Source organism: Podarcis cretensis (assembly GCF_951804945.1).
Source record: "Podarcis cretensis genome assembly, chromosome: 10".
NCBI classification, from domain to species: domain Eukaryota; kingdom Metazoa; phylum Chordata; class Lepidosauria; order Squamata; family Lacertidae; genus Podarcis; species Podarcis cretensis.
Window position 1 is genome coordinate 40510167 of NC_137179.1, and position 72089 is coordinate 40582255.

General features: G+C 40.5%; 1 long non-coding RNA gene across 2 annotated transcripts; it reads right to left on the reverse strand.

The window, feature by feature from the left end:
- Nucleotides 1–25739: 25739 nt before the first annotated feature.
- Nucleotides 25740–40591, reverse strand: LOC307224764. Of its 2 annotated transcripts, XR_013842739.1 has the most exons (4): nt 40217–40591; nt 38150–38222; nt 30915–30956; nt 30022–30066 (listed from the first exon to the last, which is right to left on the reverse strand). It is a non-coding gene; the product is annotated as an uncharacterized lncRNA (long non-coding RNA). The 2 variants fall into 2 exon arrangements; XR_013842738.1 differs by lacking the exons at nt 30022–30066; nt 38150–38222 and adding an exon at nt 25740–25799 and having other exon boundaries at nt 40213–40292.
- Between the last annotated feature and the right edge of the window lie 31498 nt (nt 40592–72089).

Sequence of the window (72089 nt, forward strand, 5' to 3'; positions counted from 1 at the left end):
TCTGTTTTGTGCTAAACACATAGCAACAATAGCTTTAGAAAAGAGATGATGCATAATGATGTGCATGTGCATCTCAAAATGTAAATGAAGTCTGATAAATCCAGGTTTGATGAAAAACTTAACACGCAGAACATCACATGGTGGCCAAATTTCCTTGCTTAGCTTATCAAATTCAGAGGATATTCCTCTCTCTCTCTCTCTCTCTCTCTCTCTCTCTGTGTGTGTGTGTGTGTGTGTGTGTGTGTAAGTAAGTAAATAAATAAATTCTGCTCATGTTTTCATGATACTTATTTTATGGTTAATATTTCGAGATTTAAAAAAATACTGTATGTATCTTTACAAATTCTTTGCATTAAAAAAACTGACAAAGGCCATGAAATGAAACAACTTCATAGATGTTCTGTACTGAGGAAGGAGCTCACGCGGCAAGGCAGGAAAGAGCTGTAAGTGTGAAGCTTGGCTTAAAAAAGACTAGATGTAGAATGAGCCTGTCACCACTCTCCCAGGCCCCACTCCCTCTCATAGAATCAAAGAATTGTAGAGTTGGAAGGGACCCCAAGGGGCATCTAGTCCAACCCACTTCAGTGAAGGAATCTCAGCTAAAGCATCAAGACAGATGGCCATCCAACTTCTTATTTAAAAACCTCCAATGAAGTTCTTAAAGGGCCAGCCTTCTGGCTCGAAGACTGACACATATTCTGCCCTCCCTTGTTTCCCAGCTGTTATGTCCCCTCTGCCTTTGGGCTGATGCAATGGGTTGGGATGCAATCAGTTGCTCAATGGAATGTGCCTGCAAAGATTCTGGTATTGTGGGACCTGGTCCAGATGGCTCCTGCCCACCATAACAACAACAACAACAACAACAACAACAATTTATTATCCATACCCCACCCATCTGGCTGGGTTTCCTCAGCCACTCTGGGCAGTCTCCAGCAAAATATTAAAATACAATAATTCATCAAATATTAAAAGCTTCCCTAAACAGGGCTGCCTTCAGATGTCTTCTAAAAGTCAGATAGTTGTTCCACAGGGCGGGCGCCACTACTGAGAAGGCCCTCTGCCTGGTTCCCTGTAACTTCGCTTCTCACAGTGAGGGAACCACTAGAAGGCCCTCAGCACTGGACCTCAGGCTGAATGATGGGGGTGGAGACGTTCCTTCAGGTCTACTGGGCCGAGGCCGTTTAGGGCTTTAAAGGTCAGCACCAACACTTTGAATTGTGCCAGAAACATGCTGGGAGCCAATGTAGATCTTTCAACACACACTTAGCAGCCTCCTGGTCACCAGCACCAAGCTTCAAAAACTGAAATGGAATTTCAGAGACAAGGAACCATAAGGCCCCATCAGAACTTTGCAGAGGGCAGGTGCCACTATTGGGAGGAGATAAATGTCACTTCCCAGATCTGTAAGTGCAGAGATAAAAATACTGAACAGTCTGCATAGTAATTATTTTACTTCTGGTAATATGAATGTGAATGCATACCCACACATGGAACAAGAGCACAAATGTAAACCTGGAAAACTTTTTTTATAGTCACTTTTATCAACAGATAAAAAGAAGAAATGGTCCCTAGTGCTTTTCTTTCCCCCTTTAAAATATAATTCAACTTGTAAGCAAAATTGAAATGTGGGGGATTCAGATGCTGAAGAACTAATGCTTTTCTTCTTCTTTTTAAAGGATATAAATCCTCTTGCTGAGCTATGTTTTCATAAGAAGAATTAATCCCCTCATGATAAGGAGGACTAACAGTCAAAGACTATGAAATGTGTTGGTTTGGGGAAAAGACTACTGAAGGCAGGCAAATCTATATATGGAGACAAAGGTCATATCCAACACCTCAGAGAATTACTTTCAGAAATGTAAATCACTTTATTTCCATCTAATTGTGCAGTCCACTCTATTTGCATATCAAGCTTTCCATTAAATGACAGTGTTTGGTTTTCTCCTTCACATAATGAAAGACATTACCCAAGCCAAATATTTATTTTTTCTTAGATTTCCAAATCACAAAGACATTACTAGGACTGCTGGACATTATTGACATTAGTCTCCCCTCCCTTCTTATAGCTGGAGTTAAAAGAATCCCTGCAGAGCTGAAAAATGAAAGAATGATCTGAATTTGTCCCCTCCAACCAACCGCTCATGAAGAATTACCGTAAACTCTTTCCTATTATCTTGTCCCGGCTTCCTTCTAATTATATCACCACTAAACTCATTGCAATCTTGCAAACTGAGTTTATAATCTGCTAGAAAAACAGAACACATTAAGTTATAATAGTAAAATTAAAAATTTAAGTAAAAATTAAACAAAAATTCTAAGAGGAGTCATGAACCTGTAGGAGCCCCTATTCTTTGCTTGTGTGAGGAGCTATTTATTTATGCGGGAAGGAAAGCCAGATAAACTTTCAATCAATATTTGCATCAATATTCCTCTTATTGACATTTGAGGAATTTGATTTCTGCCAGTTCTGATGTAAAGTGAGTCCTGGATTATGGTGTGGATTGGAAGATAACTATCCATTGAATTTTTCATTTCCAAAGTTTGCAATGCAGTTCTCAGTGCTTGTTGTCTTTGTTTTTGTTTCTTTTTAAAGTACCAAATTGCACTGAAATGTGTGTTTTTGGGATAAAATACTTTTAGATTCATGCTCATTGCAATTAAATGTGTATTTAAAAACATATTTAGATATCAATTTTCAAAATTCACTGATGAATGTGGTAGTGAGATGGGATGCCATTATAAATGAATAGTATCCTAATACGATAGTATTAATAGTGCAACATAGATGACTCATGGTTCCGTCAACAGCATGTCAACAAGTCATAACAAAGATAATTTGGGTTCCATCCTCCCTTTTTCTAATGGAGATCCTGGGGACCTGGGTCAATAAGAATACATATTGTGCATGTTAGAATTAGCATAGCCAGTGTTTCTTTATGAGGCCCCATAGAACTGAATGCATGTTGCTCATTCTAAGCATCCCCAGTTCCAAAGAGTCTCTTGTTTTCATTCCTCATTTCTATCTTAAGGTCACACTAGATCAGTTTCAAGTAGAGATCAACAACACAACTCAAATCCCAGAGGCTGTCTGGAACCTGCTGGGTTTATATTCCACTCACTGTAGTGGTAGATGGTGTCCTTTGGTACTGTTGAGCTGGAAAGCAAGCAGACCATTAGCAGGTGAAGCCACTGATTGTAAATAAGATGACTGGCAGGTTGGAGGAACAATGTTCAATTCATCCTAATGGACTAAAGGACTAAATGTAGTTCTTGCCTCACGAGGCATCTCAGACCAAATGCACCTTTGTCTGTACAAGCTTGTGGCATGTAAAAAGCTGGACAAAATAGAATCATTTTATGGGGTTATTATGAAACAGTGCTCTTTTAAATAGTGTGTGGGAATATGTTGCTATGATCTGGTCCAATGAATGTATCAATTAGGGTGAAAGCATTCAAATTCTTCCGAAATGGCATTGTGGGAAGCACAATACTGACTTGCAGTCAAAAAAGAATCATGTCCTTCACATCAAATTAATCTCATTTTAACCCTGTTATTCTGCTGTAGTTTCGGAGTGTGTATGTTGCTGCCTTGTGAGAGATAAATATAAAATTGTGCTGGTATATATTTCAAGACAGTGGCAGATCATAAGAAACATCAGTCTGATGATGATTTTTAACTGCATAGTAATAATTAATGTTGGGCCTTGGTTTAAGTCAGAAAAGCTGAGGTAAACTTTTTTCTGGGAAAATTGGGGGGGGGGGTGAGGGAATTTCCCCAATCCAATCATAATTTCAACCCTATCACTAGACAACATGATTTCTAACATTTCTTATTGGAAAGTAAGGAAACAAAAGAAGGAAAGGAAAGGCAGGCTGGGAGGGAGGGAGGGAAACTATCCCTCTATACTGAGATGTCTATGACCAGAATGAGGGCTTCAAAGACAGGTAATTTTTTGTGCCGTACACACAAGAATGTCTGGGGTTTTTCCAAGTACAATGCAATGCTTGGATATAAAAAGACACAGTTGTAGATGTGGCTGTTGAGGGTGTATGGGTACGGAGAGTGGAATCATACATATAATCAATTTAATCAGTATTAATTCCACTGTTAGTGATAGACAGAGGTGATTTCAAGGTGGAGCGACCAGTATGATGGCAGTGGGTGCCCAGCTGTAGGGGATGCCACAACAATGTTATTGAATGGTGCATGAGAGGTGGGGGGGGCACCAAATTTTTATTGTCACACAGGGCACCGCTGAAATTTGAGAGCCCGAAGTCCAGCACCAGTACAGGACAGCTGAAAGTATACATATTACAGTGTCTGAAAAGGCTGGTTTTAATAATCGTCTGGTGATCTTTCTTTAGATGGCTCAGGACAACTGCTCTGGGAACTATAGAGTGCTATAACAATCAACCCCTCTTCACAGGGAACTCTAGAAATTGTAGCTCTGTGAGGGGAACAGAGGCATCCTTAACAAACTACAGCTCTCATAATTGTTGGGTGTAGCCATGACTGTTTAAAGTGGTATCATGATTCTTTATATGTATTTGGTGAATATATCCATAGACTCATTTATAAAATTAAGTGGACTGTACATAGCTCCTTAAAACAATCATTATTTCTAAAAATATCCCCCAATAATTAGGTTGAATTGTACCTAGTTATATTCCCACTGGATTTACTGAGGGGGAAAAATCGTAAAATGCCTCTTCTAAATGATACCAGGAACTGCATTAGAAAGATAAACAAAATCTTAATGAGTAAGACACTAATAGGAAAACCATGTACTGCAAGATTAAGTTAAAGCAGAAATAGACCATTGCTTGAAAATTGACTTCAGAAGGCTTGGATTGTCATGGTTAAGTGCAAAATCACTGCAATCCCTTACACTTGTTTGGATTATACTTGTTTAGGATATCCAGAAATTTGTAGATGAATGGCAGGTAAGAAGTTATACAAAAGAAGATATGTGCATGCAGATTTTATCAATATTATAGGCTTGAATATAAGGCTTTATATTACAGGTGATTAATACAAATTGTGTTGGCGGTACTTTAGATTTACTTCTTTTAAATTGCTATCCTATAAATACTAACCTGGGATTAAGTCTCAGTTGGGTTCATTTCAGAGAAGGCATTTATTTCAGAGAGGACATTAGCAAAAGGTCTTGTTAATGGTCTTTTAATTTTATGTACTAGGAGCAGCACCCCTGCTCACTCTGCCTGCAAATTCGCCTGCCATTCCATAGTGATGTTGAACTACAAATCCTGCAACATGAGCTGTATGATGGCATGCTTATATTTGTATGTATATAGAAAGAAATAAAAATTGAAAATGAAAGCTGGTGTGTATAGTGGCTCAGCTATAAATCTTGCCTCCATCATTAAATCACTGCCTTGCACCCAACATACATCTTCTGAAATATGGGCCTAATAATTCTGCTGTACCTAACAGGGTTGTTGTAGGAACCACAAGCTAATGTATGTCAAGCACATTCAAAACCACTTATAGGAAGCATTATTTAACAATAACAAGATGACTCTTACCTTTTCTTGAGTCTGGGAAAATTATTTTTTTTACTCTTGACTTGAAACATTTAAGGGAAGTAGTTTTTTCTGGGACACTAGACAATCTGGGACTGGACTCTTGATGATTTATGAACTGGGTATGAAAGAGGCTCAGTTCAAGCATACATTTTCACTGCTGATGAACACAGAGTCCAGTTCTTACCTGGATAGGCCAATACACATATATAGGATCTCATTTAGGGATGTACTATTTTCTCATGACACAGAGCTTTTCAACGGCATCAATCTGCATGTTTCATGCCTGTCATCAAATTTAGAAAAAAAATCAAATGACATGCTTGCATATATGAACCAACCAACCCGGCCACAATGGAATTTCTTGAGCTTCTAGTCATCACATACAGTAAGTTTTCCCTCTGAGTGTTGATTCTTTGGTGCAGTTGATTGATTCTTTGAAATAACCAAGTGACAAATGGGAGCTGAATTTATGGCACGCTATAAAAAATGTAATAAATATTGAACAAAAAGGAGGGCAATCAATTGCAAGATTGGCAGGTGAAGAAAAATCTAGCAGAGATATTGATTACTTTTTAATCCAGGATTCAAAAATAAGAACAAAGCCAATGAACTCCATTAAGCTACAATTATACACACACAATTTCACTTAATAAGAACAAACCTTACCATCTTTAGAAACAAGGATTTCAGAAGGCAAAGAACTGTTTTGCTCATATTTATTCATATGCACATCCCCTGCTCCTTCTCAGTAGGTATTCAAAAAGAATTCCATTTATTTTACTCATCTTTGCAGGGACGGGAGGGATCCTCACTCTTCAGCAGACAGGCTAATGTCTGCAATCCCAGAACCCCATACCTTGGGATTAGCCCAGCTGCACAGAAGGTGATTTAGTTATGAGTTTATATTTAGAGGACTTGGGGTGGGGGAGAAATTCAAGTCAGCATGCATTTAAAGATGAATCCAGCAAATTTGCACTTTCCAAAACAATATGTGAACCAAAGCACAGCTATCCTTTAAAATCTGCACTTCCCTTAATTTTGTAATGCTGTTTACCAACCCATGCTTACAAGAATGGATATATTAGGGGGAAATGTGCATTAAAATGAAGATATTAGTAAAAATTATATACCAAAGTGCATTATGCTCAGGGAAATCACTTACAAAAAATGTCTAAATTAGTCAAAACTGCAAACAAAAAATGTGCTTATTAGAAGAAATTCACAGTTAAATTTGGCCTTTGAAAATTTGCATGAAAACATTACTGGACGGACTTGGCCCTTTCCCCATGCCGAAGTGGTACAAAGCGGTCCTGAGTGGGTCTTTTCTTCCCTTCCTCATAGGTACTTTTCTTCATGTGCATCCAGACTCAGTTCTAGTAATAAAAACAGACTCCTAGGAATCTCAAAGCCCAAATTAAGCTGGGAAAGACGAAGACTAGGCAAAGAAAGCTTGCCAACAAGAAAAAAGGTGTGTGTGGGGGGGGGGGGAGATGTGGAGACCAAACAATCCTGACTAATTTTGTGAAGAATGGCTGGAGGAGGAAAAACAAGGATTGGAGTCTTGGTTGAAGGTGGGGGAAAGAATATATACAGTGAAGGATGGTCTATTAAGTGCCCCAACAACCTCAGTTTACCATCAGTAAGCAAGCCAGTGGAGCCAACTCAGTACTTCTGCTGGCGCACTCGCACTATGCTGACTGTCCCCCATCAAGGTATGCAGCAGAGACACTCGTTGGAGGGAGGTCAGGTGAGTGGAGCAGCTCCACCATGCTGTCCACTACTGTTTTCAATTACAGAGTGCATTTGAAGGGTTCAAAGTGCTTAAAGTACATTATCTCGTAAGTTAGGTCAGTATGATTACCTCCTTAATGCAGAGAGAGGTTGACTGAAGCTGAGAGAACAGAAAGCAGAGCTTAATACTGCCTGCTGTGGTGATATTTGACTTCTCAGCTCATATTGTTAGATGTAATGATGCACTAACATGAGGAGTATAACAATATATGGCTTGGAACACCATGTAGGCCATAAGTTGCCTACCGTGGTCTGTGAGATAAGTGCTTCAGAATGCAAAGGCTGTAAACTTTGGTTTCTTCAAATTATCAGGTCATGCTTCTTTGTTTCTATATTTTATTTTCATACCAGAACTGTTAATCTTTTCAGCTGTGCTGTAAACCTGTCATCACTAAGGGCCTGTTTGGGTGGAATTCTTTATGCAGCACAGCATAACACAGAATATATTTTGGTTTCAGATTATTAATTTGTCAAAATGTGAGCCAAAGTAGGATGTCCTCTAAAGGTTTCTGATGCTTTAATGCCAATGCATTTGGATCAGTTTCTTTTACACCAGACCAGTGCCTTACATGTGGAAGAAATCATGGATATTAGAGTAGGATGCTTTTTTCCTTTGGTACATAAACTTGAGCAAACCTTTGACAATGACAGGACAATCAAAGACGTAGGGTTTCCAGTTGGACAATTAATCCCAACCAACCTTACTATACAGTGATCCTCAAGAAAATCCTCAGATGCCAACACAAGCAAACTGAGGGCCAGTCGTTTTCCACACCAGAGCCTGCCAAAAACCCAGATGTTGTGGCGTTAAATAAAGTATTATCAATGAAACATCTAGGCTCCTAAGCCATGGCAGTTTGTTTGTAGGTAAACACGTGCTTGAACACGATGGTGGTAAGTTCCTTTTAAGCACAATTTATTGTTCCTGGGGGGGGGGTGTTTGTTTGGGGGCTATTTACAGCCACTGTTTTCTCCCTCTGATACAGCTGCAGTGGCCACTTCCTTCTTGAGTGAACCTAGACAATCAGGGATCATGCACAGAACATGACAATATCACGGGGCTATGTAGCAAATCCAATCCAACTGTGAGTAGGTGCCATTAATTCTATTATACAAAGGAGAACATTTCACTTATTGCTCACATGCTTGAACCTAGTCATATAGAGATAATTAAGAATCAACACGATGATAACTGAAGAATTGCTGACAGGGGAGCACCTTTTTAACTTTATTGAATATTTTACAAAACAACCCCATCCCTTTACATTTTAAGCTTAGCACAAGTTTAAATCTTTAGTAGTTAGTCTTTCCCCCTTGGGAGCTAATTGAGATCTGTCAGACACCTGAACTGAAAACTCCTTTAATGTATTTACTCATTGTCCATTAACTTGTAGCATTTGACTTTGGATTGGTCAATACATCATGGAACCCTCAAAAAATAGTCTTCACATAGCCTCCAAGTGAACACCTTCACATGGAGAATTTCTGACTATGTTGCATTTGACCCATCCCCATGACTTTAATTCCTGAATTTATTCACATTGAAAATAGATTTGTGTTCGTGCATTTTTATTTTTATTTTGTAACTCCTCTGTGTTATTGCTTGGCTTTCTTCACTGTTAATAAGTTTTTCAATGCTAGTTAATAAAATAGCCTAAAGAAATACTAAATAAGCCTGTAGATGCATTCAAATACTAATAGAATGTTTTTTCCTTGTTTTCTTGGACAGGAAATTGATTATTTGATATGGACAGATGTGGAGTTTTTTGTAAAAGTCCTCCACAGTCTTGAAGAGCAAGGAGAAATATTGACTACAAAATGTGTAATTGTTTTTCATTTCATTCTGTTCACATAATTGTGCTGCCTTGATCTGATTTACATAACAATTTCTGAATACTGGGTAGAAATCAGCTGTTTGAAAAAGAAAGAGACTAGTTGTTACTAATCTGTAAACAAATGCTTTGGGGGGGGGAACCAAACCCTGAAATCTAGACATACATGTGTGCACAGCAGTAAGCTGTGTTAATGATGCTATTTCCTGGGTCTTAAGGGACGCGGGTGGCGCTGTGGTGTAAACCACTTTGGGCTTGCCGATTGGAAGGTCAGCAGTTTGAATCCCCACAACAGCGTGAGCTTCCGTTGCTCGGTCCCTGCTCCTGTCCACCTAGCAGTTCAAAAGCATGTCAAAGCACAAGTAGATAAATAGGTATCGCTCTGGTGGGAAGGTAAATGGTGTTTCCGTGTGCTGCTCTGGTTTCACCAGAAGCAGCTTAGTCATGCTGGCCACATGACCCAGAAAAACTGCCTGCAGACAAACTTTGGGTCTCTCGGTCAGTAAAGCGAGATGAGCGCAGCAATCCCAGAGTCATTCGCGACTGGACTTAACTGTCAGGGGTCCTTTACCTATATTTTTTTTAAGGCAGCTTCATATGTCACATTGTTAGATGAATACCTAAAATGTTTTATAGTCGTGTAAAATATAGTTATATAAAATTAGTGCAGGTCACAATCATGAGAGCAGTATGGGTGATTTTCTGAGACAGGATGGATTTCAGAAGTGCATGGAGGAATTGGCTAGTGCTCCTTCAGTCTCCTGTCAGATGACTTATGACAGTTGTTTCTTTGTCTCTTGGCACTGGGATATTCCCAGGGGAACTGCAGGAGGCAGTGGTGCGTCCGCTCTTAAAGAAAACATCATTAGATCCCTTGGATCTATCCAATTACCGCCCGGTCTCGAATCTTCCATTCCTGGGTAAGGTGATTGAGAGAGCGGTTGCTGAACAGCTTGGTAGGTTTCTGGATGAAACATCTGCTCTGGATCCATTCCAGTCCGGCTTCCACGCTGGTCATGGGACCGAGACGGCTCTGGTCGCCCTAACAGATGTTCTCCGTAGGCAGCTGGATCGAGGCGGGTCGGGGCTGCTGATTCTTCTAGATCTGTCAGCAGCCTTCGACATGGTCGATCACGAACTCCTGGACCACCGCCTTGCCGACGTGGGGATCCAGGGCACAGTCCTTCAATGGCTGCGCTCGTTTCTCTCTGGTCGGGGACAGAGGGTGGCGCTTGGGGGGAATTGTCATCGCGCCACTCCTTGGTGTGTGGAGTGCCTCAGGGTGCGATTCTCTCCCTGATGCTTTTTAACATCTTTATGCGCCCCCTCGCCCAGCTTGTCCGGAGTTTTGGGCTGGGTTGCCATCAGTATGCTGATGACACCCAACTCTATCTGTTGATGGATGGCCATCCTGACTCAGCCCCAGACACACTGGTGAGATGTCTGGAAGCTGTGGCTGGATGGTTACGTGGGAGCTGGTTGAAGTTAAATCCTTCGAAGAAAGAGGTCCTTTGGCTGGGGCAGGACGATATGGGATTGAGGGGGCAACTCCCATCTCTTGCGGGGGTGCAATTAGTGCCAGCACCGTCCGTTAAGAGTTTGGGTGTAATCTTCGATACCTCCCTCTCTATGGAGGCGCAGATTACATCTATAACAAAGGCGGCATTTTTTCATCTCCGCCAAGCTAAGCAGTTGGCCCCTTATCTCTCTCTCCCTGACCTAGCCACTGTGATCCATGTGACGGTCACCTCCAGACTGGATTATTGTAACTCGCTCTACGTGGGGCTGCCCTTGAGACTGACCCAGAAACTCCAGCGGGTGCAGAATGCGGCGGCAAGACTCCTTATGGGGTCTTCGCTGCGAGATCACATTCATCCGGTACTATACCAGCTGCACTGGCTCCCGGTGGAGTACAGGATCAGGTTTAAGGTGCTGGTTTTAACCTTTAAAGCCCTATACGGCTTAGGACCCTCGTACCTACGGGACCGCCTCTCCTGGTATGCCCCACAGAGAAACCTACGGTCTGCAAATAATAACATCCTCAAGGTCCCAGGCCTCAGACAGGTTAGGCTGGCCTCAACTAGAGCCAGGGCCTTCTTGGCTGTGGCTCCAATCTGGTGGAACGCTCTGTCACAAGAGACTAGGGCCCTGCGGGACCTGACATCTTTCCGCAGGGCCTGCAAGACAGAGTTGTTCCACCAGGCCTTTGGTCAGGGCGCAGCTTGACTCCCTCTTCTGGCAACCTGCACAGAATTTTGCTTAATCGGTTGCCATTAATTTGATTTTAATTAATTTTTATAATGAAATATTTTTAGAATGTGTGATTATTTGATTGTTTGATTATTTGATTATTGTTAGCCGCCCTGAGCCCGGCTTCGGCTGGGGAGGGCGGGATATAAATAAAATTTATTATTATTATTATTATTTTCCCAGAATACTCCAGTCTCTCCAGCCTGATGCCCTCCAATTATTTTGAGCTACGTCTCCCATCAGCCCTGCTCTTGAGAAAGTTTGCCCCAAAACAATACTACAACATGTAGTATGATTCTATTGTGCCAACCTGCGGGAAATGGTCACTCCCACTGGTAGCTATGAATGCACGGCTCTGCTCTACTATGATGGCTATGTTCTGCCTCCATGCTAGGAGTCTGTAATGCTTCAGTTGCTGGAAACTACAGGAGGGTGAATGCTCTTATGCTAAGGTTCCGCTTGCAGGGTTCCTACAGGCATCTGGATGACTACTGTGGGAACAGGATGCTAGACAAGCCATTGGCCTGATCCATCAGGATCTTCTTATGTTCTTATGAAAAAAGAAAAGTGTATTATACAGATATCCTCATCGGGGAATAGGATTAGCTGCAGCTTCTTGGTGAGTGTATGCTGTGCATGAAACAACCTGTTGAGAAGGAGCAATGTGACTTCTAAAAATAATTAATAAAGGACTACAGCTAGAAAAATGATTAGTTACCATTGTATTCAGATGTGGTGCAAGCGGCTGAGAACATTTTGGGACTACAAATTAAAAGAGCTTTGCCAGCCTGTCTCAACTCCATAAATAAGCCATCAAAATTCTCTTTCAGTGCTGCCCCATGAATCTGATTATTGCCTTACCTCTTATCACAGAAAGACATTTTTCATCATATACAAGCATGTTGGGATGATGGATACAGCAGTGCTGTCAGAAACCTAATTTTATATGGCTTGAGATATATGGCTTGAGAAGTTTAATAGTGAGATCATCTAAACTTCTTGAATTGCCACTTGATATGTCAAAAGCTGTTTTGACACCTAAATCTGTCTAGTTATATTTTTTTTAAACCATGCCATCCATTAGAATGGTATTGAGAGATCACAGCATTTATTGTAACTAGTAAAATCTTGATGAACATTCATATCTGTCAAACCTTCCTTCCCACAAATCCCATTCTGTTTATCGAAGTAGGTTAAATGGTAGTTTGGTGTGACCTTGAGTTTGTTTTAGATTCAGCTCAGAGATAGTAGAACCATTGACCTCAAACTCCCTCATGCATGCAAACAAATAAAACATGTACCCAAGATGCATTGATTTTTTAAAATAAAAAGGTGGGAAAAATAAAACATTCAACAGACAAAAATAACCAACTGTTAAAGTATTTTCCTATTCACACAATAAATGTACAGAACCAAAGAACTGTCCTAAGGACAGTGCTATTGTTGTGGATAAATCACATTTCTTCAAGTAACAATGACAGTATTTGTCTCTGGAGGATGTCATGTCCCTTGCATGTGAAGCGTTGTCCTGGCCAAGGACCTTGAAGCTGTTCATCAAGAGTTAGCACCTGGGCAGCAAGTTGAATGGGCACATGTGCCACTTGGTCATAGTCTTCCTCATATTGTGCAATGCACATTGGCTACCAATAAGATGTCAATTATATTCTGGAGCATCCCTCCACTCTCAAGATGAAGTACGTGTGCCAGCGTGGTGTAGTGGTTAAGAGCGGTGGACTCGTAATCTGGTGAACCGGGTTCGCATCCCTGCTCCTCCACATGCAGCTGCTGGGTGACCTTGGGCTAGTTACACTTCTCTGAAATCTCTCAGCCTCACTCACCTCACAGAGTGTTTGTTGTGGGAGAGGAAGGGAAATGAGATTGTTAGCCGCTTTGAGACTCCTTAGGGTAATGATAAAGCGGGATATCAAATCCAAACTCCTCCTCCTCCTCCTCCTTTTCCTCTTCTTCTTCTATGTGGTGTGGGGACTCAGAAAAGAAATGTTTCAGTGGTGATTTCTCACATATGAAACTCCCTCACTATTGAGGTGTGGCTCCATCTCTTTATAGTCTTAGGCAACTGGTTTTTGGTGGGTGTTTGGACTCGACCTATTTTAGGCAAATGGACTGATTGTTATTTAGTGATTTGTTATGACTTACTGTGTGATGGGGTGAGCTCCTGTTGCTCAGTCCCAGCTCCTGCCCACCTAGTAGTTTGAAAGCACATCGAAGTGCAAGTAGATAAATAGGTACCACTCTGGTGGGAAGGTAAACGGCTTTTCCGTGCACTGCTCTGGTTTGCCAGAAGCGGCTTAGTCATGCTGGCCACATGACCCGGAAGCTGTACGCCGGCTCCCTCGGCCAATAAAGTGAGATGAGCGCCGCAACCCCAGAGTTGGTCACGACTGGACCTAATGGTCAGGGGTACCTTTACCTTTAGTTTTACTGTGCTGTTGTAGAAAGGATTGTGTGGTTTTATGTCTTCCCTTTGAGCTATTTGACTTGCTGTAAATTGCCCTGTGACTTATGCAAAGGTCAGTATATGAATGATCTAAATTAATAATAAAATGGTGGCAGTGGCAGCACAAAAAAACTTTCAGAAGTCACAAAATGTGGCATGGGTGATAGGGTTGATTTCACAATGTGCAAAAGTGGCATTAATCCAGATGGTTTGTCATTAGCATGCGCACCACCTACTTAGCATTCTCCAGCGCTTTGTCTGGCAGTATGTTTTGTGGTGTTAGTTTATAGAAGTCTGAGGCACTACCATTCCAAGAACTTTCTTTTATTGTCACAAGCACTTTTTATGTATTTTAAGTATGCTGAATGTGACAAGTCAGATTGGGGCCTGCAGATACGTTCTCCACTGATTGCTAAACTCTGTAGATTTACTATGCAAGCTCTCATTAAATACATCACAGTGCACATGGGACACTTTAAAGGATCATTATTATTGCTGTTTATTGGTGGTTTATATGCAGCATAATGTACATGCACATTGGAGTAATTGCTTTCAAAAGAAAAAAAAAAAGTCCCACTCCTCTTTAAGGGATTTTTATAGGGAAGTGAGTTGCTTAAAACTAACAGGCAGTGATACATTTCCCATCTGGGTCCCCCCAATGTATTTATCTCATCTCCTTCCCCCCACTTCTAATGTTTGATGGTTGTTGATTTTCATGCTAAACTTGTCACAACTTTAATCGAGGCAGGCTGTAAATTTCACTCAATTTATTTATTACAATATTTCCTTTTCAGCTATTTTTATATGACTCTTTGATGGGGAAAAATAAATGTGTACCAAAAAAACCCTCATTAACTCTAAGAGGCACTAGTAAATCAAACACTGATTGCTCAATATAGGTGTAGTTTTGATAGCAATAAAAGTCTGAGTTACATTTCCAAAGACTGTAGAATTCCAACAATGAGAATAAGGCTATCAATGGCTATTGACTATGATGGCGATGTGTTATCTTCAGTATTGGAGGTGATATGCCTCTGAATGATACTTTTTGTGGAACAGGAGTGGAGAGAAGGCGGATGCACTTACTTCCTGCTCACAGACTTCACATAGGCATCTAGTTGTCTACTGTGGGAACAGAATGCAGGATTAGATGGAGTGCTTATCTGATCAAGAAGGGGTTTTTTATTGGTGTTTTTCTTATGTTTTGTAAATGCCCCCCAACCTTTGATTGCATAATTAGTGTTATTAACTGTGATGGGGAAATGAGCACAATGATTTCAAACTGTATGGTCCACCAGAAGGAAACTGATTCCAGGCATAATCACAGGAGGACATAGAACATGTCATATCAAACCAAGGGCTCATTTAGTCTTGCTTTCTGTTTACACCCAACAGACATCCAGAAGCCTCTAGAAATGAACAAGCAGAACAGAAGGATATGGATTTCTCATCATCACTATTTCAGAGGTATCCTGCATTTGCTCAGAAAGCCACGATATGACAAGCAGGCTTCTTTGTCAGAGGTTTTCAACCATTTGAGTCCATGGCTCCCTTCACCAACTATATTCTTTCTGTGGCACCTCTGTGGGGCTCAGGAGCCCAGTTATGTCACTCCTCGTCTGCAGAGTGGGCAGTCTCTCACCATGGGTGTAGCCAGGATTTTTTGGGGGGTTGGGGGTAGGACTTTTGTTAGGGAGCTGCAGAACTGATGTGATTGGTGAGTTAGTTAAGTAGTTCTATTGTTTTACTTGATTTTTTTTGGGGGGGGGAGCTGCCCCCTGCCCCCTGCCCCCTGGCTATGCCCATGCTACTCACCCTTTTTCAAACACCCTCCCTTGTGGAGTGTTCCCTTATCCTCCTCTCCTTTCCCCTCTCCTTGGAAGTCACAGCTGCACAAGCCTTTGGGAGGCAGAGACAAAAGAGGACATCAGAGGAGGGAGGGAAGGAAAGAGGGACAGAAGCAGTGTTGCCTGTGGCACCCCTGGCCATCATTCAAGGCACCCCAGTGTGCCACGGCACACTGATTGAAAACCACTGTTCTACACAATTAGAGTAATTCCGACTGCACCAGTTCCTGGAAAACAACTTAAGGACACAAAGAGAGTCACACTGGACCAAATCAGTTGTTTCCCTAGTCTACCGTCCTGTTACCCAGTTGATCAGATGCCTAAGGAAAGCTGATAAGTAGGAGATTACCACCATATGTGCTGTGCCCAAATCTGCTCTCTGGTTTCTCAAACGTTCTCTTCTCCTGTCATAGAAACTTCTTCTTTTTTTCTTCTGCCACATTCTCGGGTGTTGTAGGATTTCTTGAGAATTTTGGTAGGTATGGAGCTTATCTGATTTTTGCAAGTGAGCTGAGGGACAGTCCACTTTCCTTTCCAGGAAACATTTCTCCAGCACTTTGCAGGCTCTCTGGCTACCACACTTCCTGCTCTGAAAGGGTCCCATGGGAAAAATTGCCCCATGGCTTTTAAGTGACGTGTGGGCAGCTGGGAAGGCTTCAGATTATTAGCAAGACAATTTTTCAAATGAAAGAATAATCTCAAGACACCCCATGACCACCTCAAAAGTATGCTAGGTGAGACCAAAAACCAAAACCCACTTAAACCCCAGCCCATAACCCATGAAGGCATTTTCTCTCTCCTTTAATAATTTTCAAATGCAACTTCTTTTCTCATTAATTGATGGAGAATAGTAATTGATGGAGAATAGTAGTAGAAAACTCATAATGCTAACCACAATAGCCCTCTTTTATAGTTTTTCTTCTGATTAACAGTTAAAATGAAAGGAAGTAGAATCTGAAAGAAGAACAGTAACATCCTAACAGTGTGAGTACTCTCTGCTAAGATACGGGTAGCCAGTGAGGTGCCCGGCAGAAGTTTTGGACTACAATTCCCATCATGCCTGATCATTAGCTTTGCTGGCTCAGGCTGATGAGTGCTAGATGACAACAGCAACTGGAGGGCACCATGTTAGCTACCCTTACTCTAAGCAAACTTATTGTAGTGAATGACGGAATTCAGGTAAAACCCAGCAAAATAATGACAATTTTTTTTTCTTTTTAAAAGTCTGTTCATTTTTCATATGGAGCATTTAATAGATTGCAGGGGAAAGTGTATAAGATCAAAGGAGGAATGAAATGATGCTGGGAAATTGTTAAACTGGTGGTGACAGCATTCTTTGAGACTTCAAGGTCATTTATGAAGCTTGCCACCTACTCAGGACCAAATTATCAAGGAGGCCATCATTTCAATAATGTTCCTTCCTTTCAAACAAAATGAAAAGGATGCTTTTATTACAGGCGGGGGAAGACGGAATAGAGGCAAGGTGAGATCATAATGCATAATAATCATGCTTATGTGGATTAGGAATTATATGCGACGGGAAGCTGCTACTGTTTCCTCCTGCTTGTGAAACCTTCACAGGATCTGTGCTCTGTGCTCTGTTAAAGGCTCACTTGATGACTTGAAACATTGAAATTTTATGATTCTGTGAAATACAGTGGTACCTCGGGTTAAGAACTTAATTCGTTCTGGAGGTTCGTTCTTAACCTGAAACTGTTCTTAACCTGAGGTACCACTTTAGCTAATGGGGCCTCCCACTGCCGCCGCGCCACCCCCACATGATTTCTGTTCTCATCCTGAAGCAAAGTTCTTAACCCGAGGTACTGTTTCTGGGTTAGTGGAGTCTGTAACCTGAAGTGTCTGTAACCTGAAGCGTCTGTAACCTGAGGCACCACTGTATGGTAGAGTTGGAAAGGATGTTGTTGTTTAGTCATTTAGTCGTTTAATTGTGTCCGACTCTTTGTGACCCCATGGACCAGAGCACACCAGGCACTCCTGTCTTCCACTGCCTCCCGCAGTTTGGTCAAACTCATGCTGGTAGCTTCGAGAACACTATCCAACCATCTCGTCCTCTGTCGTCCCCTTCTCCTTGTGCCCTCCATCTTCCCCAACATCAGGGTCTTTTCCAGGGAGTCTTTTCTTCTCATTAGGTGGCCAAAGTATTGGAGCCTCAGCTTCAGGATCTGTCCTTCCAGTGAGCACTCAGGGCTGATTTCCTTCAGAATGGATAGGTTTGATCTTCTTGCAGTCCATGGGACTCTCAAGAGTCTCCTCAAGCACCATAATTCAAAAGCATCAATTCTTTGGTGATCAGCCTTCTTTATGGTCCAGCTCTCACTTCCATACATCACTACTGGGAAAGGATACCAAGGCTCATCTAATCCAGCCCCCAAGATACTGCTTATTGAATGTTCCTTCCAGTGCTCTCTAATCCTTCTCAGAAGCCCTGCTCTTGGTACTGTTGCTTATTCAGGTGCAGCCTGTTGGTCCTCTTGAACTTGGCAGGGATGTGGGTGGCGCTGTGGTCTAAACCACTAAGCCTCTTGGGTGAGTAGATAAATAGGTACCACTGTGGCAGGAAGGTAAACGGTGTTTCCGTGCACTCTTGCAATCGTCACGGTCCTGCATGTGCCAGTAGTGATTTAGTCATGATGGCCACATGACCCAGAAAGCTGTCTGTGGACAAACACCTGCCTTTGACTGGACTTAACTGTCCAGGAGTCCTTTTCCTTTTCTTTTTTACCTTGAACCAGGCTCCACGAATCAGATTAGTAATATAACTGGCCTTTGCTCTTCATTGCCCTGACACCTGAAAGGATCTCTATCAGTGTAATCAATTTCAGGGGGTTAAGAAGTCTCCCAGGGTTACGGAACACCTTTCTTCTGCTTATTGTAGTCCACAGGTGCATGTTAAAATTAAGAAAGTAAAAAAGAATCTTATTGGGCCAAGCCAAGGGTGCAATTAGTCGATTATCTATTTCTAAAAGTGACCAAATAGATGCTTCCAGAAGTCCAAAGCTATACAGGGAAGCGTATCAAGCAAAATAGGAACAGAAAGCTATCTCATACACTGTCCTGCTAGCTCAGTCTTGTCTACACTGACTGTCAACAGCACTCCAGAATTTTCAGCCGCACCTGGAGGTACTAGGGGTTTGAACCTAGCAGCTCTGCATGCACAGCAGATACTCTCCCAATGAGCTATGCCCCATTTCTCCATCTTTTTCCTGCTATATCAGGAGCTGGGCTCTTGGCATCTTGCTCTGCTTAATATAGTTGTGAGCTGGGTTTCATGCCACCCCAGTCATCACACAGTGTGAGGTTCCAGGCACTTACCGATGGTTCAGGTTCCTTGGAATGAGGCACAACAGAGACTGTGTTGTCTTTCTGATTTAGGCATATATACAACTTGAGTCTATGCTGGAGGGGCTCACACCATTGGCACCCCAAGAGGGTCTTTCTTCTGCCATAGCCCTGGAAATCAAGCATGCATCTCCCTTTCAGGCTTCTGCTTGTTCCTACTCTAGCTCTCTCTCTCAAACCTCTGGCCCTTGTCCTTTTCACCAACAGCCAAGTGAGGGTGGGGGACCCACCCATTTGCCCTCTGGCACAAAGCTACTTCCTTTGTTACCCTAATGATCAGTACTTAGGGGGCCATTAGCTCATTGATAAGCTGACCTGGCTATTCCAACATTTTATTTATTTATTATTTTATTATTTTATTTATTTATTTATACATACATACATACATACATACCCCGCCCATCTGGCTGGGTTTCCCTAGCCACTCTTGGAGGCTCCCAACAGAATGTTAAAAATGCACTAAAACATCAAACATTAAAATCTTCCCTAAACAGGGCTGCCTTCAGATGTCTTCTAAAAGTCAGATAGTTGTTTATTTCCTTGACATCTGATGGGAGGGAGTTCCACAGGGTGGGTGCCACTATCAAGAAGGCCCTCTGCCTGGTTCCCTGCGACCTCACTTCTCATAATGAGGGAACTGCCAGAAGGCCCTCAGTGTTTGGGCTGAACAATGGGGGTGGAGACGCTCCTTCGGGGATACTGGGCCAAGGCCGTTTAGGGCTTTAAAGGTCAGGCAAAGTTAATTGTAAATAATGTGGTCACTGATGAACTACCTATTGAAAAAGGGACACGGCAGGGGTGCCCAATATACCCATTACTTTTTATATCGGTCCTGGAGGTTTTGTTAAATATGATTGGGGGGACCAGCTGGTAAAAGGGATTCAGGTCGGAGCCAGACATTACAAATTGAAGGCCTTTGCAGATGACTTAGTATTGACCTTGCAAGAGCCAGATACTAGTACCAAAAGAGTTCTAGAATTAATTCAAGTATTTGGTCAGGTCGCAGGATTTAAGTTGAACAAACAAAAAACTAAGGTACTGGGAAAAAACTTAACAAATGTTGAAAGAGAGAGATTCCAAGAGGAAACTGGGTTAGCGGTGGCAAAGAGTGTAAAATAACTGGGGATTAACATGACATCTAAGAATGTAAACTTATTTAAGGATAATTATGATAAGTGCTGGACAGAGATAAAGAAAGACTTAGAAATATGGTCGAACCTGAAGCTTTCCTTGTTAGGTCGAATTGCAGTAATTAAAATGAATGTATTGCCTAGAATGTTATTTTTGTTTCAGACATTACAAATTGTTGATAAATTGGACTGTTTCAAGAAGTGGCAGAAAGATATATCTAAATTTGTCTGGCAGGGCAAAAAGCCCAGAATTAAGTTTAAGATACTTACTGATTCTAAAGAAAGAGGGGGGTTTGCCCTGCCGGACTTAAGACTGTACTATGAATCGGCAGCTTTCTGCTGGTTAAAAGACTGGCTACTTCTTGAAAATGCAGACATTCTAGACTTGGAAGGATTTGATAATAACTTCGGTTGGCATGCATATATTTGGTATGACAAGGTTAAAGTGTACAAGGGTTTTAAAAATCACATTGTTAGGAAAGCACTATACAATGTTTGGATTCGGTACAAAGATTTACTGGAAAATAAAACTCCCAGGTGGCTTTCACCAATGGAGGCCAAGGAGGTAAAGAAACTCAATATGAGAACTAATTGGCCGAAATATTCTGAAATTTTAGAACAAGAAGGTGGTGAATTTAAACTACAAAGTTATGAGAAAATAAAGTCCAAGGTACGGGATTGGCTCCATTATTTTCAAATAATGGAGGCCTACAAACAAGACAGGAAAATTGGTTTCCAGGTGGAGAAATCGAAATTAGAAACAGAACTGTTAGAACCCAATACTAAGAATTTATCAAGAATGTATAACTTGCTGTTGAAGTGGAATACAATAGATGAGACAGTGAAGCCAGCTATGATTAGATGGGCACAGGACATAGGCCATGACATTATGTTTGCTGACTGGGAGCAGTTATGGACCACAGGTATTAAATTCACGGCATGTAATGCCCTACGAGAAAACATTATGAAAATGATTTACAGGTGGTACATGACCCCAGTCAAGCTTGCGAAGATTTATCATTTGCCCAATAACAAATGTTGGAAATGTAAAGAGACTGAAGGTACCTTCTTCCACCTTTGGTGGACCTGCCCAAAGATTAAGGCCTTCTGGGAAATGATTTATAATGAGATTAAGAAAGTACTTAAATGCACCTTTCATAAGAAACCAGAGGCATTTCTCTTGGGTATGGTCGGCCAGCTGGTGCCGAAGAAGGATAAGAATTTCTTTTTGTACGCTACTACGGCAGCAAGGATTCTCCTAGCAAAGTATTGGAAGACACAAGAGTTACCCACGCTGGAGGAATGGCAGGCGAAAGTGATCGACTTTATGGGACTGGCAGAAATGACCGGCAGAATCTGCGACCAAGAGAAAGAGACTGTGGAAGAAGATTGGAAGAAGTTTAAAATATATCTTAAGAGCTACTATAAAATTGAGGAGTGCTAAAATGCTGAGGGAGAGGAAGACGTAGAATTGCATCGGTAAATTGTATTCAGTTTAGGGTGAAATTGAAAAGGAGAATGAATTTATATTTAATTGGCTAAGAAGGGTTGCTGAACAATTGTTAAAATGAAGGATGCAAAAAGGGGAAGGCATGGGGAAGTCCGGGAAAAGAGGTTTATGGAAATAAGGTAAAGAAATTATGATTTTTTGTGTTTGTTTTTATGTTGTTTTTGTGTTTGTTAAAAATTGGAAATTAATAAAAAAATTATTTAAAAAAAACCAAAAAAACACTTTGAATTGTGCCCGGAAATGTACTAGGAGCCAATGTAGGTCTTTCAAGACTAGTGGTATGTGGTCTTGGCGGCAGCTCCCAGTCACCAGTCTAGCTGCTGCATTCTGGATTAATTGTAGTTTCTTGGTCACTTTCAAAGGTAGCCCCATGTAGAGTGCATTGCAGCAGTCCAAGTGAGAGATAACTAGAGCATTCACCATTCTTGTGAGACAGTCCACAGGCAGGTAGGGTCTCAGGCTGGGTACAAGATGGAGCTGGTAGACAGCTACCCTGGACACAGAATTGACCTGCACCTCCATGGACAGCTGTGAGTCCAAAATGACTCCCAGGCTGCGCACTTGGTCCTTCAGGGGCACAGTTACCCCATTCTGGACCAGGGAGTCCTTCACGCCTTCCCGCCCCCTGCCCCCCAAAAACAATTGAATCCTTGCTGGATACAGGAATTGGAAGAGATTCAGATGTACAGCCTAACCCATCCCAAACTCACAACACTCTTGTTTGCAACTAACATTGTCTCACCAACTCTTATGCGGCACAAGATAATCTATTTTGACACGAATACAAAGCAACAGCGCATGAATATCACAACATATTTTTCCTAGTCTGGGCTATACACACAATCTGCAGAGAGTAGAGAGTTGGTGGTTTGGGCATCTGCCAAAAGAAGATGCTTTTGAATTATTCATGGACAGTTCAAATCTAGAGATAATTTGACACCTGCTTCTCACCCCCAGCCACCTGGTCCTCCCCCCTCCTTTCCTCATTGATCTTCCAAGTGAGAGTTATTTTGTTGAACTCTATTCTCAAACTTTTCAAAAAAAAAAACCAAGATAACTGCTTCAATTGTTTCATGGGCTGTTGAAACTGGCAACTCCATCATCTTCTTTTTCCAGTAAAATATATTTCCAAGAAAAGTAGCATTTTTCAGGGGGGGGCCACTAGGTGGCGCATCGGAAGATGGCTGACAATAACATCTCTCCGACCCACACGAGGTAATTTGGAGGCTATGATGGGGGTAATTAGCCTCCTTAACCCCCCCAGGATTATGGGGGGGACGGCCCTTGCCTGCTGTACCCTATACCACCCCCGAATTTGTGGGGGTGGGGGCACTAGGCACAAAGCCCTCCTGTGGGATTTTCGGCACTCCTCGACGCCGTCCCCGATTCGTGCCGCTGGTTGCAATGATCTTTAAAAGAAATAATTTGGACATGATTAATTGCACATACATCAAGGAAAAAGGGGAGTAAATACTGCTGACTGAAGAGATCTCTGATAACAAGACAACAATAAAATACGAGAAGAACGTCAAGATACGGTAATGACTGAGGGGGGGGGGGAAAACCTGCCTCTACCTTTTTATGTGATTTAACAAGAATCCCCCTCCCCTAATGAGTCAGAAATTAAGGACTTAAGCTGTGGATTTAAGGCTGTGTGGAGATAAACTTTCGATCCAAAGCAGTGTTTCAAGATGAAGCTGGAAAGCTAAGAGTTTTGGAGTGACGCAGTCAGGAAAAAATGCCGTTCGCCATTTTGTGAGGCATTGTAGGAGCTCTTGGGTCTGGGAGGAGAAAGAGAGAAATAGAGTTGTTTACATATCGTGAATCAACTCCTCGGTGGGACTTAAGAGCGACAAATGCCAAAATTTACGATGGATAAAGTGATGTTATCTACGAAGGAGATATATGGAAACCATCTGGACTTAGTGGAGGAACGGGAAATCCACACAGGATTATTACACTTGCTATCGGCTTAAGGAGACTAACAGAAGAGATCGTAAAGGAAAAAGAGAAATTATACGAACAAGATATGATGTGGCAACACCAAGATAAGACTGGATAGAATTATGAACTTTGTTTGGACTGATTGGGACTGATTTGGACATTAACGCAGTAATAAGAAGATGATCTGAATTCCCCTTTGGATCTTGAAGTATGGGTTCCCCCAACAAAATTTAAAAATTTGGCTTTGTAATTCGGAATTTATATGATGTGATTTAATTTGATGTGATTGGCCAGTTAATAAAAATTATTTAAAAAAAAGAAGAAAAAAAAAAGAAAAGTAGCATTTTTCAGTTTTAGTCAGTTCTCCAGAAACGAACAAAAACACACACATTAATGCTTTTTTATTTTAGCAAACATCCATAGCTTCCCCCAAAGTCCTATAATTTTTAAGTAACCAAGAATCTACTCCACACATATCAGATGTTTGTAAACCTTATTTGTTGGGTTAACTGTGGATAAACACTCCATTATTTTTTGTTTCCAGTGCCTCGTAAAAAGCTTTGAATCCACAGTAATTCCTCGAACGTTATAGATTTATTCATTAAAATCTGTTTATTTTCAGATCTGTTTTATTTACTAGAGCATCCCAGGATTAACAGTTTCACATACAAGTTCACAGTCAGTAAACAAACAATTGGCCCTTAAGTAAATAGTTTGTTATATATGTAATATATTTTATGACCACAACTTCTTACTTCTAGAATCAAAAGAATGCATGTGTAGAATTACTCCATAGAGAATCAGAAAAGGAAGAAGGATATTCCACAATATATCACAGAAGGGGGATAACCTTGAGGAATGAACAAATAATAATAATAATAATAATAATAATAATAATAATAATAATAATTTATTTATACCCCGCCCATCTGTGTAGGTTTCCCCAGCCACTCTGGGCGGCTTCTAACAGAATATTAAAATACAATAGTCTATTCAACATTAAAAGTTTCCCTAAACAGGGCTGCCTTCAGATGTCTTCTAAAAGTCTGGTAGTTGTTTTTCTCTTTGACATCTGGTGGGAGGGCATTCCACAGGGTGGGTGCGACTACCGAGAAGGTCCTCTGCCTGGTTCCCTGTAACTTGGCTTCTTGCAGTGAGGGAACCACCAGAAGGCCCTCAGCACTGGACCTCAGTGTCTGGGCAGAATGATGGGGGTGGAGATGCTCCTTCAGGTATACTGGATAAGGCTGTTTAAGGCTTTAAAGGTCAGCACCAACACTTTGAATTGTGCTCAGAAATGTACTGGGAGCCAATGTAGGTCTTTCAAGACCGGTATTATGTAATTTACTGATTTACTAGAATGTATTTAAATGTATTTAAAGTATTTAAAGTATTTAAAACCTGGGACGCAGGTGGCGCTGTGGGTTAAAGCCTCAGCACCTAGGGCTTGCCGATCGAAAGGTCGGCGGTTCGAATCCCTGCGGCGGGGTGTGCTCCCGCTGCTCGGTCCCAGCGCCTGCCAACCTAGCAGTTTGAAAGCACCTCCGGGTGCAAGTAGATAATAGGGACCGCTTACCAGCGGGAAGGTAAACGGCGTTTCCGTGTGCGGCTCTGGCTCTGGCTCTGGCTCTGGCTCTGGCCAGAGCAGCGATGTCACGCTGGCCACGTGACCCGGAAGTGTCTCCGGACAGCGCTGGCCCCTGGCCTCTTAAGTGAGATGGGCGCACAACCCCAGAGTCTGTCAAGACTGGCCCGTACGGGCAGGGGTACCTTTACCTTTACCTTTATTTAAAATGTAATAATAATAATAATAATAATAATAATAATAATAATAATAATAATATAATTTATTATTTATACCCCACCCATCCGGCTGAGTCTCCCCAGCCACTCGGGGCGGCTCCCAACTGAGTGTTAAAAACAATACAGCATTAAATATTAAAAACTTACCTAAACAGGGCAGCCTTCAGATGTCTTTTAAAGGTAGGATAGCTGCTTATTTCCTTCACATCTGAAGAGAGGGCGTTCCACAGGGTGGGCGCCACTACCGAGAAGGCCCTCTGTCTGGTTCCCTGTAACCTCACTTCTCGCAATGAGGGAACCACCAGAAGGCCCTCAGCGATGGATCCCCTTAAAAGTTAAAACAATATCATGTCAATCAAGAGTAACATACAACTAGGAAACTGTACACACACATGTTCTCGACCCCAGCTCATGTGAGGCAGGGGTAGTTCTGACTCCTTCCCTAAAGTAGGAGTTTCCCACCTTTTTGACACTGATGGCAAAATGGGGGTTGGTAGGAGGTTCAGGAGCCACATGCTAGACAGAGCCAGGTATATGCACATCCAAGCACACACACACACAAATGCACACAACCCTCCTTTATACATGCATGCACACACACAAACACACAATGATTTAAATGGGGAAACAGATGCACCAGGACAATGTTCCTCAGAGGACAGCTGTTTCGTGGGCAAGAGACATGATTAAATGGGGGCATAGATGTGCAGGAACCACACCCAACCAGTGCTATTTTTCCAGAAAAAGAGGTACTGGAAGCCACCATGAATGCCTCTGTTGTCTTGCACCCAACCATCCTTCTCTCCGTTAAAACACAAAATGCTTTCTCTGCGCTTCTATGAGCAATGTGAATACAGGAATCTTGGCTGAATCTGGGGTTTTGGAGAAGAATTCAAAACCTTCTTCCACCAGTGCTTCCAAATTAGACAAGATTGCTTTCCCTGTACTGCTATTAGCAGAGATCCACCATGGATGCAGGATACACATTTTACAGTCACAAGTATGAAAGGAGATTTCATACAATCCTTCAATCAGAATTCAGCTTTCAAGGACCGAGAAGGGCTGCTGCAGCCCCTTTTGTTGTTGCTGCTGTAAAATCCTTGCCAAACAGAATATATATATAGAAACTGCCACCCTTAGACAAAAGTCCAGTTTGGATGTAATGCTGTATTCTAGCAGCTAAGTCATGGAAGGAGTTCAAAAGTTTTCATTACATTTTAGATTAACCACAGCTTGCTGTGTCATCTGGACCCAGACAAGCTACAATTAATTTTTTAGGTATGGTTAGTGGAAATATGTCTACTTCAAACCATATATTAAGAAGATGGTTTCACCCAACTGTGGTTATGATAAACCACAGTTAAGGGCCGAGAGGTAATGTAAAACTGTCTAAAATGGAAGCAGAAATTTCCATTTCTTTCCTATAGCCACATGGGGGGAGGAGCAAGAAGAAAGTATGCAATGTGTGGTTTAGCTTTTGTCCTCATAACACAGAGAATATGGTTTAATGTAGCCTTCCTCAAACTGGTGCCATCCAGAAATTTTGGGCTAAAACTCCTATCCTGATTGATCCCAAGTGAGGAAGTTTAGTTTTAGCATTCTGTGTGCAGCTTATTCACCATCTAGTGTGATGGCCTTAGGCATTCCACTTTTTCTCAGCATGAGTTTCCAATTTGTAAAATCCCATTGATTTCAATAGATTTACTATAAGCGGGACTAAGTCTGTATCCAACCCATTGTTGTCTTGTTGTGAGCTTTAGGTCTCAAAGAGAAAGCTCCATCTCATTAAAGAGGTACAGTTTACACCTGAAGGCAGCAAATTCAAATGGCACTGGCTATTGATTTTTTTGCAGAGTAATGAGGTCCAGCATGGAAATTGCCATAATCATACTTTATGATCATCACACACACACCTATGCTTGAAATCTAATGATTAGAAAAGGTCTATTTTCAAAAATGATGATGGTCAAGTGCAGACTTAAATTACGGCAGGAAGATGTGTTAGGCAATCAAACGGGTCATTCAGTTCTCAAATATGTATTTTCAAGTGAGGCTGGCTGAAATTTATATAAGGAAGACAACTACAAGGCAGCTGTGACCAGAATATTTAAGAATAGAAAAGCCATCTCCCTGAATATATTATGCTGTGTACAAATTAAGCAACTACCAGTAACGTTCTCAAGATGACCATGTCCTAAATAAGCTAAAAGCCAGGAAGAAAGCCATTTCCATTTCCAGTGCTCAATTTATTTACCTTTCTGTGCAGGAAAATGCCTCGCAAAAAGATCAACCAGCACAAATGCATGCCGTATTTGGCTACACATGTTCCATTAGAAGAAGCATCACTCCTCTTAGAAATAGAAATAAGCCAACAATATAAGAAGCATTGTTCTTTGATACACTTTAAGCACTCAGTGGCCACATTAATAAAGCCATAATCAAAGGGTGCAATTCTGAAGCTAATTTTCAACAGTCCTCATTGAAAAGTGGATTTAGAAATGTGTTTTTGGATCAGGATTTTTATAGTGTACTTTTAGAACAAAAAACACATGCACAAGAGCAATGGGACAGAACAAAGTAGACACTAGAATTAAGTCATTTTGCCTAGCAGTGAAGTCTGCTGACATGTTTCATTTATTAGAAGAATTGTGTGTTCTCTGTAAAATTCAAAATAAAATCTGAAAAAAGAAAAGGCAATTAGAAGCATAGCATTATTTCAAGAGGTATCTTCCTGTTTTGTCCATAATTCTGGCTTATATACAGTAGGCAATTTATTATTTGCGCTAGGATTTTCTATTCATTTTCTTTGTAACCAAGATTAAAAAATATTGCTAGTAAATACTGTCATGTATAATATTCATCTTCACAGCAATTACATTTAAGGCCTTGGCATTTTGAAAAAGGGCAAAATGTAGTGTACCAACCTAGATGGTGATAAATACATTGATTTTAGTGGTTTTTCTTGAAACATTTTCCAATTTACCTGATTTGATGTCCAGTTTTGGCCTTTAACGAAAACTCTGTGTGGTTATGACTTGAATAGTTCAGAATAAAACAGGTCTATAACCACAGAAGGAGGTGAAATAATATAAAACAGGCTAATGCAAAGTTATCTGACCTAGTCTTGTGTACGCTGCTGAGATGAGATCGCTTATGATTAATAAAATAGCATTTAACAATGACCATAACAGGCACCCACAGGTCTCAACATATGCAGCTGAATAAGGATGTTTCATTTGGTAGCAGATTTCTTGATGATCAGCACCTAGAACATCACATCTAGTGACAATTCACAACACACAGTGACATCCACAATGATGCTAGGTATATAAGCTGCTACTAGTCAGTTGCAGATTTAGCTTGATTATTGCAGTTTTCAATGACCATTTGCCCAATGACTCAGAACAAGCACCAGAGCTTTAACATTATTTTGAGAAGAGTTGGAACTCACTGGAGATGTAAATGCATGTTTGAATTGGCCATCAGTAACAAAGTGAGAGATTTACATGGTTCCAGATGTGCAGTCCCTTCTCTAGGGATGGGACAGTGCAGTCCTATTCATGTGTAGAAGTAAAATTCACTGAGTTCAATGGGACTTAATCATAGGTCATTTTATATGACCAAAAGATAAATGCTAAATGCAAGGACACAAGGAAACATAACAACCAAGCTTTTGAGTCCAGGCGATGTGGAGACAGCCTGTCCTGGATGGGATTGTGTTCCCCTGGAAGGAGCAAGTCCATCGCTTGGGGGTGCTACTGGAGTGGCCTCAGTGGCTAGGAGTGCTTATTTCCAGCTGTTTGTTTTTCTAGCTATGGCCACTTTGGGACAGAGATGTCTTGGTCCTGTTACTCTATGCTCTGATACCTTCCAGATCAGATTATTGCCATACACTAGAGCTGCCCTTGAAGACATGTCATAAACTTCAACTGGCCAAAAATGCAGCAGCCAGATTAGTAGCTGAGGTTCCCTTTGAACTCATATACCCACTATTGGGATATGGGTGGCACTGCGGTTTAAACTACTGAGCCTCTTGGGCTTGCCGATCAGAAGGTCAGCAGTTTGAACTCCCGTGATGGGGTGAGCTCCGGTTGTTCTGTCCCAGCTTCTGACAACCTTGCTGTTCGAAAGCATGCCAGTGCAAGTAGATAAGGTAAACAGCTGGAAGGTAAACAGCATTTCTGTGCACTCTGGTTTTCTTCTTGGTGTCCCATTGCGCCAGAAGCAGTTTAGTCATACAGGCCACATGGCCTGGAAAGCTATCTGTGGACAAATGCCGGCTCCCTTGGCCTGAAAGCAAGATGAGCGCCGCAACCCCATAGGGGTTCTTTACCTTTTACCTTTACCTATTTGAAAACATTTGAGATGTTCACACTAGGTGTTTAAAAACCCAAATCACTTAAACTCCAAACATTTGAAAGACTACCTTATTTCTTACAGACCTCAGATGATAAGATCAGCAGAGGGGCGGGTTCTTGTTAGTTCCACCATCCTCAGGAGCCATGAGAAGGCATAATTCTCTACAAGGTGCAGAATTCCCTCATACTTGGCACCTTCATTATTCAGCTTTTGTCTTTACCTTGTCCTTTGTCACCTGAGTTATATATATTTTAGGACCCACATTAGTTGTGATTTTATTTCATTTTAAGCTGTATTTTATATTGTTGTTCTGGTCTTGCAATAATGTTCTTGTTCTTGTTGTTAAATGGAAGTCACAACTACATTTTTGAATGCAAAGATTTCATTGTTCAGTGGAATAGTGGTTAGCATTTGTCTGAAAAATGAATGGAACACTAAACAAAGTGAGATCTGTTTGCTTCACTCTTTTTAGAGAATTTCTGGAATTGGCAAAAGTGAGAGTGCACACATATTTTTGCAAATACTGACTGAAAGTTTCATTTTCATCATTTTACTCCTTTGAATAAAACCAAACAGCCACAACAGCAAGCAATTAGTGTCATGCCCAGGGAAATTGTGCTATTGAAAACATTTTTTCAGATTATAGTAGCTGTGTGTGCGTTGAGTATTTATGGGTTTAACATTTCATTATGCACTTTTTACAGATTTTAATTTTCATTTGTCAGCCATGAAATGTGAAAAATAGGAGCACTTATAAGCGATTCATTAGGTAAAATTTCATATAATTAGGTTCACTGTCCAAACCTCCATGTACCGTTGGATGTTAAAGAAGAGAAGCATAAATAGATGCTTGCAAATGGGATATTTAGCATTTGATCATAAATAGCTGCAAAACTGGAAGTACACACATGACTGTAAAGTTTTTGGAACTCAGCCCACAATCCTATACTCACTTACCGGGTGGGGGAAAGGGACTTGATTCCAAGAGGGCAAGTATAGGATTGTACTGCTAATTACAATAATTATGCAAAACAGATTGAGCATTTAACGCTTGAATAAAATGTTAGCAGTTTGTCCTCTTACCAAAGCTGTATGACCAAGAGAATCTTCATCAGACCAAAAAAACTGATCTATGTAAGGCACAGAGGTTTCAGAGATATAGTGGTTATTATCATATTATTATATTATAATTATTGTTATAAACAGCCAGTGTCCCAATTTCTTTTCCTTTTTCTATGGAGTCTTTTCAAGTTTAAGCCTGAGACTAAGAAACGTCTTTTTACTGATATTTGTAAATTGCTCTGGAGCCTTGCTTGTTTTTGGCTGAGGAGGTTAAAAATTATTTAGACAAACAGAAATAATATTTGCATGTGAAGACCCCCAAGACCTCCCAAAGAAAGACACAGTTGACAATTCCAGTGAATATTAAGAGATACACAGCATTGGCAAGTGATGAAATAATCTATTTATAGGAATGCTATATTTTAGTATATTGAATGGGAATCCTGACTCCGTAGGGAAAGACTAACCCTGCTGCTTCCCTAAATGTATCAGTATATTTGAAATTCAATGAGACTTGGGATTTCTTCCTGATAAAACTCACACAACTCACCTCAAATATAAGGTAAGCATTATGACCCCCATAATCCCTTTCTGTCAGAGATTTTATTCAGAGCCAGGGAGTAATTCAGTTCCATTTCTCTGCTGGAATAGCACCCAAGCAGGAGATTGGACAGGTGGGGAGTTGGAGGCTCATGGGAAGTTGGAGAAATGGGGGCAAATAAGATTGTAGGTAGGTGAGGTAACTTGGAGGCTCATTGGGGTAAGGAATCAGACTCCATTGCATTCCTGAATAGGAGCATGAAGGAAACTGAATTGACTTCAAGGGGCTCAGACTGAGCTAAACCAAACTATTTCTCTCTCTGCGTGTATACTTGTGTGTGTGTGTTTCTGCTTAATCTGAACCAGTCTTATTTGCTCTTAGGGAAACTCCACCATCGTAAAAAAAAACCCAGTATTATTCCACTGGTATTTTAATTAATTTGAGGAAACATTTACAGCATTCCATTTAAGTAACCACCTTTGAAGGGCTAGCAATAGGGATTAAGTTGTGGTGTAGTTTATCTCTTCCCTGATACATAACCTGCATTTCTACTATTAATACCAGCTTAATATATATAATTTTCAAAACACCTAGCTTATCAGGCTGTTTTTATTATTATTATTATTATTATTATTATTATTATTAGTAAATCACACATTTAATTGAACAAATTTTCCTTTTCCAAAAATAAATAAAGAAACTAAGGAGATGATATGAAGAGAAAATACAACTGAAAAAATAGAAACGTAAATATATAAATGACTGCAGGTCACTTTGCACTTCAGGAACAGCGAAAAGCTAAACGGTTACTTCTGCCCAGTCTCACTGATTGTGAGAAATTGCCATACTTGAAGATTTCATACTTGCAACCTTATTTGCCTCTCTGGAAAATTGTCATAAAATTTGGGTGGCCGGTTTTCAAAAATACCTGCATATCATATTCACCAGCCTCCTACACCACCCCATTCTGAGTCTAGGCCAACATTCCCCAACCAGGTGTGCTCCAGCTGTTTTGGGCTGCAGTGCTCATCAATCTCAGCTAACTAGGCAGGTTGCAGCGGTTCTTCAACAGAGTGTGGAAAGGTACCTTGAAGGTATTGCATTAACATCCGGGTCACACAATAGCATTTTGGAAAGACCCCACCCCCTAGATGGAAAGAGAAGAAAAACATGCCATCTTTATTCATTTTTCAACAAAAGGCATGAAGCTGAATTTTACCAGTTGATTAATATTTTGCTTCTCAGGACTATGGAATGCAGTCCTATAAAGATCCGTGCATTCTCTTCTGACACTTTTATTTCAAGACTATTGTTTATATCAGCTGAAAGACTGACCCTGTTTAAACAATATAGTGCAATGGAACTACGTGCTTTTCTGTTTGCTGAAACTTTATGATGATAAACCATCCCCTTTTACTTAACTCTCAAGAGTAACCCAATACATTCATTTATCTAACAAAGGCCAGTACTAAAATGTTATGCTGAAAAATCACAGAAGGATTATTAGCGTGCTGTAGCCGACAGCATTGGAGAAATTTAAATACAGGGGAAACAAGAATAATGAGAATAGCAGGCCTATATATTCTGTCAAATTGAACTCTTTAGCTTCCCAGAGAAGGGAAATGGAAACATTTGAGATTCAAACTACAGAGCCTGGGAACCAATAAGAAAGTTACCTGCAAACTATAAAGGAAATAATTTCCACTGGCAAAAATGGGCAAGGGAGGACAGTGGATTTCCAGGGCAAAACAAATGAAAATGAATCTTCAGGAATAGTGTTATGAGTCCCAAGATAGAACTATCTCTGGCTAAGAGGATTTAGAAGTAACTGGAGAGATGCAGTCAGATGCAGAGAAACGGCCACATTTGGTATAGGAATTTTAAAATGAAGGGCTCCCGTGGGTCTATTCTATGGCCACTGCAGCACAATAATTTGAAAGGCTCCAAGAAGTCTCTTAAGCTCATTGTAATCTTGGTGTTGTTGGAAGCAGACATTGGAGCCTGAGTCTGCAGTCTAGCAAGGCAAACTCAGGCCCCTTTTGGCAGGGAAGAGTGTGATGGGGTCATTTCCCCAGGTTTTAAACATGGAGGGTGCCATAATGACATTGACAAATGGTACATTTCAACAGAGAAGAGAAGAAAGAAGGCAGCAAATGAAGATTCCACCCTTGAGCTTCTTGGAGCCTTAGAAAGGTCCCGTCTTTCATTTATTTCTAATATAAAGAGGAAGGGTAGACATTGTCAATGGGAGTGTGTTTCCATAATGTTTACATTGGGGCATGGATGATTTAGCAAGAAAATACAGATGCCTCTACTTTTGACTTCCTAATCTTCCAAACTAGCAAATTACATGTCTACAGAATAAACTTTCCAGGAGCAGATGGCCCAATGTCATAACTATTACTGCAGTTGAAATGTGTTACAGCGGAAGTTCAAAATCTGGTGAATCTCAAGATCCACCTGCTGACAATACCATGATGAATTTTGTCAGCGTCCAAAGCTATGTATACATTGCCACGTTTTCTGTACATGTAAAAGTTGGCTCTCATTATTGCTAGCATTCACTGGTATTTCATTGATTTTTCAAAGTATATCTTGCAAATCTTCAACACACATGCTCTGACAATGGCTGGCATTTACTTACCACCATTCATACATAAGCATTAGCATTCCTTCACTTATCCACTGTAATATATTGCATAATTTCTGATCAGATATCCATAAATGTTTTCCTGTTACCATTTTCCTTCCTGTGCCATTCCTATGCTAGCATCTCATCTCCCAAGCACAACCTCCTCTGATACACCACCCCATCTGCACAGATCTTGGTATTTCTGCACAAAATTTGTGCAGGAATGCTAAAGGAATTAGAATTAGAATTTAGAATTCCTACATTTCCTAGAATTCCCTTCACCAAAAAGATAGAATAACCCTGATTATCAATTATTTTCACATCAGCAAGTGTTCAAAACAAGCAGCACCTATCTGCAGAAGATTTAAGCATGAAATATGACAGGAGGATGCAGATAGTGGCTACATAAGTAATAAAATAATTGTCTGCAGGAGAGAGAAATATATCTTGTTTTAAAGAAGGGTCCCTTGGCTGTCAGCCTCCTTTGGCTGGGATAAGATGTTCACAGGCAGCTGTGGGCTCACCTCAGGCTTTTACAGGTGTCTATTCAGACATTATTCAGTTTTCTGTGTTATGCATCTGTCTCTAGCTGTGGCTCTAGGGTCTTTCCACACAGGCAAACATATGTTAAACTGAAGCATGGTTAAACCTGGTTCCAAGCAGGATGTTGTACTATCCTCCCGTACAGATGTCATATCATGTTCATTAGGTTCATTAGGTTACAGAGCAATCTGCCATTTCATGCAAGAATTTTTTTTTCTTGTTCTCCCCCTCTAAAACAAGATGCGTCCTATGGTCGGGTGCATCCTATAGAGCGAAAAATACGGTAAGTGGTAGTTACTGTCATGAGCTAAGGCATAGCAGGGGGTATGAGCTAAGGCATATCAGGATCCATGGAGGCTGAGGTGGTAGCATGTTGGAAGCCGTGTCCTCCTGATCTCATGTTGCCATCATCTCACAATGCATAGTAAAAATAAAATAACAAATCCACATGTACTGAAAGAGGCCTGTTTCTTATGTCAAAACATCCTCACTGTATATATTTTGAGGATACATACAGATTCAAGGGAAAAGGCCTCAGTGTTTTAGGGACTGGGTAGAACCTTGGAAAGGCACATTGGTCTAGGAAGATATTTCTACAAATGCTGGGTTTTCCCAAGCAGACAACCACATAGCATCTGATTTAAGTTCTGCATTGCCTCTAGGTGAGCCTCACAATGAATTCATTCTTGGTTTCAATTCCAGAATGAACAGTGAATTGACAGTGTGAACTGGATAGAATGCCTCAGATTTTCCTAAAGAGACCTACTAAGCACCAATGGAAAGGGTAAGGCAGTGTCCACAATTTCTTGATAAAACCATTTATTTATAACAAAATAAAAAAATTCCTTCCAGTAGCACCTTAAAGACCAACTAAGTTAGTTCTTGGTATGAGCTTTCGTGTGCATGCACACTTCTTCAGATACACTGAAACAGAAGTCACCAGACCCTTCTATATAGTGAGAAGGTGGGGAGGGGTATTACTCAGAAGGGTGGTGGGATTGGGTGATTGGCAGATAGCTGTGATGAGCCTGTTGACGACTCTTAACGACTGCAATAGGTCTTACAGGAAAAAGCAAGGGGTGAGAAGGTGAAAAATGGCTTTGTCATGTATAATGAGATAAGAATCCAATGTCTTTGTTCAGACCAGGTCTCTCCATGGTTTTAAGTTTGGTAATAAGTTGCAATTCAGCAGCTTCTCTTTCCAGTCTATTTCTGAAATTCCTTTGTAATAGAACAGCTACTTTGAGATCTTGTATAGAATGTCCTGGGAGATTGAAGTGTTCTCCTACTGGTTTCTCTGTCTTGTGATTCCTGATGTCAGATTTATGTCCGTTTATTCTTTGGCGTAAGGTTTGGCCTGTTTGTCCAATATAGAGAGCTGAAGGACACTGTTGGCATTTGATGGCATACACAATGTTAGACGATGAGCAATTAAATAGTCCCGAGATGGTATGTGTGATGTTGTTGGGGCCAGTAATGGTGTTGTCCGGGTGTATGTGGCAGCAAAGTTGGCATCTGGGTTTATTGCAGGCTCTGGTGCCAGTGTCCATGTTAAGTCTGGTTGTACAATAATACTACAACCAGACTTAACACAGACACTAAATATTAGATGGTGACAAGAAACCTGTGCCTGTTTGGTTAACTTGCAGCTGGCCAAGATCTACATGTGGTCATGTGGCTACTCATATCCACCATAAAATAGTATACAGCATCAGACTTCATTAATGTTAAACCTGAGGAAGGCATGCAATTAGACAGACAACATTTTTGTGTGAGTAACCCCCCCCCCCAAAAAAAAAAAATCTCAGCCTTTGTTTGGTTGCAAAATATATATGAATTAAAATGGGTAACTGTGCTGGTCCCGGGGGGAAGGTACCGTGATCGTAGTCAGAGTTCACAAGATGAGAGGCGAGGTCCGAAACTGGGAGCCGGGCGGGAACAGGAACGCTGGGAGGTCAGAAGCAGGAGGCCGGGCAGGGAACAGGAACGCTGGAAGGTCAGGAGCAGGAGGCCGGGCAGGGAACAGGAACACTGGAAGATCTGAAGCCAACAACGACGTTGCTCCCGCAACCTGGGACCGGGCTGACTGACCTTTATCTTCTTCTAAGGCCAGGGGCGGTCCCGGCCCCCAGGAGCCCCGCCTCCTCTGGCCTTAAGGCGAGCACTCCTCCTGGGAGCAACCAGTTCCCTTCGCCTCTCTGCCCTAAGCCTCTGTAGTTCAGGAGAGGCCGAAGGGTTACTGGAGGAGGCTCACCTGTAGCCACTGAATCCTCAAGCACCGGGAAGCACCCGGGAAGGGTTTCACCTGGTGCCTGCTCTTGAGGAACTGACACAGGTGCAGGCTCCTCAGCCGGCCCTGGAGGCGGGGACTCCTGTGCAGGCTGGGATTCCTCTGGTTCCTCCCCAGTTCAGCCGGCCCTGGAGGCGGGGACTCCTGTGCAGGCTGGGATTCCTCTGGTTCAGCCTCTGAATCGGAATCCCAGGCCATCACAGTAATACATTAAATTCTGATTCTTTCTCCTTGCCAAATTCAGAAGAGGATGAAGGAAACAAATTCAGGCGTGTGTAGCTTAGTTGGTTAGGGATGCAGGTGGCGCTGTGGTCTAAACCACTGAGCCTAGGGCTTGCCGATCGGAAGGTCGGCAGTTCGAATCCCCGCGACAGTGTGAGCTCCCGTTACTCAGTCCCAGCTCCAGCCCACCTAGCAGTTTGAAAGCACATCAAAGTGCAAGTAGATAAATAGGTACCACTCCAGCGGGAAGGTAAACAGTGTTTCTATGCGCTGCTCTGGTTCGCCAGAAGTGGCTTAGTCATGCTGGCCACATGATCCAGAAGCTGTCTGCGGACAAACACTGGCTCCCTCGGCCTATAGAGTGAGATGAGCGCGCAACCTCAGAGTTATCCGCAGCTGGACCTAACGGTCGGGGATACCTTTACCTAGCTCAGTTGGTTAGAGCACAGTGCTCATAATGCCAAGGTTGCAGGTTTGATCCCTGCATGGGACAGCTGCATATTTGGGTTGGACTAGATGATCCTCAGGTTCCCTTTGAACTCTATGATTCTATGAATCTGTGGACTATAATCTATATGAATCTATAAACACAGAAGCTTTTGCTGAGTTGGACTATTTTTCTATCTACCTCAGTACACTACACTGACGGACAATACTTCTGCTTGTTTCCACACAGAAGACACTCCCATCCCTACCTGGCTATTGAACCAGATATCTTCTCCGTGCAAAGCAGAGGTGCTCTGCCAATGAGCTGAGGCCTTTCCCTATAGCGCCATAAAATGAGGAATAATAACGTTCCTTTCAAAGAATTCCCAGAAGTACCAGTCATTCAGATACACACACTGTCAGCTTGGGGGGAAAGAAAGATAATACCAGTGTAAAGTAACTACCCATAAAGTCAATATATATATGGATCAAAACTCCCACATTGTTCCAGCAGCCAGCAGCTTAACAGCAGTTTGGTCAAACTTTCAGTTCTGCAAAGCTGCAGCAGAAACTGAAATGACTCCTCAACAGCTGACGGAGACCTGCCTGGGTGTTCCCTTTCTTGTGGTTCCCTTGTTATCCCAAAATGGCTGGATGTCAAGGAGATCTGAAAGACTAGAAAAAAAGGGAGGGGGGAGAAATAATAACAATGCTGAAATGGCCAATTATTTACATGTGTGAGAAATAGTTTTCTACTGAAAAGTGAAAGCAGAAAGGGAAACACCATCAGTGATAGGAAGGGCAGAGGAGTTCAAGGACTTTTCTCTTCAAGCATCATAAATTAAACATATGGAGAGCTGCTGCTTGGCCATTGACGGCTGGTCCCACAGCAACCTTCTTGGCAAATTCAGTTGCATTATTTTTCAAGAGTGGCTATTCATATGACTTATTAGGGGCCACCTCAAATGTCCCCCCCCCCAAAAAAAACACCCTTAAGGAAACATATTCAGTACTGTACATCATGACTTAGGACCCCTCCGGAATGGGGCCACATCTACACCATATATTTAAAGGGCTTTAAACAGTAATGACTTCCCACAGAGAATTCTGGGCTGTAGTTTGTTAAGGGTACTGAGAATTGCTAGAAGACCCCTATTCCCCTCTCAGAGCTACAATCCCCAGAGTGGTTTAATAATGAATCCATGGTATTCGCCTTAGAGGTGCCAGAGCTAAGCAAAGCATTTCCTGAGAGAATGTGAGGGACTGTGTTGCTGCTTTAAAGAAGGCCATCTTCAGCAGTATATGAAGTGTGATTCTTCTCCTTTCCCTTTGACAGAAGAGGGAAATCGACCACACTCCAACTTATTGCTACAAATTCCTGCCTTTAAACTAGTGACTGTTGTAGCCACTTCATATGAGCATGGGCATAGCGAAGGGGAGGCATCAATAAAAAGCAATATAACTCAATACAAATCTGAGGTTCTTCCCCCCTAACAAAAACCTGCCCCTCTCCCCCACAAAAAAAATCCTGGCTATGCCCATGCATATGAGTGAACCTACAGTGTGACCTGTAGGAGATTATTCACGGGCAGTGGGAGTAGTTAAAATGCAAATACTGTTGAAATTTTGTGACATTTCTCAGGAAACGGTTGCATTATCTTTATACATCATACAAAGCTAAAGTGTGGAGCCACTTCACAGCAACATTCTCAAATGAAGCAAAACACCAGAAGAATATCTAAATAGCTGAGAAAAATAACTAAGTTTTCCCCCAACTGCATTGCTGAGACACTCCACACTCCTCTTCCTCCGCCAGTGCCTACCACTGAAGTACATCCTGACCCTTAATGCAGGTTTTTGGAGAAGGCTGCACATCTCTAACTAAATACAAAGAAACCAAACAAGCTAGTCATGTTGCTGGGAATTGGACAAATGTTATCCCGCCCACCCCCCACCCCCCGGGCACTTTGCAAAGCCGCTCATAAAAATCCTCTTATCTAAAAAAAAAAAAAAAAAAAAAAAAAAAGGTTTCAGGGATTATTTTATTAATAAACCCATTCCTGGATAAATTGCATCAGTGAGCAATTTTCCTCAGTAAGGATTTGCATAGCACCATGAAAGACCATACATGCAAATTCAAATTGTTGTTGTTATTATTGAGCTAGCTTGTCCAGTGCAAGTTATTCCTCGTGGAATTGCTTCAGTGAGTGCAGTACGATAGAAAAGTGTTAGTACAGCAATTATGAAAGCCCCTGGTAAACCTCCTTAATTAAAGCTGTGTTTAATTTTATAACTAATTATGCAGCTCTGGAAATAGTTCTAAAGTAAGTGTGTGTGTGTGTGTGTGTGTGTGTGTGTGTTTAAAAACTGTTGCGTTCCAGCAATGTGCCAGATAATTATTGCTCATCCAGAGAATAAAGCCTTTTGGCCAAAAACTTAATATCCACATGTAGCTTATATATGCAGTTAAACATTTATATCCCACCTATTTTATGTTAATTGCAGGTAGCTTAAAACAAACTGTGATAATCCAATCAATCAAATTGCATTTAAGCTACACCACAAATATAATTATGATAAATTTGATAATGATGCCAACTCGTGAAGCTGATGGGAAAACAGAGAGCATTCACTACCACCACCCAACATATGAAACTGCATACACTTACCTGGATCTAGCTAGGCCAGGATCACCACTTACTCTGGCACTGAATCTCTGAAGTCTCAGCCAGGAGTCTCTGCCAGTTTTCCTGCCAGAGCTCCTGGAACTGGGGGTGTCCAGGATTGGACCTGAGACCTTATATATGTGAAGCGTGAGTCCTACTGCAGAACCAGGGCCCCAGAGAATGCTCACTTAGGATGCATTCACACAGCAATGCAACAGGAAACATCACAACATCATTATATTCCTCCATGTGCCAAGGTCTTGATTTTTATAATTCTGCCCTCTCTAGTTTTATAACAGCAATTCATTTCATCTTCAAAAAGAAAAAGAAAAGAAAAGAACTGCATTTATTTTAGACTGAATTCACAAGCTTATCTGTTTCCCTTGATGGTTTGGGTCAATGTGATCTCTGGTGGCACTCCACTGGTGTTAACAAGGTGTCAACACTTAACAGTGTGTCATCAAGAATATATTTAGGTCCTTGTGTTGTTTCAAAGAACAACTTTCTTCTCTGGGAAGGGCTAAGAGAGCTTTCAAATGTAAATTGGCTTCTTCACTTCCTGACGACAGGCTAGCTCACCCCAGGTGGTGATTCAGATGCATCATGTCTGATGTTTTAAGCAGAGGGAAAGTGAGTTAAGAATCAGGATTAGCTGAACATTTTGCTTGTAAAGATGCAAAACACAATTCTTTCAAAAGAAGGCACTAACAGCTCAAGTCACCAATCTATATTTCAATAACATAATAAATGTCCTCAGCTTCTTCCAAGTGTCTGCTGGCTCGCTATTGTACTTCCCCGATTGACATTGCTTTCTATGAATCAGTTTGTCATACCTTAAGTGAAAAAGTAGAATTTCTACGAAAATTCAGCATTTGGACTAGAACCCGAGAGAAGTGGGTTCAAAACTTAATGGGGTGACTGACCTTGTCCCAGTTATTACTCTCAGCCTGCTCTACTGTACCGGGTTGTTTTGAGAATAATCAAATGAAGGGGAGGGGGGAAAGAGAAGAACCAGGAAGAAAATTAAATGCTTAGATTTGTGTTCTCCCAGACATTTAATCTTTATCTTAGTATTACATCCTTAGACTGCATAAGCAATATGGGCTAAAAAAAGGGGAAAGAATGATAGATCAAAAAATATTTTTAACAATCTCATCAATCTCTCATAAGTAACTGAATTAAATGAAAAGCTAACATCCTAATCCTCATATAATTTCAAACACTAATAAAATAGAGGGGTCCTCACATCACAATGGCATAAATTACATATTTTGTTGCCTTAGTTAAGAATAATGTACGCCATTCAACCCCCATGTAGAACAGCTTCTATTTATCCGAAGTCAGGCAGGTTCAACATTTTGTCAATATCAGAATCACACATTGTTCAATGATTTTTGAAATTAAAACAAGTGCTTTTCAGATGTGCAGAAATCCACATTTCATCTCACTGCAATTTCAGTTCTTGGCCTGATGTTCTCCAAATAAATTCCTGTCTGCCTGTTATGTATTATTATTGTCAAAGGTGCTGAAAGCTCAGTCATAACATCTGAAGCTTGAACCAAATCCAAAACCAACCTAACCAGATAGTTTTCACCAGAGGGTTTTTAAAGTAGGGCCAAAAACATATTTTAAAGCCACCCCACCTGATGTTAAGTGTCTTAACATCAGACCCTAATGATTCTGAAAATTCCGGCTAAACAGCATAAGATGTGTGCTTAGTATGGAAGTTGTTCTGTTCATCATCAATTAGACAGGATTTTTGTAATGATGAAAGATGTTTAGGATATCATTCCTCCAATTCTTTACATCTGTCAGGGTAAATCCATTGTTGACATTAATAATTACACTGGGCACCATTCAACAGTATGAAATGCTATGCACACCCACTGTATCCCAACTTGTGGAATGAAATGTGTGCAATGACACAATACTTCAGTAAATGGAGAATCTTATCCATGACACACTTGCATCTCCTGCTGAAGAAGGTGTGTTATGTATTCAGACTGACAATTCCTTTGTCAAACTTCACATTTACAATTCAGAAGGGTGGCCTTTTGGTGTTGAACCCCCCCCCCTTTTTCCATTGCAGCCCTTCAATGGGCACCCTCAAAATTCCCCATGAGGTGGGCTTTGCCAGTATCCACACACAGTTTTACCACAGGAAACACTTCCAATCAGCCCTCTAGCAAAGCCACAAAACATGGGGAACTAGGAATGAGAGACAAGAGTCTGCACTTCTCAAGAGACCTTTGTCATAAGCACAACATCCTAGCAAAACAATGATGAGCGTCTCTGCCACATTGTTGTTGCTATTATTATTATTATTATTATTATTATTATTATTATTAGTATTATTATTATTAGTATTATTAGCTGCTATTATTATTTTACCAGCCAGCACCCACCCTTCACCAGCAGATCCAGGGTAGGTTTCAACACTTTAAAATTCAGTGTTAAATGCAGTGAAAGCAACTTTTACAGGAGTAGGGTGGATCCCGAAGACACACATCTCAGGTGTCAAAGAGGTATGTTTTCAGCATTCACCAAAAACTGTATAGTGGAGGTGTTAAGCACACCTCTGTGGGGAGACACAATTTAGGGGCTGCCATGGAGAATGCACTTTCTTGGGCCACCACCGCCCACAAAAAATTGAGGGTGGCAGAAGTACCATGTGGGCACCCTCTGTTAGTCTTAACACCCAAGAGGCTATGTTGTGAAGGAGGGCTATGTTTTAGACCTCCACAGAAAACTAGAGGGGGGGAACCAAAGCCCAATTGCCTCCACGAGGGACCCCAAAGGATGGACTTTTGCCCCTCAGACCATTTTTCTAGGGTCAGATTGTTAACTGGGAATTCTTCTTTAGTTCAGATTTCAATCCAAACAGGAGAAGAATCAAGTGGCTCACTAATGCATACTTTCTCTTGAAGCAAATATTCTGAAGCTAGATTCTGTTTGTCAATATCTCTACTACAGACATGCTGCTCTTAGTGATCATAGGTGGGTCAGCTTTCATGGCCCTACGGTCTCCCTAATCCTCTCCAAAGTTGATAAACTGTGCCTTCTCCATGTCCAGGCCCACAAAACCACCATATTTTTTTATTGTGATTGGTCTACTTTTGGTCCTGCCCTTTTGCTTCTCTTTTCCCTTGCCAAATGGCAAATATCTTTTTCTGCTGCTACTACCATCAACTGTGTGCCAAGCACCTGGTAATCTCCTATAGTTCATCAGAGGATTTTCAAATGAAATTAATAAACTAGATTAATAACTAATCATGATAACAAGAAAGAGTAGGAGAACATAACTAAAACAGGGTTTTTTTTTTTTTAAAAAAAGAAATCCTAGTCTTATTCTGTGCAATGAATACATGGGTTTGCAGTATTCATCATGACCTTAATATAACCCATAAGTGCAGCAGGCAGCAGGCCAAAGCTAGCAGCTTTCAAGGCTGAACTGAATTACATTTGTGTCAGGAAGATAAAGATGCCACAAAATCCCCTCTGAATGCTTTCTTGTCATCTCTACAGGGGGAAACTCTGTTTCTAATCCATAAAGTCTTCCCTGCATTCTTTGTTTTGAAACCAAAAAGACAAAATCCACCACTTGTCTCCATCTGCTTAAAAAAATGATTTGCCATCCTGTAACATTATATAAGATGGCAAGGGGGCTTGCTGCGGATTTGGGTGTGTGACAGGCAAAGTTATTGTTAATATTACATAGAGCATATTCTGCCTAACATGTCATTTGTCTTGTAGGAGTTTCTCCCCTCCTGCCCTGCCTTCTTGCCTAATGTTTTCCTCTTGGCTTGTCTGTAGTGTATAAACTCATTCCCTAACGCTTGATTTTCAAATCTGTTTCTCTTACCCTACTATCCTTTTTAAAAATAAGCCCGTTCTTTAGCTTTACTACTCAAAATTGTAGATTGAATGATTTCACATGCTATCATACCTTATACTGTCTGCTTTTAGGAATGTGAAAAGCCTTCCCTTTTTATTTTTGTTCACCTTTCAGAGCATTGGCACGACACGTTCAGTACACTTATTTGCAAAAGCAGATATGGCATTTTGCCACAATGGGATTTTCACAGCCCCTGAAACATTATTGTGCACTCTTGTTATATCGCCTGTCACTCAAAATCACAGATGTGGCTTATTCATTGTTCCCCATTTAAGAACAGAGACCTGTTTTTAATTATAGATTGTGACCCCATTCGAAAACACAGGGTTGCAGGGATACAGGCTAGGGATACAGGGCAAATTGGCCTCACTTCACATTTAAAGGTGAATCTACCTATTTCGCACTGTCTGAAATGCAGCCATTCTTTGAAATTTGCGCTTCTCCAAATTTTGTAGTGCATTTCTCCGGTCAAGTAATGTGTACAAAAATGCATATAGCAGAGTATAGTATGCACCAAAATATATCTATTAGTTAAAATAAGTTTTCCTATTAGGGAAAATTGCTTTGCAAAAACATGTATATTAGGTAGAACTGCATACAAAAACAAGTATATTCAGAGAATTTTACACTAAAATGCTGTTGAATGTTCATGGGTTTATTTAATTTTTTTTAAAGATGATAACTTTATGGAAATGCGGAGAACCAATATTAAGACTGGGGAAAATGAGATACCAAAAGAAGCTGAAACTAACAGATTTGCCCATCCCTTAACAATTGCATATTGTTTCCCTATCACAAAAACACAGGCCTCCGAAGTTGCCATTTTGAATCATAGCTTGCATACCTTTTTGCTGTGGACCGACAATGCTATTCCCATAAACTATTCCAGATCTGTAAAAGAGAATTGGTCATATTATTTTATTTGGGGTTGGGGGGAATCAGCTAAGTTAAATGGGGAACATACAGAACCCCAGTAATATATGGGACAAGCGAAATGACAAGCATAGCCTTAAATATTCTCAGTGGTACTTAATACCTGAAAACAATACCACTCATATATAATTATTGTATGCATGAATATAATGGCTTTGAGTGTCTACAGTGCATTATCTCATCTGTCTCAACATCTCACATTATTTATTTTCTTGTTTTAGTCAGTATTAGACCAACACTCTTCTGTGCACTGCATTCCATGTTTATTCTTTTCTCCTGTTGATTTTTTTCCCCTTCTGCAAGGTCAAAATACAAGATGAAGGTCAAAGCAGAAATGAAGCAGTCTCAGTGAAAATAAATATATAATCATAGGTTAGGCTTTAAGGCAGGTGCTTGTAGCTGGTGGTGGAGGGGGCATTGCGGGCAACAGAATTGCAGAATTAACCCATGTTAAAGATGTGGCTTGTGGACGTATGTGTATGAAACATGGTAACTTTATCATCATGAAAAATGCTACATAGTTTGGACAAATCTAGGCAACTACCATTTATGTGTCTGATGCCAAACATGCTGGTTCTTTCTACACTGTAAATAACTTTGTTTCCCAGAGTGCCACCTTGTACTATTCTGTAGAAGTTGCTAGAGATTTAACACATTTGCATTCTCTCCCAGTCAGCGTGGGGGCATTTTTTATGTCTCTGGTGCACGTTAGAGATGGTCAACTCTGTCAATTTGGGTTTCTCATTTTCCCAAGTTTGACTTCAGTTTGACACATCTCTGCAGCACTTTAGTTGAAAATTAAAAGTCCTCACCCCCCAAAATTGCCAGCATTTAAGCATGCATTTCTCCTGATGGAACACATTTCTGAGTGCAATTTTGCTTAAGATGCACATTTTTACAAGCATCTTTCTCTAACGCAAGGCATTTGGCATGTTACTTTCACTAATATATGTATTTTTATCCCTGGCATGTGCACACTTTCCCTTGGCATGTGTATTTTTATACACCGGGGGAGGGGCTGGGAAATCATATTATAAAATTTGGATAAATATGAATTTTGAAAGATAGCTCTGTTTCAGTTCACATATATTTTTTTCAAAAGTGCAAAGTAGGTATCTGAATGAAACCATTTTTTCCTCCCATCCTTATTGCACATGTGTCTAAATACACACCATAGGGCGCCACCTCCTAGGAGCTTTGCCTCCCAATAACATATTCTGAGGGGGCTGCCCCCCCCCAAGTTGAGGGGTATTGCCATTCAAATGGTGTGTGAGCACAGCATTATGTGATCCGTTATGCAAGGCTGGGCTTACCTGTCCCCCCTCAATATTTTATTCAAGTTGGCACCCCTGATACACACTGAAACTGGCAGAAAGACTCACTGAAGTTCTTCAGAGAAGACATAAGAATGTATTTCCAGGCATCAATTCAAAGTGTTTGTGCTGACTTTTAAAGCCCTAAACAGCCTCGGTCCTGTATACCTGAAGGAGCGTCTCCACCCCATCATTCTGCCTGGACACTGAGGTCCAGCGCCGAGGGCCTTCTGGCGGTTCCCTCACTGCGAGATGTGAGGTTACAGGGAACCAAACAGAGGGCCTTCTCGGTAGTGGCGCCTGCCCTGTGGAACACATTCCTTCAGATGTGAAGGAAATAAGCAGCTATCTTCTCTTTAAAAGACATCTGAAGGCAGCCCTGTTTAGGGGAGTTTTTAATATTTAATGCTGTATTGTTTTTAACACTTGATTGGAAGCCGCCCAGAGTGGCTGGGGAAACTCAGCCAGATGGGTGGGGTATAAATAATAAATAAATTATTATTATTATTATTATTATTATTATTATTATTATTATTATTTATTATTATTGAGTGCCTAGCCTTCCATTTTATTTACTACAACTCCTGAGTTATATTTTGAACTGCTGAGAACAGGCTTTTTTTTTTTTTTTACAAACTTTCTTCTCATGGATCTTTCTAGTTGGTTTTATAATCAGCTGCTATTATAGATTAACATAATGCAGCATACGGCAAGTGGTGAAGAGACTTTCGTTTTGTATATAATACATGGGTGATGTGGGGTTATAAGAACATCTCTAATTTATATGCAGAGAGTATGAAGAGTATGGAAGCCCAGTCAAAATTCCCAGGACATTATATTCAAATGATGCTTTTTAAAAAAGAAAAAGAAAAGTAAGAATGAATGGAAGTATGAGCAGACAAGATGTATACTGCAACATTTACTGGGCATTTATTGGGCATTTCCACTACAGTGGTACCTTGGTTTACGAACTTAATCCGTTCTGGAAGTCCGTTCTTAAACCAAAGCATTCTTAAACCAAGGCGTGCTTTCCCATAGCAGCGGGGGACTCAATTTACAAATGGAACACACTCAACAGGAAGCGGAACATGTTCTGCTTCCAAAGCAAAGTTCACAAACCAAAACACCTACTTCTGGGTTTGCAGCGTTCTTAATCCAAGTTGTTCATAAACTAAGCTGTCCTTAAACCAAAGTACCACTGTATATCTCTTTAAAATCATTCAGCCATTCACTTTTAAACCTGTTAGCAGCTTTTAAAATCTCCAGTAAGACATGAAATAATAGCCACTAATAACCATAACATGGCCAGGTAAGGCATTACTCTCTGTAGCTTAGTCCACATGGAGTAATTCCACATCTCTACATGATTCCAAAATGCTAAATGTGCATGAACCTTGCTCATCATATTCCCTGATTTAGAACATCCCTTTGCCATCTAGAATGAAATACTTGGTCAAATTCCAGTATAATACAATGCCATTGATTCTGGGGTCTGTGTTTACTCAGAAACTCCTTGACAGGCATATATCCCTGCGGAGGATATGAACACATCAAGAAATACTTTCTTAATCCATGATTCATAAACAGAATTCCCTTGAATCCTATACAATGTACTGATAAACAATTACAAGAGGGAATTTGTGTATTTGTGAAGGCAGGAATTTAGGCTATGATTATTTTGCTAGAAGTGCAGTCTAATGAGAGTTATGGAAGACAGATTTTTAAATTTTGTTAGAAAACAATAGAGAAATATAATATAATATTCAATTTGTCTCTGTTTCACAAATTGTTTACATTTCCTCTTTCAGCAGTTTTTCCCCATGAAGGTATAACTTCTTACTAGTCTGCCAATTTGATTTTCAACAGTTCTAATACTATTTCTGCTCCCAAAGTACCTGTCCAGAGCATCTGTGCCTTGCTGGCAGTTAGGGAAGTGGGTTTTCATTACCAGCACCTTAACAGCTGCTCAAAAATCCCAAAGACATGACTTGGGCCAGTGTACTGTTCAGAAAGCAAGCCCAAGCTCATAATAAAATTATATAAAATATGGCACTCACCTAAGCTTGTACAGATGTTAATAATCACATTAACTCAATTCCAGACATGGAAATGTACATGGAATGTCCACTGTATGAGGCCACAATAAAAATGAGTAGCAACATCTGAAAACTAATATTTTGTGGGTATTTAGTGAAATCTTTCCATCAGCCAACTTCAAAATTACAATGTGTCGAATTGAAGTAAGTTGAGAATTTCACACACAGCAGGGATATTCAGCAACAATCATCAGGACGGCAACCAGAGAAACAAAATATGATATTCATGGTAATGAGATCCTTGAAGAATTCTTTACGGTCATTAAAAGCTAGAATGCGAAGAATAAATTTCAGCTAAGTAATACCAGTAGGGTTATTTTAAGGAGAGGAGCTATTATTGAGTCAGAAAGAATGAACAAGACAAGAAAATAAATGTTCTTACATTTTCTAAATGAACTATTAGATGTTGCTCACTAGCTACTGAAGACTTTCCTGCTTCCCTAAGGAACTATTACCCTTATCTCATACTATGCCTGCCACTTGGGGATGTTTTCTCTAAGAAGGAGAATCACACTTTTCTAGCACCAGCAAATATTTATCACAAAGTGTTTTAGCTCACAGGTCAAGCAGTTCCAGTGGCTAATGTGAATAACAGCCATTTGCATGATGCAAATAATTAAAATAGATTCTTGGTTCAGAAGCTATAAAAGAAAGAAACATAAAAATAAAATAAATGAGCCAAGTTCGCTTTCCAAAGTGGATTAGCCTGGAGAAATAGAAGTTAATGGCCAAATAAATTATTTCCTGGAGCAGAGGTAGTCATTGTAATGCCCTCCAGTTGTTATGCATGTCAACCCTGACCATTAGTGTGGTTGTAGTCCACAACATCTGGAAGCACCATATTATCTCTGTTCTGGAGTGGCTGTCTCTCACACATCCCTATACCCACCATTCCAGGGGCATCCCCATTCATTTCCTTCAAAGTGGATGCTCTGGACACATAGAGTAATAGAATCATTAAACTGTAGAGTCAGAAGGGACCCTGCAGTACAGGAATCTCAAGTAAAGCATCCATGACAGATGACCATCCAACCTCTGCTTAAAAACTTCCAGTGAAGGAGAGGCCACCACCTTCCACAGAACAGCTCTTACCATCAGAAAGGTCTTCTTGATGTTTTGTCAGAATCTCCTTTCCTATAACTTGAAACTATTGGTTCGGGTCCTACCCTCTGGAGCAGGAAAAAACAAGTTTGCTTTATTTTCCATGTGACAGCCCTTTAGATATTTGAAGATGCCTAAACCAATCTAACTCCCTCAACCCTTCCTCATAAAGCTTGGTTTCCAGATCATCATGGTTGTCCTACTCTGTACATGTTCCAGCTTGTCAATATCCTTCATAAATTGTGGTGTTCAGATTTCACTTTTCAATTAAAAATGTTGCTCATAGGATCCCAGCCACACACCATATTGATTTTCCATCCACATCTGTGGCGTTTGCCCTCCTAGGTGGGTCATAAGGAAAGGGTTAAATGAGTGTGAAGTGATTGGCCAGTGGGAACCCAAGGGGAGGAGGTAGAGTTAGGATTGGAGTTGTTGGGAAGTCATTTGGGAGTTGGAGAAGGAAGAGGGAAGATAAGTCTGTGGGTTGGTCTAGTTTTGATGTGTGAGAGTGAGAGAAACTGTTAGGAGGAGTCCGATAGACAGTTGGGATAATCAGTTAAAAGTTATTAGGAAGGTATAGGCTGGTATAGGAACTAAGGATAAGAAACTGACAAGAAAAATTATCTGAAACCATAAACTTGTTCATGCTTATAAAATAAACTTGATTATTTGTTTTGATGTTAACAACTGTCTGGTCTCAGTGTGTACCCGAGAGAAACGGGTTGGTGGCAGTGGGAAAGTGATCATAGTGGTGGCACAGGGATCAATAGACCGTCAAACGTCCGGGGACCCTGTGTGATCGCCACAACATCCATACATATATGTCAGATGCTGTTGTGGTTGCTTGAGAGTAACCAGGCAGGACTCCAACCTGTCTTTTACAGGCTTTATTTTGGTGCAAACTATTTACAGTGAAGAGCGTCATAAGTTCATGTCTGGCTCAATCGCTAGCAGAATCCGGGAGTGGTCTGTTTTTGTACCTCCCCCCACATAAAAGTTTCGTCACCCCCAGCCTTTTCTGCACCTCAAACTACTCTGTGTGATGGGCGATGGCAAGGGCATGCTTCCCACCTCTCTGGTTTGCTCAGGCATGGTGTTAAGGCTCTTACTAGCATCCTCTGGTCCTTGCACCTCCTCTCCACTGGAGGTGGGGCTTTCTTCCTCGCCACAAGAGGAACTGCTTCACAAGATTTTCAGAGTGTGTGCAGGTTTGTGTCATGGGCCTGTGTCCTGAGTCCTTTTAATACCTTGCAATGCCCCTGGTATTAAGCAGTAACAAATTTTGGGCTCAGTCAGTTTTGTCTTTCCATTGCATGTCTTTCCTGTAGTCCTGAATCCCTGGAGATAAGTCAAATATATTAAGAGTGTTGCTTTTGTGTAAGCAAGGCACCGAAGAGTAAATGCTTCAGTTCAATACCCCATCAAACCATCATCATCTAGCAATTGAATTTGACTAAAATATGCAAAATAAATTATGAAGTTGCAATGTGTTGAGTGAGGATAAGATAAGATAAAGAAGCCAACTCAAATTCAAGCCTTTACTTTCTGTCTTCCAGACCAGCATCTTAAAAGTATGTTTACACCTAAACAAAGATTCATATTCATGGGATAATTCTCCCTCCAACTTTCCTGTGACAACAACATTTCCCTGCTTTCTGAATACGGAGTCAAACCCTAGAAGAGATCTTTGCTGTTTGCTTGCTACCCCCAGTCATATCTTCTATTCTAAAACCCTGCAGAAAATCCAAAACTCTTTCTCTAACTTTCCAATGCCACCTACAGTGATCATCTGGATAGAGCCATAAATTAGAAACATGCCCTTCAAGCTCCGGGGATCCTAGGACAGAATGAAAGTGTGATGAATGTGCATTTGTAACACATATCCTTTGCATAACCTAGGGATGTACTGCAAATAAGGGAACTGATTAGTCAGCATTCTAAGCCCTTTGATTGGCAATGGCAGTATGAAGGCCAGGTAACAGACTCTACATGGACTTCTAGATGTTGTCCAACTCCAATCAGCCACCAGCTAGCATGGCCAGTGTTTATGGGTGGGAGATATAGTCTAACAACATTCAGAGCAGGCTTTCCAAAACTTGTGTCTCTATCTGTTTTTGGACTACAATTCCCATCATCCTTGACCACTAGGGATGATGGGAGGTGTAGTCCAAAAACAGATGGAGGCCCAAGGTTCTGTATTACAGGTTCTGTAACTAATCACAAGCAATATCATCATCCATAAAACTTTAGCGAGAAAGGCCCAGCTGTATATCCTTAAACAGAGGAAAGAAAGAAATTCTCAGTGCTGTTCGAAATTATTATTCAAAACTACGTTATTACCACAAAATTATATTAAAAATCAACAAAGGTAATAAGTGGAAATGTTCACTCCACTTCAGTAGTTACACAGCCTCCACCTGGGTGACTGCATAAAATTTATTGGGAAGAAAGTTAAGGGGTTTTGCTCTACTAATGCCACTAAAATTCTTTTTAAATTTAAAAGTTGCTTATTACCATAGGAACCCCCAAACATCTGGAGAGACCTCTATTGGCTACCTAAGCAAAGGTATCTGCCAAAATCCTTACTCTATTCTCAGAGGCAGAAATTAACAAAGCAGACGTGTCCAAGTTAAGTCATTGTATTACTCAATCTTTTTCTGTCCACAATCTTGTTCCAATTTCAGTCTAATAAAAATGACTCCTTAATGTTTGCAAAGCATATAAAGCTCCCTATAAATGACAAGTAATTAACATTTATAAACAAGCACTGAAAGGGTTGAACAGCACAAACCTACAGATACTAGGATGATTATATGTCAGGTAAAGCACAAAGTAAGAAACTGCATGTTTTCTAACATGTTTGTGTATACTAGGGTTTCCCACACTTGGGTCTTCCATCATTCCTAGCTGGCAGGACCAATGGTCAGGGATGATGGGAATTGTAGCTCCCAAACAGCGGGAGACCCAAGTTTGGGAAACTCTAGTGTTGACCAACAATGGGGAACCAGTGGCCCCCTAGAACTCCCATGGATTCCAACTCCCATCAATCCCAGTCAGTGAAGACAATGGTGAGGCATGGTGGGAGTTTTAATCCCCCTTGGGGTCCATTCCCACTCTAAGATTCTATGTTTTTATATGCCTGTATAGTGGTACATCGGGTTACAGACGCTTCAGGTTAAAGACTCCACTAAACCTGAAGCAGTACCTTGGGTTAAGAACTTTGCTTCAGACTGAGAACAGAAATTGTGCGGCGGCAGCGGGAGGCCCCATTAGCTAAAGTGGTACCTCAGATTAAGAACAGTTTTGGGTTAAGAACGGATCTCCAGAACGAATTAAATTCTTAACCCGAGATACCAATGTAATAGTAATACATAGAAACAGTATAACATCTGGAGGGTCAAATGTTCCCCATCCCTAGTTGGGAAGAGATGTCATTAGAGCGCCAATGTGTGGTTCCAGAGGGAGGCTGAGCTCCTATTTCTAAATTTCAGGGGAGAGTTCCTACCTTTATTTAACCAAAATGGCAGTCCTCATGCACAACAGAGGTACCTGCACAACTGATGTACTCCCAAGGTTTACAGAAGTAATTTTTTTAAAAAAATGCTTTTGGGAGGTGGGACCCTAAGGGAGGTGAAACCCCAGCAGTCCATAGAATATTGAGTAGTTGGAGATGGAATGACTGACAAGTGGAGAAGGAACAGGAGAGAGTAAGTGGAACTGAAGGATATATTCTTTGCCACAGCAATTTCCTTGTGGTTGGGAATTTCAGTTTAGCTTCCTTAAGCAGGGTGTATAATTGGAGCACTATTGGTCCATAGGCTCTATAGATGGAAATCACTTTTTATTGCCCAGCCTCCCCCATACCTCTCAATGAATTTTTCTCATCTCCAGTTATTTCTTCTCCCCTTCCACATTCACACTTAACTTGTACGCTATTCCTCTCCCCGAATTTCTGTTTCTTTCATCCCTCCACCCTGATCCATTATAACATTAACTCTTCCTATAACAGCTATTCTCTTTTATCCCCTTCCATTCTATTCTCAGGTTTTAATGTTGTTATCAAAAATTAATTAATTAATTAATGTATCTCTAATTTCCTTCAATATGTCCTCTGGCCTTTAAGCTTCAGGGCTCAAGAGAAAGGCAGACTGGTTTGTGTGGTGTTTGGGTATGAAGTGATGATGGGGACAGAAGCTGTAGCAGTACCAGATATAAAAAGGTATCCTAGATTCAAATAACCACCACCCAGACATGAAATGTACTGAATGATTTTGGGCCAGTTGCTATCTCTCAACCTAATCTACCTCGCTGGGCTGTTGTGAGGATCTAATGTCAGAGACGTAAGTGCACCATAGCTCCTTGGAGGAACTCTGAAATGAAAAAATGAAACAAAAATAGCCTAATGAATTGGATAAAAAGTTCCAACTGAAACTCATATAAAAGAAGTCCTCTGTGATGTACATCATTTATAGATTGGCCCTTAGCATAACAGCCTGTCCCAAGGTGTGTGTATCATCATCATCATCATCATCATCATCATTATTTGCAAAAGCCAGCTGTGCTTACCATTAGTTCATTTTCCAGGTCCCACCCCCAGACTACTGTTAATAGATCTCTAGTGCTCAGTTACTGTACATTGAAATAGATGAGCCTGCTTTTAGAGATAGGGTCTGGGGACAAGCTCCACTGTGATCTACTTGTAGATCTCTGGGTGAGATACTACAGATTTGCAAGAGTTCCAAACTCCCAATTATTGTAAGAATGGAGGGAGTCTCCCTCCCTCCTTAAATTTGGTGGCTGAAATTTAGAAAAAGAAATAGGTAAACTTTTTTGTGTGAAACGACAGTGTGTTCAATTCTGTTGCTAAAAACAAATTGCTAGGCTGAGAATGTGCTCAGGGGCAGACATTTCCTTAATCCCAACTTTGTGTCAATTGCACTTGGCTCTGGTTCGTAGATCTTGGGGTTCTAGTAAAAAAAAAAAAAGGAAATCTGACAAGCCTGACCTCTGGCTCCCCCTATTTTAAAACATCCAACTCTCTGCTGGATAGCAGCTAACTTATTCTTCTGTGAATTCCTTTTCCTGCTTTACTTAAATGTACTTTGGTAAACAACTAATATGTTCTTGCATACATACCCTTCCCTAGTCTGCAACTGCAGCACTTTGAAAATTGTTTGTTTAAGTAGATGTTCTGAAGTAAGCAAGTATTTCTGTTCTCTTCAGTTTGCATTTCCCCTTGGAACAAGCCAAACAAATATCTTAGATGAAAATGCTATAGTTGTACAAACAAGACAGACAGACAGACAAGAGAGAGAGAGTGAGAGAGAGAGAGAGAGAGCCATGCATAATGTTAACATTTGCCAGTCTTGTTTTACAAATGAAACCAAATTATTTAAATAGGTTTCTTGAAATCTTGAGGAAAAATATCCTTTTCAACAAATGAAAAGTTACAAGTTGGCAGCTACAGCTGCATTGGAGCAGTATGTCATCAGACATGGCTCCTCTGAGATAACTCAAACACATGTGTTGCTTGAGGTCACTGTAAAGAAGCTGCTATTTTTAAAAACCATCCAGCAGTGCTACTACATGAAGGTCTGCTTCACTAAATACACCCCTTGGCAACAAAGGACTCCAGTAAAATATTTATGAACCTTCCACATTTGGGTTGCAAACCACAAAGACCCACTCATGAGGTCATCTACAGAGCCTGTGCCAGGGTCTCCGACTGCAATGGTCTTTATACTGCATTATCTAAAAACTCCAGTCTGTTAAGATTCTTAAGAGCTAATAGCCCAGGTTTTCTGCCATCTACTCCTTAAAAAATATATATCTAAGAACATGTGCTTTAGACTCCAAGTTGAAACTTTTCAACATTCACACAAACAACATCCTTTATAAACATGGCTCTTGAATGTGATACATGGGTATGTGGGAATTCATGTGTATGTGCACTTCACAAGGGATCCTTGAATATTTTTGCTAGTGAGACAGAAATCTTTTACCTGGGTCCACTGTGCTCTGCCCTGAGCATGTGCCTAGCAGGTTTCATCCAGGGGGACAACACAAAGAATAAGCAACATTCATTTTGGGGATAGAACTATGAAACTAGAAGAGAGTCCATGCAAAAACTTCTAGACCCCATCTGCATTGCACCTTTAAATACTCCCCCCTAAGAATCCTGGGATCTGCAGCTTGATAACAGTGCTGGGAGTTGTTAGGTCAGGCATAGGAAAACTTGGCCCTCCAGATGTTTTGGGACTACAACTCCCATCATCCCTATCTAACAGGACCAGTGGTCATGGATGATGGGAATTGTAGTCTCAAAACATCTGGAGGGCTGAGTTTGCCTATGCCTGTGTTAGGTGACTCCCACTCCCTCCACAGGGTTCCCTGGAGTGACTTGGGAAGAGGAATTGATTGTTCAACCACACTGGAAACCATAGCTTTGTAAGGGGAATATGGGTCTCCTAACAACTCTTAGCATCCTTAACAAACCACAGTTCCCAGGATTCTTTAGGGGAAGCCATGACTGTTGTGGTATCATGGTGCTTTAAATGTCAGGTGTGGATTGGGCCATAGTTCTGTTGATGTTTGCTATTCCTACTTGGGAGACACTCTTCTAGTGTTAACTTCCTACATGTCTGATATTGTTGAAAAGTGGACATTTTGTGTAGATTCCTAACGACCACTATCCCTGAAAAGTTCTCATTACCCTACACAATATTTTATGTTAAATGCATTTCTTGCTGACTATGCATTGTACTGTGAATTCTGGAAAAAATATTGTTTCAGGCTTGCTAAATAACACACCCTCTTAATTTCCCTCTCCCCCGATTATTGTGTAACTGAAAATAAATCTGTGGCAGCCATATTGTTTCAATCCATTGGAAAGTTATGGCATTAACAGTTTTCTTTGCTCACTTAGTAATTGATTCCAGAGAGACAGAAAGAGGACAAATACGTTACTGAATATTTTCTAGGTTGCTGTATAGTCCATATGGCTAGCACTGCAGTATATGCAATATCCATTAAAGTCAATAAGCACACATGAACACAAAAATAAAAGGTTACAGAGCCAGGAACAAGTTTAGTGTTATATGACTTTTCCTCTTTGATAGAAAACATTATTTTTCAGAGTATGAAGTGATGGGCAAACTGAAGCAAATGTTAGAAGTGCTTTTATAAACATCAAACCTCCAGCTGCTGAACTGCATCCCATCTATCTGAAAGCATGTGATAAACCACAGCTGGAGTTTAATCTCACAAAAGTGGTTTTGTCTACAGTATCTCAGCTTTTCTGCTTCCTGTTCTGGCCAGGACGAGAATGTGTGAAAGAACAAAATATAAAGTGTGTCTTCTTGCTTCAAGATGCATAGATTGGGCTAGTTTTCAGGCTTGAAAACAGCCTGGTTTATTAGAGCAACTGCCAGTGGATTGCAGGAGCCCCCAAGCAGTAAAAAGAAAAGAAAGAGTAGAGGGGGAGAAGTCTGATCACACAAATGGGCACTGAACATTTTAAAGAATTACAGCAGAAGCCAACAGGAAAATGAGGCAGAAACGAATTCCTTGGACATTCCCACTATTCCTGTTGTGTGCTAAAAGCCAATACACATAATGATTTAATTTCCTACAACAGTTCGGTTTTTCAATCTCAAACTTTTTCCTTGTGTGACAGAAAGTTATATGAATGTCCAAAGATAGAACAAGTTCCTGGCTAAGAAAATGTGGAAGAGCAGTGGTAGGAACTAAGAACGAGTTCACACATGCATCAGTCATTACTCGGTGACTTTAAGATTATGTGATGACCTGCATAAATAAAGCAACCATTACATATAAAGCTCCACAGACAGATACAATCCTAATTCACTTCCAGCGCCCTCCAACTAACATGTAGGTGTGAATCAGTTCAAAGACATTCAAAATCAGGGCTGTAATTGTACATACAGTTACATAGTGGAAAAACCCACTGAACTCAGTGGGGTTTATAATTCAATAAACATTCTTAAGAGTAGGTTTACGAAACACAATTCATTAATGGTGAGGGCTGCCATATGCTTGGATTTTCCCAGACATTACCAGGATTTCAAAGCTGGAATTGATGCCCGGAGGGAATTTCTGTCCTGGATCTTATCGAAAAATCACATTTCTGTAAAAAAAAAAAAAAAGCAAGCTCATCAACAAGGTTTTACTTTAAGAAATATGGCAACCTTATTAGTGGCTCAACCCCCACCCAAGGAAACTAGGTGCCTCTATTTGTATGTCTGGGCAAATGCATGAGTCACACACGGGGGTGTAACGAAAAAAAATCACATGTTTCATCTCATACAAATAAAAGAAAGGCAACATGAAAAACTACCTGTTTTATCAAACACAAGCATTTCACAAGTTTCAGTAAAGAAGTTTTGCTGAAAATACCAGGAGCACAAATGAAAATCTATGCCTCAAGTCCTGCTCACAGATCCTCTTGAATGCAGTTGCTATAAATTGGACTATGTACTTACTTGTCTTATGAGCTGATTTCCAACTTGGAATCATTCTTATTTTTCAGGATACAACTGGCCTCACACAGCAGCTAGCTTGTCAGCTGTCGTATATTTAATGCATCTTTAAGTGGCCTGCAATGGAGCAGTCCACTTTCTCGACTGATGCTGGATTGATGCCCCACTAGGCATAGCTTTCATTTACTCTGTCTTTCTTTGGGAGCTGCTTTGCCTTGCTGCGAAAGTGTTGCATTTCTATGTGTTGTTCCTAATAAAGAGGAAGCTGTTGAAAAATCTTGCTTCTGCTGAAGGCAGACCTGAAGCTGAACCTTGAGTGCAGGAGTAACCAAAGTGGTACCTACAGGCATCAGTATAGTGCCCACAAAAGGTGACAATAAACAACCCCTCAAAAATTGACAAGGCATGAAAGGCCACTTGCTCTTACTTCATAGGTCCTGCTTACATAACTCAGCCTCCTCTACACGCTACCATGGCAACCACTGTGTGTTATGCCACACTCCCATGGCCGCCATTTACTTACTGGCACTCATGACACTTTCTCAAAATTCAAAATATGCCTACTGGCCCAAAATGTTTGGTGACCTCTGCTTTAGAGGCAGGGAAGCCTAAGTACTCCACCCATGACATCCATAGGGGAAGTGGAACTATTATCAGTCAATGATTCAAGAGCGGTTTGTAGCTCAGTTACAGAGCAGCTGCTTTGAATACAAAACACTCCAGGTTCAAGCCTTTGCATTTCCACTTAAAAGAAGACTGGAAGCCTCTGCCATTCTTAGTAAACAAAAACTGGACTAGATTGATAGACTCTTCTAGTATATGGCAGATTTCTACATGCTCTCTATGGTTTTATGGATTAGATCCCCCCACCCAGCAAAGAATCTCAATCAAGATCCTAAAGTAAAGGGGAACTGAATAGTAAAATTTCAGCCTAGTAATACTCAAGTAATTATGCAGTAATACTGTAGCAGTAGCATCTTCTCCTTTCACCAGTTAACTTGTTAACAAACAGCAGGTTATCTGTAATAATAGTTTCTTCTTCAAACAAGTATAGGTCTTCTTAGAACAAAGTTATAATAAGAAAAGGGGGAAGAAGCTGAATAAGTTTAGTCTACAGAAGAAAGAAGTTAGAGGTGATAGGATATCCTTCTTCAAATATTTGAAGGAATGTCTCAAAGATGATGGAGTAATTTTGTTGCTGTTCCAGAAGGTAGGACCTGAAGCAATTGGTTCAAATTACAAGGAAAGAAGGGGTTAGTAGACTAACTATTAAGAAGAGTTTCCTGACAATATGAGCCATTCAACAGCTGAACAGAAAAGCGCTAGAGGCTTTAAGAAGAGGCTGATAGTCACCTATCAAGAATGTTGTAAAAGATTTCCTACATAGGCAGGAAGGAAGAACTGATGATATTTGAGATTCCTTCCAATGTTTACAACTTTCTTTCTCAGATTCTGCCAGGACCATTATAAATTAGGGCAAATAAGGGCCAAGGAAACTAGAGTTTGCAACTTCTGTGTCTGATAGTTTAGGCACACACTCAAGAATTACAGACAAGATTGTTGCTTCCTCAAATGCCTGACCAGCCCTACATTTCAAAAAAGTAACTAAACATGCAAATAAGTCCCACCTCAGCTATTTGAATTCTCTGTGGCATCAGTTTGCAGGCAGTGTCTATTTCCCACCACAAGGTGGCTGCCATTTTGAGGCATTTCCTAAGGGTTTACGCTAGAGCGGTATTTAAATCTCAGATCATTTATGCTGATGTAGTTTCACTGTTTTCAATGGCACTAAATCAAATAGAGATTAGTGGTCTCAGCTGTTTTTTGATTATAAAGACCAACTGTAGCATAATGCCTTTTTCCTGCTGTAATCTCAAACAAACCTAAACAACCCAGCTCAAAATGTACATCTTATTACATTCAAAGTGTGACAAAGGAGCTCTTCTTTCTCCAATGTCTTTTATTTAAATCACCCTAAAGGAAGAAAACAGCTTTTTAAAGCACAATATCGGCAGCACGCCAAATTAGAACTGTTTGGTTTCAGTCAGTAGCAAATCTTCCAAGTTGCATTCAGATTCTGTTTACTGACTAGATTCATAGATACATAAGAAGTTTAGCTGAATTAATAGAATTATTTCACAGTAAGCAAAGCTGCGGGCACTGGTGTGCATAACAATATAAAGAAAAGAAAGCAAAAGGGTGTATCCAACAGTGGATTAAATGAAGGTTTGTATGTGGGAAAACTCTGACTGGCTGGCCTCATGAAAATGGTATGGTGAAATAAAGGAAGAATGGGGGAGGCTTTGACATTTTGGCTGATTTTGTCCTTATTTTTTTCTGACTGTATTTTGCATTTGCAATAGTTTGTAAATCAGGCAGAGGGCTTTAGCCAGTGGGCAATGCACAACAACAAATACAACAGAAATAAATAAATAAATAAATAAATAAAATTCCATGGAATAGTGATGGCACCCAGTAGCCACAAGACTCAGTTTTCCATCTGTGAAATAGGTGTGTGGCCTATCTCACAATGGTAAGTACATATTTAATAAACATTTCCCACACTGAGTTGTGGAATAAATATCTACAGCTAAATATCTTGGCTATAATCTTGCACCATATATATATATGCGCACACTGCTCTGATATTTTGTAATATGAACAGTTTATAAATATTTTTAAAGGAAAACAAATAAAAAAGAATGTAGCCATTCCATCCTGTCTCCCGTGTCCATGTAAAAATGCTTAGTTATCATTAGTATTAACGGTGCTTAATCATGCATCATGGAGCCTAATTGCAGCTTGTACCAGTTGTATAAGCATGAAAGGGAACATCTCTTTCCTGACACTGGAAAGACAGTTTTTTTCTGTGGCTTATTTTCTCTCTGCCTTTATATTTCTCCGTGGCAAGATATTTCATTTCACACTTTCTGTTTCATTTCCCCCCACTTCATGTCCATTAGATTTTTCTTCCTGGCTCTTTTTATCAAAGCTTCTCCTTAGAGGAACAAAACTCTAATAACTCAAGCTTCAGTTGACATTTCACACACAAGATGTTCAACTGGGTTCAAAATTAGATAAAATGAATTCACCCATCCCTGCCCAATAGCAATCTTTTTCAATGCTCCATAAGTCATTTCCCTCAGTCCCACTGGAATTGCACTGTGCTCTTTAGCTTAGGTGTAAAGCACGAGGCAATTCCTAGAATCACAGAATTGTCCTATTGGAAGGGACCCTGAGGGAAACTTATTTATTTCTTCATATTTAAAACAGTTCACCCCAGCATTCTTATTGGCTACTTAATCTTTTGTGCTTTGTGCTGTCCGAAGCTTTGTATAGAGCTCAGTAGCTTATGCTCATTTCTTTGAAAAACAGGGAGCTGCCTTATACCAAATCAGACCATTTGCCCATTTACCTCAGTATCATCTACTCTGAGTGTCAGCAGCAATCCAAGATTTCAGTCAGGGAAGTTTCTCAGCCCTATCAAGTGATGCCAGGAATTGAACCTGTAACCTTAAGCGAGGAAACAATGTGCTCTACCACCAAGCTATAGTTCTCATACTCATTCCCGCCCCCCCTTGTTTCAGCAGAGTTGTACAGTTTCGTACCTTGGTTTAAGAACAGTTTAGTTTATGAACAACTTGGATTAAGAACGCTGCAAACCCGGAAGTAGGTGTTTTGGTTTGTGAACTTTGCCTAGGAAGCAGAATATGTTCCGCTTCCTGTTGAGTGTGTTCTATTTGTAAACTGAGTCCCCCGCTGCTATGGGAAAGCACACCTTGGTTTAAGAACACTTTGGTTTAAGAACGGACTTCCGAACAGATTAAGTTCGTAAACCAAGGTACCACTCTATTCACTTTGATGAGGGGAAAATATATTCCCCAAAAGGCAATGCTTCTGGGAAAAGGTAACAATTTGGGTGTGTGCGTTCGTGATGTTGCAGATTTGTTTGCCTTCTCTTAACTGAAGAAAGGTTGCTTTATCAATCCTTTCATTCCTAGCTCGCCCTTCATCATAAGATTTCAGTGCATGGGATACTGCAGGTTACAATTCCTAAAACATGAGACTCTGAGGACTTTCTACATTATCAATTACCCCCCCCCCACCATTCAACCCTTAATATACCTAAAACTGGCAACTTACTTCCACATATAAGCACTAGTATCCTGCAAATCTTCAGACAAACAAATGGTACAAAAATAGTCTCCATAGCAGACACATGGGAGGATATCATAAATGGCGTGCCACCTTAGAGAATACCTTTTCCCAAGTCACCTATTTAGATCACACAGGAGTCACCTAAGCTAGTGTGGTGATAGCCACCAACCTAGATGGTGATGATGTTTTACAAAAATTAGACAAAATGGAACTCTCAGTGTGATATAGGGAGCCTTTTCTTATCTAGCAATAATCTCCACCATACTCTCCCATGAACCAATTAATGCAGCATGGCATTTCTTGAATTCTGTTTTACTGGAGGTGGCTATTAGTCATTTTGGCCCATTGGTTATCTGTCCTTGGCACTTGTGAATGTGGCTTTCCCCACAGATCAGCACATTGATCAATGGCATTCCCGACTGCTTCAGTGATCAAACACAGCAAGTATTGGCCATAAAAATCCATATGTTGAAGCTGAAAAAGCCTATAAAAGTAGACCGAGAGCTGGAAGATAGAATAACTGGGCTATGGAGGCTGAACAAACTCTTAAGATATACTCTGTCAACCATGTTATTGAGCATCTGAAGTAAATTGAGCTTATAAAAATGCAGATATGGTCCCAAACAAAAATTGCAAATGATACTTGATGAAATGAGCCAATGGTTCATTGATTGCAGAAGTGCTTCCAACCAGGAGCCCCTAGTTTTAATGCAACATATAAGACAACAGGTTTGATTTGTTGCAGCTGTTAACTAGTGTGATTGATTAAGTTAAATTGGTAAGACTTATTTGCCCCCTAGTGCAGTAACTTGCTTTAACTGGGACACCTGACTGTTATTAAGGGTCTGCACAGCATAAGCAACCCGGATAGGAGTGTTTATATAAACTGACAGGAGGCTTTTCTCTATAATGATGTAGAATGTTCAGTACAAATCCAAATTCCCCATTATCATTTTTTACATCATCATTATTCAAGCAGGAACCCATGAAACTTTGCAGGGACATTTTTTTCTAATTGGTCAGTTTCCCTTCCATTGTTGTGGTATGGAATAGAATGGTTACCTATTTTCCCATTCATTATATACTTGGCTCAGTGATGCAGACCTAAAATTCACATATCATGTTGCGGCAATTAACAAATGTGTCAGATTACATTTTATTCCTGCCAAGAATGCTTTTCAACTCCAAATGGAGTCTTGATGCATTAAAATTATGTTATATATTACTTAAGATACACTAAAGTTACATGTAAAAAAAAATGATAGTTGACCCCTCACAGGCAAATCATAGTTGGGACACTAATTACCAGCTTCCTCTATGAAACCTTTTAAAAAATTGTTTAAATTGGGTCATGTTGTTTTGCACCTTGTGGGCTGTTGCAATGCCAAGTGAAAACTCTAAGGCAGGGGAAAGCAGCAGCACATAGCTTGAGCATCTAGACAATGTTTCCTTTTCAAATTTCATATCATCTGCAGTACAACCAATCAGATGGCAGCCTAGATTGCATTGCTGAAGCCCTTCTCTGTGTGCCACCATTATCAGAAGTGAGGTGGGTGTCAACAAGAGAAACACAGGAAGCTATCTCAGATCTTTGGCCCATCTAGTTCCATATTAACTACACCAGGAAAGGGTAATCTTTTTTCTCTCTGTTATCAGGATTGGCCTTGCAGGCCAAATTTGACAGGAGGTTGGGGCTGCCCACCTGTTACATCCCATGTGCACCTTGACAAGTCTACCCCAACCCACTCCTCCTTTAAATACCTCATCTCAGAGGTTTAAAAGGAGAGATAAGAGAGGCTTGCAAATGCTTTTATGCAACCCCTGCATTCCCATTTTGGTCTCTGAAGGCTGAAACAGGAGCACAACGGCCACTTTAAAGTGCTTTGCAAAAGAACTCTTTGAAGCAGCTCACATTTCTCCTTTAAGTGAGTGGCTGCCCTCCCACTCAGTTAAAAGAGAAGCTCAAACAGCATTTTTGCACAGCGCACACCCATCAGTTGACAAGTGGTGATTAAATACTGCATGATCCTGTTTCATTCTAGGGAACAAGACACAAAGCCAATGTGGGATAAAATCCTACCCTCCTGCCCATCAGCTAATGTCATGGGTGTGAGGGCCTGGTTTGGGGAAATGGCTTCATGAGCCAAACTGGACCCTTGGTAAGACAAGACCAGCCTATGAGCTGAAGGTTCCCCACTCTTGGTCTACACCGATTGATTCTCCAAGATTTCAGATGGGAAGGGTCTTTTCAGCAGTGGTGCTTTGAAAACAGAAAGCAATCTCCAAGGATGCTGGTCCAGCTTTCTTTTAGATGCTAGGCAGAATCTTTCTTATTTACTCCGGCTTTTGAATTCTGTTATTCAATTATTTAAATTGTTCTTGTGCATTATATCCCCCACCTGCCACTCTTAAATATTGATGAAAGGCAATGTGATTAAATTAAGACAAATTCTAGCCAAACACATTCTCTTCTTCCCCCTCCTTGTACAGTTATTCAGCCTGATGCCTGAAATTCCAGCAAGAAGCACCATCAGCATACAAAAAAATAACACTTTAAATCAGGCTTCCTCAAACGCAGCCCTCCAGATGTTTTGAGGCTACAGTTCACATCATCCCTGACCACTGGTCCTGCTAGCTAGAGATCATGGGAGTTGTAGGCCAAAAACATCTGGACGGCCTAGTTTGAGGAAGCCTGCTTTCAATGGTCTCTGCTCAAATGCCCCTAATCAGGACTGATTCTGCAAGAGCTCTCACCTCCTACTTGTCCCACTCCAAGACTTAGTAACTTACTTTAAGGGCAGAACAAGGCAGCACTATAATAACTAGATTTTTAAAGCCTCATCTTTGACCTGCCATCTCTGCTGCATTTGGTCCAAGGCTCCACCCCACATACAATAAATTAAGGAGAGGAATGCCAACTTGGCCCTGCAACCATGGGTGCCTGGGGCCATGGGTGCCATGTAAGTGCATAGCCCTGGCACTGAAATTTGTGGGTGCCCACAATGTTAAGTTTGGATGGCATGACTGTATGTGGTGTGACAAAGCCAAAATATATAAGACCTTCTCCAATCATGTGACTAGGAAAAATCTAAACAGAGTTTGGGGAAAACGTAAGTAGTTACTTGAAAGGGGGACACCTTTGTGGCTGTTGCCAATAGAAGTGACAGTGAGGAAGAAGATAAATAAGGAAAATCAGTGGGGTACTAATAGAGACTTGGTGGACTTTACAGGGGGAGAACCAAAACTGAAAAAAAATAAAAGAACTCAAAGACCAAGTGAAAGACTGACTAAATTACCCTCAACTCAATGCTAGGTTTAACATAGATTTTGAGGGGGGGGGGTTGCAGACCAGAGATCACAGTTTGAAATGAATTTATTAGGTTGCAAGGTTAAAATTCTTTCTAAAATGTACAAACTATTACTGGATAGGAAATGATGGAGGAGTTGGTCAAGTCATCAATGATTTAGTTGGGCTAGGGATATGGAACACAATATTAATTTAAACTTATGGGAACATCTATGGACAAACAACTTCAAATTCATGGCATGCTATACTTTAAAGAAAAATCATCTAAAGATGGTCCACAGGTGGTATTTAACACCAAATAGGCTGGCAAAGATGTTTAAATCATAGAGTGATAAATGCTAGAAGTGTAAGTGTAAAAAACACACCAATAGGAACATTTTACCACATGTGTTGATCTTGCAGTGTGATTAAAGAATATTGAGAAACAATTTGATTGTTCTTTAAAAGCCCCAAGTTATTCCTCCTAGGCATAACAACATCTGAAGTCCCAAAGAACCAAATGAGTCTGATGCTGTATGCAACCACAGCTGATTGGATTTTACTGGCACAAAAGTGGAAAACGGACGCAGTGCCAAAAAAAGATGAGTGGCATCACAAATTGTTGGAATATGTAGAGTTTGCAGCTATGACAAATAGAACAAGAAAAGAGGTGACAAAAGCTTAAGTGTGGTGTAGTGGTGTAGTGTTAAGAGCGGTATACTCGTAATCTGGTGAACCGGGTTTGCATCCCTGCTCCTCCACATGCTGCTGCTGGGTGATCTTGGGCCAGTCACACTTCTTTGAAGTCTCTCAGCCCCACTCACCTCACAGAGTGTTTGTTGTGGGGGGAGGAAGGGAAAGGAGAATGTTAGCCACTTTGAGACTCCTTCAGGTAGTGATAAAGCAGGATATCAAATCCAAACTCTTCTTCTTAAGGAAGAATGAAAGTTATATATGGAATATATGAAATAACATTGTAACAAGATAATTAACCTGGCAGGATGTGAGTAGCTCAGCTCATACTGTATATTTTTTCATGATGTTGAAAAGATGCAGATGACTGTGAAGAGAGCCTACTGAAGCCACCAAGGAACATGAGCTTGCATATTCAGATTGGTCTATTATTCACTGCTGCGATTCCTAGCCAGGAAGGCGGATGTGTTTGTGTCTTCCAGCACCGTCCTAGGTGAAAGAGTGTAGATTCCCCAAACAGAAGCAGTTTCTTTCCCATCACCCCGCCTCTGAGCTTTCCACAGCACCTTGTACCAGTGAAGTGGGTTCAGGTGCAGAAGGCAGATGTATTCACAGGCACAGCTACTTTACAAGCATGAAATATTATATAGATAAGTTCCTTGCTCTGCTCCCCACGTTATTGAATAATAGGTTTGAAGAGATTGCTATAAATTTGGTTTTGGCAGTAAATAACTGGCTGCAGAGATATCAGACAATTTGCTGAGCTTTAAATTTATACATAGAATGTGCCTTTTTCACAGCAGAGTCAATTTGTTTTTGTAAGCACTGAAGAATGCCTAGATTATGGCACCCAGGCATCGACTCTGACCAGGAAACAAGTTGAACGGAACGTTTTTGTGAGTTAGAATTGGCATATTTAGCAATACAGCCTGGCTCATATTTCATTGTGGATATCGAGCGTTTGCCACCTTCGCTTGCAAGAACTTTACAGGCTAATAAGGACTTTTGAAATAATTCATCGTCTCCAAATTATATTATTCTTTAGCACTTCTACAGTACTCTCAGCTGTTTGATAGCTGAAATAGGGAGCTTCTGCATATGTTTTCAGCAGCATTGAACAGTGCTTGTCATTTAGTAATTTTTCATAAGTTGCTGTATAGGGTGTGAAAGTGTTCCCCCAACAAAGTGAAGGTAATGAGGAACAGGACATATTGAGGTCATTATCCATTGGCTTTGCTTGCCCTCTGTGATGTCATCACATAACAATTTTGACAACTGCAGAGCTAAGCATGACAAGAGGCACTTGCAGCATTTTGATTTTATCACATCGCTGATAGACTGGATCATAATGTGAAGGATGAAGCTGTAAATGGGAGATGGGGAGAGAATGGCAACCAAAAAATAGCAAATTAATGGAGTAATGGCTGTGAAGAGCACACACACACACACACACACACACACACACCTTTATTTTGCCAGGCTTTTGGCAAACTGTAGTATGCATGAGCACAGTTGTGTGTTGTACCGTCCGTTCTCTTATTTTATCAGTTGCTTTTAGTTTATTCTGTTTATTTTGTATTTACGTTTTAATGAGAGTTAGGATAAGTACTGAGGTGTTTTAATATGTTGTTCTCTTCCCTGGAGAAGTATGGTACAGCATATAGACTTACTTAAAAAGATGAACCTGTTCAGAGGTGATCTCAGTTTCTCAGAAAGCACTTGTTTTTCCTTAATGAAACTACTGAATATTTGTAGCTCTACTGGACATGCCTAAAAGCAAACACCTGTTTATTTGTTAATTTAACAAAAGTTGCATACAAGTTAACTGCAAATAAAACTTCTAAGGCTGCAATTCCATTTTGGGAAGTCTCTGGAGAAAGATAAGGCTGGTATTAAGTGACAGGGAACCCACCCAAATCCACTCATCCAGTAATGCATACTAGCTGCATAAACTTATGTCAATTCAAGAGTTTATCCAGATCCAACTGAACCTCTAGGCCTTGTCAACTGTTTGTGAGGACTGTACAACGCTAGTGTGCTTTAAAGAAGCTTTGTGAAAATACAAGGAATATTGTTAGTAAGCAAATAAGGTCAGAAATATAGTGTTTAATGGCAATATTAAAATTAAGGAATGTGAAGATAGGATTCGAATTACGAATGATTGTCAGAGAAGTTGAGGGAGGTCCAATAAGCTAAAATATGTGATGTGTAAACTGATATGACTGGAGTTTTTCATGAAAATTTTTTTAATAAAAATTTAAAATAATAATAATAAAAAAAGAACCTCTAGGCCTTGTCACATGAGGATGTACCTTCACCCTAATGTGCTATCAGACTTTGTCATGATGCTAACATGTGAATACTCTTCTTACCATCCCATTTTGTGCCATTTACTAGAAGTAACAGGAGGGAGATTTCCATTCTCTCTGAAAGTGGTAGATAACTATATAGAACAATATATATATGATTAAATACTAAATGAAGTATTTTACCATTTTCAACACTATTATTAGCAGTTTTTAATTCCTGGCTGCTCCCCGCACCTTGATAATCAGCAGAATTAAATACTGGATACTGTTATAGCTATATTATGATGGATCGATTAAAAGGAAAAGCCTAAAGAGATTCTCTAATAAATACAATCCAGTTCTATAATGAAATCTCCATGGGGGATCTATTCCTCATGTTTTCTTGATAAGAATTTTAAAAATTCTAATTAATCCAAAAATTATATTAAGCAGTATAAATATTGCTCCCCTCATACTTTTCTCTGCCTTTTACATTTATTCTCATCCTCTTCATTCTGCTGGTTCGATATGGCGTGTAAAACCCTGACTTTTCTGTTCTTTCCTTAACTTATCAAGTTTTCATTGTGATATCTTACCTATGAATTCTCCTCCCCTGATATCCATACTGATTCATCTATTTCCACTTCCAAAAGAACTTGTTGAAACATACATATTGTTGTTGTTTAGTCATTCAGTCGTGTCCGACTCTTCGTGACCCCATGGACCAGAGCACGCCAGGCACTCCTGTCTTCCACTGCCTCTCACAGTTTGGTCAAACTCATGCTGGTAGCTTCGAGAACACTATCCAACCATCTCATCCTCTGTCGTCCCCTTCTCCTTGTGCCCTCCATCTTACCCAGCATCAGGGCTGATTTCCTTCAGAATGGATAGGTTTGATCTTCTTGCAGTCCATGGGACTCTCAAGAGTCTCCTCCAGCACCATAATTCAAAAGCATCAATTCTTTGGCAATCAGCCTTCTTTATGGTTCAGCTCTCACTTCCATACATCACTACTGGGAAAACCATAGCTTTAACTATACGGACCTTTGTTGGCAAGGTGATGTCTCTGCTTTTTAAGATGCTGCCTAGGTTTGTCATTGCTTTTCTCCCAAGAAGCAGGCTTCTTTTAATTTCGTGGCTACTGTCACCATCTGCAGTGATCATGGAGCCCAAGAAAGTAAAATCTCTCACTGCCTCCATTTCTTCCCCTTCTATCTGCCAAGAGGTGATGGGACCAGTGGCCATGATCTTCGGTTTTTTGATGTTGAGCTTCAGACCATATTTTGCACTCTCCTGTTTCACCCTCATTAAAAGGTTCTCTATTTTCCCCCTAATATTGGATGGAATGAAATCTTTGATAGTATCTGCAAGAGGCTTTTTTCCTGCAGAGTACAGTGATCAATTGGGTGTATAAAGGATGATATAAACTTCTAGGTATCCTAGTCCTAAACTAAGATTTCTTTAACTATTGTGTACTAATGTTGAATATATTTTCAACTTGTAAAATAAAAACTAAAGTTTAAAACATTTACATCTTCCTCTCTTAAAAATATTGTTTTCTTCCTCCATTTCCTCTGAACCATCCAGCTCTTCATCTCCTATTTTGCATTTCCTCATTCCTGTCCTCTTTCTGTGCAATGTCTATGTAATTGTTCAGTGTTTAGTTACTGAAGGTGCTGGTAGTGATGATGATCCCTTCTTTTGCTTTGCAGATGACCTTTAAATAATTATTACTCTGGTTGCATTTCGTTAAATTAACCTGATATAATCTTTAGCTTCATATTTTTAGATAATTGAGCAAAAGTCACATTGCTGAAAGAAATATATTTGAAGAGATAATTAGTAAACCAGCAAATTAAACATCAGCCAAGGTCAAATCCTGCCAAGTAATAAGGGCTAATATTCTTAGGCCTTTCCCACCCTGCCATTGACTGTGTGTTTGGAGCTGTTTGCTTTCCTATTAAATTTGTGTAGTCCACATCACATCACCCTCAAACCCTAATCTTGAAGCTTTCCCCCTGTAAATCTGGATTTACCCAAGCAGGCTCCAAAATGTTCCACTTGGGGTCGCAGATGCTTTGTTTTGGTATTTTAGAGTGGGTGGATCAATTGTCACTTTCTGCTACTCTGCTTTCCATGCCCACTGCTTCCTCAATTCTTTCATTCCTTTTTCAGCTGTGCTCATAGCGATGTCTGATGCACTCTTGAATGGAAGAATAAGTCTTCTTCTTCTTCTTCTTCTTCTTCTTCTTCTTCTTCTTCTTCTTCATCTCTCAGATTTGCACAAAACCAGAAAACTACACAAGCAAACCACAATCCAAATTTCTACACCAGAAACATTGGGAAGCAATCTGAAAAGTGTGTGCTGAGAATTTACAGTTGCTTTCATTCCTTTGCTAACCTGCTAATTAAGGCATATCAAGAGCTTAGCAATATATATTTCTTTTGATCGGATTAATGCAAAACCAGAAAACTGCACAAGCAGATTTACAATCACCTGAGTGCTTTTGCACAATTCTCGGGCAGGGAATTTATTTTTCAAAAACAAAGTACATGCACATCTTTTTGCACACCTGCCATGTCAGTATTTCATTGGCATAATAGAATTAACAGATTAGAAGGCAGGGACAAACACAAGAGGGCATGCCCACTAGTATGAACAGGAAAGACCAAAGTTGATCCTCATATACATATAAATCCAAATATGTGTGGGTGTAGGACTTACTCTGGCCTAATTCAAGAGGGAGAAAAGTGGATCAAAAGCTAAATAATGCTGAAATGTGGGCAAGTCCTTGGTAGCAAGCAATGCCGAATTTACGTATAAGCTAAACAAGCTATAACTTAGGGCCCCACTCCCTTGGGGGCCCCAAAAATATTTAAAGGAAAAAAATCTGGATGTACATTTCCAAAATATAAGATAAAAAACAAATAAAATAAAACCTACATACAGCAACAGTGTTTTTTGTTGTGTATGGACCTATTAGATCCATAAATTACCATATAGCATATATTCAACACAAAAAACAGCAACAATTTGTTGTTGATAAAGGACAGCTGGACATATAAAGGCCCCCATTACCTTCAGTAGCTTAGGGCCTCATCAAACCTAAATCTGGCCCTGGTAGCAAGCAGCAAATCTGAACACACACACATACACATTGCCACACTTTCCAGTTACTGATAATATTGCCCTCCCCAAAAAACACATTTCCTTTCCATCTCACCTCCCAAGAGAACTAAATAACACATGTTACAATATGGCAAAATTAATACAAACAAAATGATGCAGTATAGCACTGGAAATGGAAGTAGTAGATGCCTTAAGTCCCATGGCAGTTTTGGGCAAATTTCATATTAATTCACAAGGGCCTTGGAGCTCTCATATGTACACTCAAGTCTCTGTTACCATCATTAATTCTTCTCTATATGATGAAAAATGAAAGCAAAGCAGCTTCAGAGATGCATCTCTAAAATGAATCAGACTCATAAACATCTCTTCTGTAAATTCTTGGTATCTCAATACAGTGGAATCCCAATCCTCTTAAGGATTCCACTGCCAACAATAATTTCAGCAAAACCACATCTGTCTGGGCCCTGGCAAATCTGTTAATAATA